General features: G+C 42.0%; 1 long non-coding RNA gene across 3 annotated transcripts; it reads right to left on the bottom strand.

The window, feature by feature from the left end:
- Positions 1-14986: 14986 nt before the first annotated feature.
- Positions 14987-53856, bottom strand: LOC129712403 (uncharacterized). Of its 3 annotated transcripts, none has more exons than XR_008726047.1 (5): positions 53718-53856; positions 49547-49686; positions 33720-33844; positions 32081-32511; positions 14987-15628 (listed from the first exon to the last, which is right to left on the bottom strand). It is a non-coding gene; the product is annotated as an uncharacterized LOC129712403 (long non-coding RNA). The 3 variants fall into 3 exon arrangements; XR_008726049.1 differs by lacking the exon at positions 14987-15628 and adding an exon at positions 16496-16687; XR_008726048.1 differs by lacking the exon at positions 32081-32511.
- Between the last annotated feature and the right edge of the window lie 318 nt (positions 53857-54174).

The raw sequence follows: 54174 nt of genomic DNA, 5'->3' as shown, positions 1-54174 counted from the left end.
CTGGTCGACATGGACTCGGTGGGCCGAAGGGCCTGTTTCCATGCTATATCTCGAAATTAAACTAAACTAAACTCTGCCGGTTAAAAGATTTGGAAGGAGCTGTTGACCTTAAAATGATAGCCCCCTTTTATATATTTTATCTTTCACTTAAGTTGTTGTTGGCAATGTGAGCATATGAGTGGGAAGGTATTGTCAAGAATAAATTATGAATATGAATTAGTAGAATGTGTGGGAGTAGTGTGTTTTGTATCTGAACATTAGCATGAATTACACAGAGGTTAGGTGAATACAGTCAGAGTGAAAGAGAACATAATTATGAATAATTTAAAGGGAGAGTGAACCATTACAAATGGATAAAAGAGATTTTTTTGCAGTTGGGACTACAAGCAAGTGATGGCCACCTGTGGCTTTTAAAGTGAGACTATCAGATATATTGGGTACCTTCCTTGTTGTTGTATGCTTTAACTGCTTTCTTGCACTTTAGATAAAGAAAAGAATGCTTAAGAATAAAGCTCGGTATGGAAAATGAAACCACATTCCTTGCAAATCAAAGAAACCGCAAATGCTGGAAATTTGAAAAACAATCCTAAGGAAATCTCTCCACAGGTCAGGCAGCATGTGTGGAAAGCGAACACAGAACATAGAACAGTGCAGTACAGGATGTAAGTAACAGTAAATGTTTCAAGCAGAGGAATTTTCAGAACTTTGGAGGAGAGAAAATAAGGTTCTGTATAGTTAAGGAAAGAACTGCAGATGCTGGTTTAAATTGAAGGTAGACACAAAATGCTGGAGTAACTCAGTGGGACAGGCAGCATCTCTGGAGAAAAGGAATGGGTGACGTTTCGGGTCAAGACCCTTCTTCAGACATTTAGTGTCTACCTTTAGTTTAGTTAAGAGATACAGCGCAGAAACAGGTCCTTCGGCCCACCGAGTCCGCACGAGCGATCCCCACACATTAACACGATCCTACACACACTAGGAACAATTTACACTTATACCAAGCCAATTAACCTACAAACCTGTACGTCTTTGGAGTGTGGGAGGAAACCGAAGATATCAGAGAAAACCCACGTGGTCACGGGGTGGGATATGTACTCCATAAAGACAGCACCCATAGTCGGGATTGAACCCGGGTCTCCAGTGCTGCAAGTGCTGTAAGGCAGCAACTCTACCGCTGTCCCACCCAAACGGCATGATGTGCAAACCTCTGGAAGGTAGGGTCTACAAGAGTATGGAAGACAAAAAAGATTAAATGATTAAAGGGGTGTCAGGACCTGCAGGTGACAAAAATGTTACTGACCAACATAGGGTAGCTTTGGAAAAAGTATAAATAGGAGAATGCACATAAATGTGAAATTACCAGCAGAAGGGGGAAGGAATTCTGTAAGAATAATGGTGAGGCAAGAGACATGAACAGAGGCCTTTTAATTTCTGATCCTCTGAATTCCTCAGGTTTCCTAACAGCTGTGTACTTCAGCAATAATAACACCATGGTGTTTGGTTTCATTGTCCATCTCTTTCAGAGAGCCTCATACTCCTTCATATAAAGTAATAGAGTAATGGCAGATTTCATCTTGTGTTAGTTATTGATGTAGCACCTGCTAAAAATCCTTAAATTATTTGCAGACATCGTTGTATGTATTCTTTGGGTGTTAAACGGAAATTGGAGTAAAATATTTTTCTAGAACATAGAACAGTATAGTGCAGGGACAGGCACTTCTGCTCACAGTGTCTATGCAGAACATGATGCCAATTTTTACTCACCCCTTCCTGTTGCTCGATCCATATCCCTCCATTCCCTGCATATCCACGTGTTTATCTGAATGTCTCTTAAATGTCACTATTTTCTCTGCTTCCACCACCTCACCTGATAGTCAGTTCCATGCATTTACCACTCTCTCCATTAAAGATACATCCCACAAATTACCTTCTAAATGTACCCCCTCTCCACTTTTCTGTTCATTAATTGGCTCCGTTAACTCTCCCCATGCACCTCTTCTCCTCAAGGTACTTGCAGTTGGCTGGGACAGTTCCACAGACACTTGATACTTTCCATAACACCCCCCCCTGGCCATTATTCTTGTGCATGGCTTGACAGTAGCTGTCAGTATGCTATTCAACCGTGGAGAAGCATCACTACTATGGCAGCATTTGTCGTCAGTCAATGTCTGCACATGCACGCTGTGGCTGTGATGAGGAATTAAATATCAATGCTGAAGTGGAATGAACGAGTTATTGCCTACGTCAGTGGCTATAGAACTTGCATCATATGGATCCTGTTCAACAGAAGGTTTATGTGATGGAACTGTTCCTTACATACACATATCTCTCAATGACTAATACTGCAATCTCCTAAATCAGGTGTATTGCAGCAGATGGTAAAATTTAAGTCATCTAATGCCACATCTACAATCGCTGTTAATATTTGTACTGCCCCTACTGACTTCTGGCGGAGAGGCATGCACTGCGGACGTTCTCCACAGAGGCACAGATGTGGCATTGGCTGTGGCAGAGCGGTGGCAGAACTTCATCTGGCACACGAGCAAACAAAAGTATTGCACCAACACGTTGTATACGAAGAACATAATAATTGACATGAATATGATACTAGGATTTCATTATAAGAATGCTTCCAGATTCAATCTGACAATATTTGGTAACTTATCAAGTAAACAAGTTGACAAATTTTGCACTTGGTTTTCTTCTGATGGTTTTTTTTTTGGAAGCAGTTCTCTTTAACTAGAAGATCCAGCTCAAGCTGACAGTTTAGGCACTGCAGAAAGGCCCCAAAATACATCTCCTCATCTTGTTATAAAGGGAAATGGAATTTTGCCATGAGTTGTACATCATAGTGTCTAGCAGTTTGAGCTAATTCAAAATAAAGTATGTTTAAACATCCTCCGCAGCTTCAGAACCAGTTTTAGTTTAGTATAGTTTAGAGATACTGTGCAGAAACAGGATTTTTGGCCCACTGAGTCCACATCGACCAGCGATCCCTGCGCACACACACACTAGGGACAATTTACAATTTTACCAAGCCAATTAGCCTACAAACCTGTATGTCTTTGTAGTGTGGGAGGAAATCTTAGCTCCCGGGGAAAACCCAGAAGGTCATAAGGAGAACGTACAAATTCCATACAGGCAACACACAGTTTTCTTAATCGAACCCAGGTGTCTGGCACTGCGAGGCAGCAATTCTACTGCTGCACCACCGTCCTGCCCTTGTGAGCTTTAGTTCCTGTACAAACAAGTCCTTCCATGCATCTTTCCAATTGGAACACACAAGAATAATTTTCATCTGTTTGGTTACTGTTACTTTAGCATGTTCAAATATCTTGGTGATTGCTTTTGATACTTAGGGTGACATTTTAGGCAGAGCATGTCCTTCAGTGACTTACACTTGTGGTGATAGATTAAGGTATTTGCCTGAGGCATGAAGAGTTTGACAATGCGACTATTTCCAATTATTTAATCTTTGGGCTCCACCATTTCTTTGCCTCACATCCTTCTCACAATTACCCCACCCTAATCCACTAACCTTATTGTAAACAAAACACGTCAACCTTTAAACTGAAGACACATACCCTAAAGCCATTTGTTTCAGTTCAAATTGCATCATTTCAGGTCAATTTATTTGTCTAGGCCCGAGAATGCTTTGTAACTTGCATGTTCCATAATTAAATACTGAACGCAGGAAGACTCCAGAGTGGGAGCAAAATGGATCACAATTGCCTGGAGAAAATGTGCTCATTAAAGAAATACAATTACGAGAGACCTCCTTCCAGGTTCCACAGTGAAAAATCAGTGAGCAACAAAGACTTCCCCTACGGGGTTTTTTTAATGTAATAGAGGAAGTATTTCCCTACTGAATCAAACAAAATCTGTTTCTTTTTGCAGTAGAAAGAGTTTTTTGCAACAACAAACAAGATTATTTATGTGAAAGGTTGAGATGGTGACATACCTGCTTAAAAGTTTGGTTTTAACTTGTCATTTTAAACCTGATTGTTGTTTTAAACTTGCCTCAAAATAATAAAACGGATGTCGATAAGGCTAGCCATTAACTTTTCCAGGAATGGTGGTGTATGTAGTCTGCATACACAACATGCACTTGTGCACACACACACATACCCATGCGCTAACACACACACACACACATGTCCACATTCACACCCGCTCTCACACACGCCCGCACACAGCACAAACCCATGCACGTGTGATACACGCTCACGCGTTGGCATTCTCACGACACATACATGCACGCACAACCCTCTTCCACTGTAAATACTGATACATTAAACCCCCTCTAAATGCCACTGATCCCAATCACTGGCAGACAGGCCAGGAGGAGCTGAAGACCAGCACCACAGACACCACCCGGGTGTGGGAAGAACATGGGCTCCCCGCCCCCACCCCCCGCTAGCTGGGCTTCCCTTTGTGGATTTGGCAAGACCGCCAGTGCCTCCTCACTTGCCCACACATGATGAGGGACTGTGCTCCCACATGGAGTGCAAGGACTGTGCAGCTGGGACAAGCCCGAGGCCGCAGTCTTTCCTCACCAGACGATGAGGTACTGCGCTCCCACAAGGACCTGCACCTTCTCCTCCTTTACTGTAAGTAAACCTTTTCACATGAATTCACCCTAGAATTCAGTGTAGTTATTGTCCCCACACCATAGCATGGAGCTGGCTAGTTGACCACTCATGAAGAGGATGCTCTGACTTTTGGATGTGATTCTGGATGTCCCAGGGGAGAAGGTCTAAGTTGTGCTGCATTCAAAAGTGAAAATAAGCCAATCTGACCATCTCAGATCTCCTGTAGTTGCTGGTGTGGTGCAGCCTGGCCTTGTAACCTGCTCCCATTTCTCTGACAAATTATGTGTGAATCCAGCAAAATGCTCTTGAATGAGGACTCCATTTTGATTGGTGACATCTTTGAACCTTTCTCTTCAACATCTCATAAAATGTGGAAGGAACTATTGGTGTGTGAAATATTGATAAAATATCTTCGGAAGTCTCCAAAAATGTTGTTCTCACAAATAAGTGGTGAAAGCTAATCTGAGCTGGCCAATCTAAGGTAGCTGGCCATTGTTAGGATGGCTGGTGAGTTTAAGATCTCGTCAACAATACACTGTGGTAACTTCAATTGGCTCTGGTAGATAATTTGTCAGTGTTGGTCAGTGCTTTCCATATGGTTTGTCCATTTCTGCTGCAGGCCGTGACTTCTTTATTAAGGTGGTATCTTATCCGAAAAGTGATCCAAATCAGTACCGGAATTCAAGACCCGATGTTGGCGACTCGATGACACTTCAAGTACCTGGAAGAGGTTTCGCCCAGAACATTTCAAATCTTGCAGTGAAGTTAAGTCTGCATGTGACAGAGAATTAGTCAGGTTGAGCAAGATCTCTGAGTGGATGTTTATTGCCAAGTAAAGGCCTGGCAGTAAACATCAATGAAAATAAGAGCTCTGAATGAGATGTCCTCGAAAACAAACGCAGGGTGAAATTTAGTTTAACACGAATTGAATGGAAGTAATGGAAAAGTCACCTAGAGGAATGCAACCTGCCGTAGAAGTTAAGTTGTGCTGCCCTTTATGATTAAATCCAGAGACAAATGAAAGTTACCATCAGGAGACCACAAGCATTGTAAGTAGAATACATTTTGATGTATAGTTTAATTTAAGGTGAAGGTGTTATTATTGCAATTGAATATTCTCCTTTTCCATAATGGTCCCCGAAGAAGATGTAGGAGAGAAAAATAAATTAATCTACTCCATTTGTGAAATGGGACCTGCACAGTTTGAAACTTTTGGTACATGTCTTCTGAAAGTATATTTTTAATGTGTGCAAGGTAACTCTTATCCAGGGGGGAATTGCAGGCAGAGATCAAATGATTAGACATGAAAACCGACAAAGTTTCTTGAAGAGACTCCTTACAGAACAAATCAGAAACTTTTTTTAGCATGGGCATCTCATATTTTCAATAACCCAGGTTCACTCTTGACCTTGAGTGGTGTCTGTGTGACGTTTACGCATTCTGCGTGTGATCCTACAAGTTTCTGCTGGGTGCCCAAGTACCAAAGGCATGCAGGTTGGTAGGTTATTGTAAATTAGTCGTGATGTAATGGGTGACAGGAAAATCATTGGGGAGGGTTGATGACATTGTGAGAGGAAAATAAAGAGGATACGTGTTGATGGATGCTTGATGGTCGACACAGATACAATGGGCTGAACTATGTGGCCCTGCCCTATATTACTGTCAGTCTGTGACTCTGTTTATTTGATATTTGTTGAAAAATGGGGCAAAGTTACAAATGAAGCAAAGGCACATTTTTTTATTTAGTTGGCCCCAACAAACTTGTTAAAATCAAAAGAGCTGAGAATTTAAATAAATGATGGGATATAAAACAAAATTAGAAATCTGAAAGAGAACAGAAAATGCTGGGTGTTATTAGTAGTTAACATGTGTGGAGAGAGAAAGATCATTCGATCCGATAAAGATATTTTACCTGATATGTTCTCTTTTTGTCTTTCCAGAGAGGATGCCTGACCTGAACATTATTTAATGTATTTTCTTCTTCTATTATAAAAACCATATGAGTTTGCACAAGCTAATCTAATGGTAAAAACTCTTAAAATGAGTTTTCAGTTATGAGTCAGGCATGCAGAAAATTATTATTGTTCTGGTTATATTTGAGTCCTCCTTGCAGTGCTAACCATGTGATTGTGAAGAATTCAAAATGAATACTTTCGACAAAAATATTTGCCTTTTGCTGATCTCCTTTGGCAGTGCAGCAGTTAGTGCTGCTGTCTTACAGCTCCAGGGACCTGGCGTAGATTCTGGTCTAGAGTTTCTCAGTGACCATGTGGGGTGCTGCTTATTGTTCTAGTCTCCCCCTTCTTGAAGGCAGTTCTCATATTCACATCCAAAAAGCTGATTTGGCCCATTGCATTTATTCTGGCAATTCCATGCTTTCACTTGTTTCCTTGTAACCTCTTTTCTCTCACATATCCATCAAACTGTCCCTCACTATCCAATTCTCCTGCAATTCACCTACACAGGGATAATTTGCACTGGCCAATTACATCTACTATCGAGCAAATGTTTGGGATTGTGAGACAGCTGCAGTGCCTACTGTGCTACCCATGTTCATTGGACTCTGTAACCCCTTTCTTAAGGTTCGAAGTGGCAAAGGGGAGTTGCTGGGCATTGAAGGATTACGTTCTTCTCAATTTCCAATAAGTTGCTGAGCTAATTGAGAAAGATTTAATAGGAATCTAGGGTGCAACTTTTTCACACAGTGGATTGAGTATATGGAACTAACTGCCAGAGGAAACAGTTAAGGCAGGTACAATAACAACATTTAAAATACATTTGGCTAATTACAAGGATAGGAGTTGTTTTGAGGGATGTGGGCTAAACAAGAGACTAGCTTAGATGAGGCATCTTGGTTAGCCTGGACAAGTTGGGCCAAATGGACTGTTTCCATGTGATGACTATCCAGGAATGGGGCAGATTGCTCTGCTGTGAGCTGATCTTTTAGGTCAAAAGGTCTCATTTTTTGTCATAATAAAGAAGATAATAAAAATTATAATCAGGGGATTATGTGTTGAGTCAAAATTATGAAAGATTGTCTTTGTTGCTTAAGGATAATGTGTTTACTTTGCGGAAGCAAAACAGCATAATTTTTTCAATAATCAATTATTTTCTGTCTCTTTCAAATTACTCACAAAGGTTAATAATGAATTATCTGACAGAGGATCAGGCACAATCAATAATTCAATACAGACGGAGACAAACCAGAGAGAGATTTCAGGGTAAGAAGAATTGTGAAGCTATCACTACTATAAAGAAAGTTTAAATTAAAAAGTATGCAAAATATTAAAAGAAAAATTGCAGAGAAATGTGCTATCCATTAAGGAAGAAACTTTATAGGAATAATTAGATGTGGGGGAACTGCGGATGATGGAATCTGGAGCAAGAAACAAACTGCTGGAGGAAATCAACGCCTCGTGCTGCATTTGTAAGGGAAATGGACATTTATTTTTGGTTCAAAATGCTTCTATGTATATTTCCCTGCACAGATGCTGCCTGTTCTGCTGAGTTTTTTACAGCTATATATTTGTTGCTCCAAATAATATGACATGGATGGACTAGAGATGCTGGGGTTGTTCTTTCTGAAATGGAGGAGGTCAAGAGTGGGGTCTGATCGTGGTATTTTAAATTGTGAATGGCCTGGACAGAATAGATAGAAGGTAATCTCTTCTCTTTGCTGAAGGGGCCAAGAAACGGAGGACAAATAATGAAATTGATTGGCAAAAATAAGGGACTTGAGAAATTATGATTTTATGCAGAGGAATGCGGAATGCATTGTTAAGTTAGTAACAGATAGTGTTTCAACGATGCTATTGAAAGAAGATGGAGAAACACTTGAAAGGAAAGAATCCAGGGCTCTGGTGAGAAGGCAGGGGAGTGGGAGCAGCTGGGTTGCTTTTACATATGGATATGATGGACAATAGGATATGGATTCAATCAGTTGCAAGTGTAGCACTTAACTTCAGGAAAGTGTCAGAACAAGCACCACAGCCCCCATGTAATCACGTAGATGGAATTGACACATGGCTCGAGTGCGGTAACTCTGGAGATTTTCTCATATTAAGCCCTTTGTGTGTGCAACTTGTTATTCTTACCTATGATTGGAATGCTAATCTTCCATTTGCAGAGGCTCTGGGAGCTCAAAGCCCAAAGTAATGCAGGGATAACACACAAAGGTTGGTGAGATGGGGAGGAAAGCAAGTTTCCAGGCAAATTGTAAATTAAAATAACGCCAACAGAATTATTTCTCTCTCCAGCATTACAGAAAAAAAAATCAACCCAGAGAATAACAATATTAATCCCAATTAGCAACTTTTTAAAATCTGATGCTCAACATTGAAAGGAAGATACTGAAATTTCAATAAAGCAAAACCAAAAAAGCATGTGTGATTTTTAGAGCTGAATCCAATTATACTTTTGTGCCTGAGAAAATATGTGATGAGTTTAAAAAAAAAGGAAATGTTAACTGCTTTCTTTGAATTGCACGAATCATTTAAAAGGGAAATAATGAGCCTTAATGGACGAGTTGACTTTTGCAGAAATTGTTCGAAATAAATCTTTTTTTAATTTTAATGTTGCACTAATAATCCACCATCAAACATCAAGCAGGAGATTCAATAGGTGACTGAGAATTAAAGCAAATTCTCAGTAGGGACAAATAGATTCACAACTTTTATACAATAATGATTTAAGTCAGTGTTAAAGGAAAACAGTTGTCAGCTGCCAGTGACAAATGGCACTGCAGTAAGCACACTGCAGAACACAGATGCTGTGATCTGTGGCACATCAATTTGACATAGTCATTCTCTAAATAAACTTAAATAAAATCGCATGATAGGGAAACTAAAAAAAATAACAATACAAGAATAGGGAAACCTAAATTACTTTGGTTGGTTAAAATTGACCTGAAACTCAGACCGAGGCTGATTTCCACCCTTGAAATGTAGTCTTAGTTGTCAGGGCAATTAGTTCTCTTTTAAAAGGATTTAGAAATGATTAGGAACAATTAGCATTTGGGTTCAGCTCCTAGATGGCATTTGATTATCTGGAAAAATATCAATATTGGCAGCTTTGATTAAAAATAACGTGCTCTTTGAAGAATGTTTCTGGGTCTTTCCTACAGACTTCTGTTCTTATCTCGTGGTACCGTTTGCTCCAAGCCCAATGCCTCCTCTTCAGAGGAGCATCTGGAAGGTTATCCCTTGGAGTAAGGACTACTGCAAGAACATCGAACGTCAATATGACGGACTTAAAGCTAATTGTTGAAAGGCTACCTTGGATGTATGGTGGATGGTTGAGACATGAATGGCATGGAAAATTAAACGTCTGAAGAAGAGTTCTGAGCCAATACATTCCCTGCACAGATGCTGCTTGGACTATCGTGGACCTCCAATTGCTTGTTTTTTGTCAGTAAAGCACATCTGGATTAGGGTACTAATCTTCTTGAATTGCTGCAGCGCTAGCATGAAGATATTCAAATAAGGTACTGCATAATATTAGCCCAGAAGCAACAAGGAATCTCTGATATGTGTAACATGGAAGATGTGTTTCCTGGAGATAAACTTGTTTGTTGGGAAGGACCATGGTTTTGTTGTCATGTCCTTGCATGTGGTAGAACTCAAAGTTTTTATGAACTTGATGCAGCTAAAGAAACGTTGGATAGTCATTATAATACAGTACGTTTTGTAGATTAACCACATTTCAACACCGGCGATGGATGGTGTCTCAGTAAGATGTCTGTTCAAAGCTGTATGATATGAAGATTTAAATATCAATCAATCAGAATAGCGGTCCTGACTTGCTCTTGACGTGCTCTCTCTCTCTGGAAAGCTTTCAGAAGTCAAGAGATGAAAGGTCTCTGTACTTGTGACTATAGTGATTTTGTATTTCATCAAGCTAAGTGTCTGCGTTAATAGACCCTAAGACATGGGAGGAGAGTCAGGCCATGCGCCCCTTCAAGTCTGCGCCGCCATTCAATCATGGCTGATCTATATTTCCCTCTCGACCCCATTCTCCAGCCTTCTCCCCATAACCATCGATGCTCTTTCTAATCAAGAACCTATCAATCTCTGCTTTAAAAATACCCATTGACTTGGTCTACACCACCATCTGTGGCAATGAATTCCACAGATTCACCACACTCTGGCTGAAGAAATTCTTCCTCATCTCCATTCTAAAGGTATGTTCTTTTATTCGGAATTTGTGCCCTCTGGTCCTAGACTGGAAATATCCTCTCCAAATCTTGTAATGACCAGGATGTAGATGATGGGGCTGGGCATAGGTAATGCCTTTGAATTTTGATGGGAAGTGGATAGACATTCACTTATTAGTGCCAATCAGATGCAAATGTTATTTGCCATTTAACAGCCCAAGCCTGAATATTGTTGAGATCTTATCTTATTCAGATGGAAGTCATTTCATTCTCCCAGGTATGTTGATGACACTCATCCCCTTACTGGGCTAATGCTGATAAATCCACCACTTAATGTACAAACCAAAAGATTTCTTTCCATTGACTCCTCCCTTGATGTGTTGGATTCTGATAATTATGGCCAAAGGCCACGTGGCAAATTGTTAAATTGTGGGCAGCTTAGCAAATGTCCATCTTTTGCATGTATTGGAAGGTAATGCCCTGTCCCACTTAGGAAACCTGAACGGAAACCTCTGAAGACTTTGCGCCCCACCCAAGGTTTCCGTGCGGTTCCTGGAGGTTCCCGGAGGTTTTTGTCAGTCTCCCTACCTGCTTCCACTACCTGCAACCTCTGGCAACCACCTGCCACCTCCGGGAACCGCACGGAAACCTTGGATGGGGCACAAATTCTCCAGAGGTTTCCGTTCAGGTTTCCTAAGTGGGACAAGGGCATAAGGGTGGCGTAGTGGAGCAGCAGTAGAGCTGCTGCCTTACAGGATCAGAGACCCGGGTTCAATCCTGACTACTGATGCTGTCTGTACAGAGTTTGTATGTTTTCCCCATGACCTGCGTGGGATTTCTCTGGGATCTCTGGTTTCCTCCCACATTCCAAAGATGTACAGGTTTGTAGGTTAATTGGCTTTGGTAAAATAGTAAAATGTCCCTAGTGTCTGTAGTATGGTGTAAGTGTGCGGGGATAGCTGGTTGATGCAGGCTCGAAGGGCCAAAGGGATTGTTTCCATACTGTATCTCTAAACTAAACTAAACTAATGCCAAACTAGTTGGATAGTCAAAACTTGGGTTGAGCATATTGATTGAGCGTACAACTATTATATATTTTTGCTGAAAGTAATGGGCCTGTCGGTGACTGCTGGCACCCGTCTTAGTCGCAGCAAGTCGCCGAAAATTTTCAACATGTTGAAAAGCCACCGGCGACCAGAAAAAAGAACGACTCTTTGGGCGACTACTCATGACCATACAGGCTTCACCCTGTGGTTTGATGAGTGCTGGCAGTTGCCGAAAAAATAGCGAAAAAAGTAGGACAGGCCCATTAGAGTTTCAATATTCCATTCCTATTGTTACAGCCCAGACTAGAGCTAGGAGGCAGGAATTCAGGGGAATGGCTTGTTCCCCCAGTTGCTATTGGTAGTAAGAATGTGGCAGGAACCCCCATAAAATCATATATTTGATTTAATTTCATGGCCATGGTACAGGACCTGACCTATTCTTTGAATGGATTTTTTCCATTGTTCATTTGAAAGATGTGCAGCAAAAATGTATTTTACTGAAGATCTTTTGCCTTATTACATAGACCTCAGAAGTTGAGGTTGCGTCTGAACCTGTCTAGAAGGAAAATCCAGGCATAACATCAAACCTAATAAAAAATATATAATGTCATATAGATCTTGGAGCACTTCTAGTTAACTGAAGTAATGAAGGGCTGAGACAGCAGCTCTTTCAGAAAGTAATGATGCATGTAAGTATAATGGTTACATTGAGAAACTACGCAGGGCTAAATCTTTAAATCCTATTATCATCAAAGCAAGGTTTAGTTGAGGAATGTGATACACATTACACTTATGGACTGTTCAAGATTTAATTGTAGATGATCACACATTTGTTTTTATGTTTCCCTTCCTTTCATTACCATTGTTGATGAAAAACCATATGCAGTTAACAAGAATTGTGGCAACATATCATGAGGGTATGGTTTTATTTATTTGTAAATGTTTTAAATATCAAAATTGTATTAACCCTGAACTGCACGCCAACATTATTTTATGCGGTATATCAAAATTCTATTAGTTTAGCTGACGAAAGAACGCTATCGTTATCACTTATTTGATTGCAGCAACATAACGATGTGAATTAAAATAAAGTAAACAATCTTCAGTTATATCATGTGATAAAAATGGCTGTCAGCAAAGTAATATTCTTGCTTATACATAACTAGGAAATGAGGCAGCCTCTACATGAAAATTACATAGAAACATAGAAATTAGGTGCAGGAGTAGGCCATTCGGCCCTTCGAGCCTGCACCACCATTCAATATGATCATGGCTGATCATCCAACTCAGTATCCCGTACCTGCCTTCTCTCCATACCCCCTGATCCCCTTAGCCACAAGGGCCACATCTAACTCCCTCTTAAATATAGCCAATGAACTGGCCTCAACTACCCTCTGTGGCAGAGAGTTCCAGAGATTCACCACTCTCTGTGTGAAAAAAGTTCATTGGGTGAGATCTCATATATAATGCTGAAACAAGTCATTGGGGAAGAGATGGTTCATACCAGACTTTAGACCTCAACTGCTGTTTGCCTCCACTGATAATGGCACAGTGTATGGAGCTGCTGCCTCACGATGCCAGAGACCTGATCTTGGGTGCTGTCTGCGAGGAGTTTGCATGCTCTCGCTGTGTTTCCATGGATTTTGTTGTGTTCGAGGGCTAAATAATTCACAAACTACACTTGGTGTCCAGAACCCGAAGTGTATTTATAACAAGCCAAAACATGGCTGTTGCTTAAACCCTGCAGCTCTCCCAGGGACCCTCCCTAAGGAAACATTCATTTCGAGACAGAGCCCTTCTAGTGGTGGGTGACTCCAGGACACAACACTTCTCCCTCCTTGTAATTGAAGGTTATGATATAAGTCCAGTTATCTACCCAAATATGTCCATATGCAATCAGTCCAAAATAACAGCTCGGTGAACATAATGTTTCAAGACTGAGCCCTCCAGTGGTGACTACAGGACACAACAGGTTTCTTTAATATATATGCCAGTTTCCTCTCATGTCAAAATGGTGTGTGGCTAATTGGCCTCTGTAAACTGCCCAGAAAGTACAGGTGAGTGAAGGAATCTGGGGAATGTTGGCGAGAATTTGAAAAAGTATTTAAAAGTAGGATGAATGTAGAATTATTCAATGGATATTTGGCCTGAGGTGAAGGGCCTGTTTCCATGCTGTATAACTGTGCCTGCATCACTCTGCACATTATGGAGAAGCGTTCAAATTCTGAGGCAACTTCTGAATTTCTCTTAGATTTATTGTTGACAATACTTTATTAATAACTTCTCAGCAGTCACATGATCAAATTTCTTTTTTTTTTCATAGAACATAGAACAGTACAGCACAAGAGCAGGCCCTTCGTCCACACTGTCTGTGCTGTACACGATGCCTAGGCCTTCACTTATCTATCTGCTTATAACCCATATCCATTCATTCCCTGCATATCCATATGGCTTTCCAAAATGATTTTAAATACACTAATGTACCTGGTTCAGCTACCACCACTGGCAATGTATTCCAAGCACTCACCACCCTCTGTGTAACAAATAATCCGGTCCACACATCTCCTTTAAATGTTGCCCCTGTCACCTTAAAGCTATGCCCTCTAGTACTTGATTTTTCCATTTGGGAAAAAGATTCTGACTGCCTACCTTATCTAAACCTCTTATAATTTTATATACTTTATCAGGTCTTAAAACCGCCAGCATTCCAGAGAAAACAATTCAATTCTGTTCAACCTTTCCCTGCAGCTAATCGCCCACATTCAGCCAATTAAGGGAAGGTTGGTCATTTGTATATCCCCTTCTACAACTTTTGTTATCCTTTCTTCTGTCGAATGGCTTCATGCCCTTCGATTGACAATAAAATACAGTTAGTCCCATCTACGTACATTCTAAGTGTATTAACATTTCGACCATGTTACAACCAGTTTTGTAAACAAAAATATAGATAATAATCATAATAAAGGGATTGTAATGTAGAGAACAGTGACTAAAATTATAAATAGGAAATTATAATTATACTGTTAGGTGGACACCCAAATTCCTCTGTACCCCAGAGAGTAATGCAAGCTTGACACCTTGCCGTCAAAGATAACTATCATGATATATAAAGCAAATTGCCACCATTTTACTTAGAGAATAGCTCGGAGCAGCCATATGGTCCAAGTGTGTTGATGAAAACCAAACGGAACAGTTACTGTATTGCACAGAAAGCTCAAAGTTTATTCATTTCCAATTAACAGGAGAAGTGCAGATGCCATTGATTACTGAGGCATTTGCAGCTGAAGAGGAGAAAACCTATAGCCCGAGGTTGATTGCTGTAACTAGGAAGATAACCTTGCAGAATTGTAGCACAATAAACTAAAAATACATTACATGGCTTGAAGGGACATATTAATAATCAAAATAGGAGATTTTCACAAACTCATGGGATTCTGGCACTGTCTAGAATCACTTTATTTTCTTCTAAATAGCCTATTACTGTAGATATTACCATTTTTGCAAATCATTGTGCATCTAACTGTCAATTAGATTATAGATTGGCAGCCAAAGTAGACAATGCATTTTTGGTACAGATGAGCATATATATTGCAGTTAAGTTCAACTTTTTACCACTAAATTAAATAGTGTGAGGTACAGTATGAACAGACTCGAGCAAAACCTTAAACTTTATTATATTAAAAGCACCCGCTTCACAACTTCCCAGTAGATTTCTGCAAAATCTTCCTTGATGTATGTCTGGTAATGACACAGCAGTGGAGATGGATTCACACATGAGCAGCATGATGCACCCTGATGGTTTCTCTCTGCGCCATGCTGGTCTGAAAATGGAATAAATCCTGCAACATAGAACCAAAGCAACATGTGCATAAACAAACTGCAGCCTACAGTGATTTTGCAACAATCTAATCTCAGCATTTAAATGGCTGTTAAAAACAATTGTGGCTTACAACCTATTTCAAATTCTGTAATGTAATAATTGTCATCCATCTCTCTCAGCTGTCCATTATCCTTCATGCTGCTATGCACGAGACCACAAAGCCAAGGTGCAGAGTAGCAGATATGCTTTCTGCCTTAAATTATGAGGAATAAGAAATCTCAGTAGGATATGTTATTGTTAGCTTTCATCATAACAACAGACTTATATTTAAGCTTCTGTCATGACAGTGACCTATCTTCGCCAAACGTCCAGGCGGGGAATTTCATCTGGCTGTTCAACAAACAGATTGGTAGAAGAATGTAATATTTTATAGCTTCCCGAATATTCTCAATTGCAAACTTCTGGCAGTAACAATCATTAAAATTTTCATCTCTTTTCCTTAAGCTTTCAGCCAGACTTCTCAAAGGCCAAAGTTTATACAGCAATGAAAAATAATGAATAGAGTATTCCAATTAATCTAATTCCTTGCCCCTCCTCTCTCCAGCTTCCTTCCTTCCACCACCCCATCAATGTGAAGAAAGTTTCCAACCCTAAACGACACCTATCCATGTTCTCCAGGGATGCTGCTTGACTCGCTGAGTTACTCCAGCACTTTGTGTCTTTATTTAATCCAATTCCCTGCTCCTACCCTGTGTTCATGTCTTCAATCCCCTTTGAAATGCTACTGTTTGAGTTTATCTCCTTAATATTTTAAGGTACTGCATCTCAGAATACAACATGCTAAGTTAAAAATCTTTTAACTTATTGTATGATTGTGTCACCTCTGGTGTTGTATCAATGATCCCGATTCCCAACTTTCCTCCCACTATTGAGCTTTTCTTTGATCTAAACAAACTAATGATAAATTTGAACATGCCTTATCAAATCCGCTTTCAGCCTTCTCTGCTCCATGCAGAACACAGGGGCATGTATAAGTCACCCTGAGATATTTCTCCCTGATGTCTTGATCCACGTTGATCTAAAATGTAATGCCAACAGGCATATATCAGTCAAGGTATCAGTCAGACCAAATCGTATACAAAATGTATGCTGCATTTAACTATATTAATTTCACTTTGGCTAATATCTGTTTTGGGGTTCATGCAATATACTATTAAACCATTGTGATGATAGCATGATCACAACACTATCATTCTTCCTCTGACAATTTTTGTTTAAGAATTTAAAGTCAATTATTGCGAGTTGAGAATTCGCAAATTACTGACTGTTTTGAGGCCAAAACATTTCTTGCAAGTTTATGTCTGCAGTTAAAGTCATGTTGGAAGGTTCCATCATTTCTTCCATTTTATTAAACTTGAATTGTTCACAACAATCAGAGACCAAGTGTCGGAGTGTTCTATGACAGGCAGCTGTTTCTTTACAAGTTGACATTCCCCCATAAAAAAATGTTTTTTAAGTGTTGACGGAAAGGTTTCTGTATATCCAAGCGTTGATGTGCATGGGACATTCTGAAATATGTTTTAATTTGACCTAATTTACCAGGCATGAAGCACTGCAAACGCTGTACAGCGGATCAAGGTCTGGTGCTTAACCATTCATCGTCATGGGGTGCTGGTTCCATCCCTCATTGAACTCAACATGAAGTTGGAGCATTCCTTGAGTGGAAGCTGCCTGAACTGGAAGTTCAACAATTCCTGGTCCACAGATGTTGAGGTGAGTCAGATAATTACGAGTGAAAGGAGATTGGAAACAATCTGTAGAAGCTTGCTGTGCATAACTTCTGATTATCGGTTCACCAAATTTATAACTTCGAAAATATTTTATTGGATGTAAAATAACTTGGAATGGCATAAAATGGAAGTCGTATTTACTCACGGCTTTCACTACCAACTTCATTTTACTGGAAATCTTGTCTTGCATGAATGAATAATTTTACTGTTCCCAAGTTTGCACAAACTCTTGTCACTCTTGGAACTCAGTCGGGTAGCCTTTATTCAGGCTTTGATCATTGCTGCTCTCAACTTTAATACACCAACAGCACCTGTTGGGAATTTTCTTTTAAAAAGACAACCGGCTGAGATTATACCCTGTGGGCAACTATGGGGAGTCTAAGTTCCAAACTTCCTAAACTTCCAGTCAAAGAAATGAACTGCCTTCAGCTACATTACTAAGATGTAAGAGAAAATGATTCCAGCAACTGTTCACAAGACGCTGCCCAGGATGTTTGGAGTATTGTGCTCAGTTTTGGTCACGCTGCTATAGGAAAGATGTCATTAAGCTGGAAAGAGTGCAGAGAAGATATACTAGGATGTTGTCAGGACCAGGCTCAAAGCTATAGGGAGAGGTTGGGCAGGATAAGGCTTTATTCCATGGAGCACAGGAGGATTAGGGGAGTAGAATACCATGAAGGGAAAAGATAGGGTAGATGCACAGTGTAGGGTACTCAAGTATCAGAGGACAAAGGTTTAAAATGCGAGGGGAGAGATTTAATAGAAACCTGAGGGGCAACTGTTTCATATAGTATATGGAACGATCTGCCAAAGGAGCCAGTTGAGGCAGGTACTATAATAAAACTTAAATTACATTTGGATAGATACATGGATAGACAATGTTTAGAGGGATATGGGCCAAATGTAGGCAGGTGGACTAGCATAGATGTGGTATTTTGGTTGGCATGGGCATGGTGGGCCAAAGAGCCTGTTTCCATGCTGTATAACTCTATCACATCTTGGATACATTGGTATGTTCCACAATTGGGATGACATAAATGCAAAGATTCCATTTGATCTTCTTGCTTTCTTACATGTGCTTTTACAGGAGAGCGGAAATTGCACAGCTATAGATCTCAGCTTCCTCGTGAATGAGTAGTTCAAAGACATGAATCTCCTGAAACTAGGCACATGATTTGGACCGGCATAAAAACAACACTGACACTGAACCGAAGCATTAGACCACAATAAACTCAGCATTTAAAAAAAAATCATGTTGCTAGGAATTCAAGTTCAATTGCTGTTGCAACTGATAGCAATCTCCGTGGTTAAACTCCAGCATGAACTGAAAGTAATTAAAATCTCTAATAATTGCTTGTGTTCACCTTGCCCTCCGTGCCTGTGTCTAGTCCTTCACACCAATTCAATCTCCCCTTCAGGCTGCGAGAAATCAAAAATCCAAACAATGAGATTAATAAGCAGCCTGAACTAGGGATAAAGACCATCACCTTTTTGATGAGCCATTTCATCTCAACCATCAGAGCTGCACCTTTGAAGTTTGATGTGAGTGTTATTAACCTGTGCACAAGCCTCTCAGAAAATGCACTTCTATAAATTATTTTGATGTGTGATTAAAAAGCTTAAATTGCCAGCCGCTAATGATGGTGAACCTCTTTTTTTATTGTCAGCATAGCTCTGAGGCAGCAATATATTTAAGCACGGACTGGCAGCAGCTTGAGTATTTGCAATCCAAGAGACACCTGCTGCTCATTCCCCCTGAATATGGATTCGGGCAACATTTTAAAACATACTATAACCAAATCCTGCTGAAGCAATCTCCGTTCAATTTGCATTTTACTCATTTTCTTTTCAGCAATGCAATCCAGCGGTAACGCTGCCCCCCTTCCTCGGTCATTGCTATTCTGCCTCATTCCAATTTAATTTCAGATTAATTGTGTGACATTTTCTTTAGCAGTTTATCTGGATTTGCATTGGGATATGCTTGTGATGACTATGGTTACAAGTCAGCTGCAGCCTGCTGGCACCAGGGATAAGACACGTTGCCACCTTCAGTTTTACTTCATCATTCGCCCACCTGTAATTTGCATTGTTTACCATGGAGATAATAACATGAATAGATGTGATCATAGCTAAAACATGCTTCGTTCATTTGTAATGAGAAAATAGTTTTAATCCGACCAGATGGAGATTCCAAGTAGTTCAGTATTAACACGGAAAAGTACCGTACCTTCAGGAATCTGGACCTTCAGCCCACAATGTTACGTTGGACATGATGTCAAGCCAAACTAATCTCCTCTTCCTGCACACGATCCACATCACACCATTCCCAGCATATCCATGTGCCAAATGCAGGCTGGTGGGACAAGTGTCGATGGAACATCTTGGTTGGCATGGGCAAGTTGGGCCGAATAGCCTATTACCATGTTGTATGATTCAATGACAATTTACCTTTACTTCAAGAGGTGAATCTACTGATCTTTGATGTACAGCTATTCACAGAGGAACCTCAGTCACTTCCGAACCCTGTCGCTGATTACTAGAAACATGGGGGGGTTTTTTGCAATTGTACTAGAGGAAGGTGAATCAGGTCCATTTGTCTTGTAACTTCATGCTGACTCAATTTAGTTAGTTTAGTTTAGAGATACTGCATGGAAACAGGCCCTTATGCCCACTGAGTCTGTGTCGACCAGCGATCCCCGCACATTAACACTGTCCTATACACCTATACCAAGCCAGTCAACCTATAAAACTGTACGTCTTTCGAGTGTGGGAAGAAACTGGAGAAAACACACACAGGTCACGAGGAGAACGTACAAACTCCGTACAGGCAGCACCCATAGTCAGGAACAAACCCGGCACTCTGGCGATGGAAAGCAGCGACTCTACTGCTGCACCACCGTGCCACCCCTTCGTGGCCATTGCTGAGCCATTTGTCCTCACTGCCAGGGATACCTTTAGCCATGCAGCGTTCCTGATAACAAATGCTCAAATTTCAACAGGTCAGGTGGTATAGGTGGAGAGAGAAACATAGTTAGAGTTTCATGTCAAACACTCTTCAGACGATTAGGAAAAGAGAAAACAGTTGAGATTTTGGCTAAACTTTCTCAACACACATTCATGCAGTGACTTTGGTCAAGAGTGATGGCAAAGGCAGGGTTGGGATTTTACACAGAATAATTCCAGAGCCATTCCATCATAGCTGTTGATAGACACAAAATGCTGGAGTAACTCAGCTGAAGAAGGGTCTCGACCTGAAACGTCACCCATTCCTTCTCTCCAGAGATACTGCCTGTCCCGCTGAGTTACTCCAGCATTTTGTGTCTATCTTCGGTTTATACCAGCATCTGCAGTTCCTTCCTACACTATTATAGCTGTTGTACTGTTCAAAACCTTATAAAAAGTTATGGGTGTTCAAAAGAAAGAATCGGCCCGAGGATTTTCAATTGCCCAAAAATCCCACAATCATATTTTATGAAAAATACAGTATTATATCTATTCTATTTTCTGATCAATGGCACTCATCCAATATCACACATTTGGGGAAAAAATGGTTTGAGACCACAGTTGTAATCTTGTGCATATCCAGCAGAGGGAGCTTCAGTCCAGGTGAGAACATCGCTTATTTGAGAATGAAAAGCAAACACTCCAGACGCTGGATGTTTGAAATAAAAATGCTTGAAGTAGCGTTCATCGGAAAGATCATCAGCCTGACATTATTAAGGGCCTGTCCCACTTACGCAATTTGTTTCGGCGACTTGCCGGTGGCACCCATCATAGTTGCAGCAGGTCACCGAAAAATTTCAAAATGTTGAAAATCCAGCGGTGACCAGAAAAAGGTACGACTGTTTGTACGACTACTCTCGACCAAACAGGCGTCACCCCCCCACCCCCGACATGTCAATGCAACAGTGAGCCAAAGTGCCTGTTCCCTTGCAATATGACTCGATGATATAATGAGTGTTTTCTGGAAGCAGCCAATGTGCACTTCTGCACTCCACTATTACCACAATGTATTCACAGACTTCTGCAGCAAGTACACAACTGTTGTTGTGCACCTCTCCACAGGAGCTGCCTGTCAGTTCCCACTGGCTCAGATGGTGCTCGCCACTCCCACCTTAAGGGGCAATTATCAGTAGTAAGCACAAAACCAGGGCAATTAATGCTGACCGCTTATTCCAAGCACGATAATGTCAAAGCAGAGAGTTTGCATGCAGTCTCCACTCGTTCAGTTCAGGGGTGAATGTAATGCATATAACCATACAACACAGAAACAGGCCCTTCGGCCCACCATGTCCATGCCATTTACCAGAACTATCCAATTAAACCCCATCTCTCCAGCTTCCTTTATCATAACCATATCTTTGTGCCTTTCTATAAACATTGTCTCAGCTTCTACCAGCAGAACAGTGGTGCATCTGGTGGAGCTGCAGCCTCACAGACTGGGTTCAATCCTGAACTCGGGTGCTGTCTGTGTGGAGTTTGCAGTTTATACCTGTGATGGTGTAGATTTCCTCTGGGTGCTCTGGTTTCCACCAATATCCCAAAGACGTGCAGGCATGTGGGACCATTCTGTGGACTCTCTCCATATCTGAGTGGGTTTCCTCCATTTCCTGTCACATCCACGATGTGTTGGTCAGTAGTTAACTGGCATAGTACGTCAGCAATCCCTCTCCTACCCCACCCTGTGTATGGGAGTGGTAGGGCAATCTAGGTGGTCTAGACTTTAGAGGTTCAGCGTGGAAACATGCCCTTTGGCCCACCAAGTCTGGACCAACCAGCAATCACTCTGTACACTAGCACTATCCTACACACAGTCTACGCTTTGGTTTGTAGGTTGCAGCAGGAGAATATGCATTTGAATGCTTCCTCAAGCCTGCATTCAATGCATGGTCTGTCCCAGATACATACACTTATCCAGATCATCCTCTCAGTGTCTGGACTTGCACTTTCCTGCAGCTTTATTCTTTGCTGGAGGAAGTCGTTTTTTCATTGAAGAGCTGCTCTGATAAATTGTTCACAATACAAAGGCTGCCGTTCACACTATAATTGTGTAAGCAGCATTCAAGATGAAGGATAATTGCCATATCCCTTTCATCCAAAGGCCAATTACTTCAAATCCTTATCCACGCAACCTGTAGCAAAGCAGACTCCGAATATGTACTCTCTAGATATTGTGCTTTTATTAAAAAATATTAAACATTCTGAAAACGTAAACACAGATATCAGGAGCATGGAAAGGATCAGTTTTAGATTCTGCTGTAATACTGCTTCTGATTTTACCTCCAATAGACCACGTCCACACTCAGCCAAGCCATCACAAAAAGGATAATTAGTTTAGTTTAGAGATACAGCACGGAAACAGGCCTTTCGGTCCACTGAGACCGCGCCGACTAGCAATCCTTGTACACTTACACTATCCTACACACACTAGGGACAATTTACAAATATACTGAATCAACTAACCTACAAACATGGACGTCTTTGGTGTGTGGGAGGAAACCGGAGCTCCCGAAGAAAACCCAAGCGGACACGGGGAGAAGTACAAACTCCGTACAGATAACACCTGTAGTCAGGATTAAACCTGGGTCTGACCTACTGCCTGACCTACTGAGTTACTCCCACATTTTGTGTCTGTCTTCATTATTAGCCAGCATCTGCAGTTCCATCCTACACATTATGGCTGATAGGTGATGTGTTTAACTCTTAATTTTGAAATAGACCAACAAGCAACTGATGTCAAGGGCAAATAGAAGCACGATAAATGTTTATGACAGTATTGCCCACAATCCATCAAAGAAGGCAAATCACGGTGAGGGAGGGCAATGGAGGTTTGTTAGGGGAAGATATAAATAGAGACAATGAATGAGAATGGAGAAGAGAGTTCAAAAAAAAAAATAAATGCTAGAACAAACAAATGCAGAACACAGAAGTTGTTGGAAATTCAGAATAAAGGGGAATGCTGAAAATACACAATAGGTTAGGCAACATCTGTGGAGAGGGGGGCAAAAATGAGTTGGCCATGCCTGATGAAATCATTGATGTAAAATATAAATTATCTTTCACAGATGCTGCCTATTCCAATAATGTTTCTGTTCAGATTGGACTTTGAGAAAGTTGAATTCAAGATGGATTGCAAGCACTACTGTGCCAGGCCTGTAAATGTATATTCAACCTTTGCATGAAAAATTATATTCAATACCTCAGACTTTTAGTGAATGGAGGGAGATGTAACTAAAACAATATTGAATTTTTAACTACCTTTTTTTTTTAACCCAATTTGAAATATGCACAACAGTTAGTGAGATTTTGTGCAACATAACTTTTATACTAGTATTCCATTGTTGGGATGAATTAAAAAAAATCTTTCTAGTGTTTGCAGAAAATATTCTTTAAAATATCCAGTGTTTTTCACAGGAACTATATCAACCAGAAATTGATATCACAAAATCATAGTCACACAGCACAGAAACAGGCCGTTCAGCCCACCATGAAGAAACTGGCTGTCAAATGGCCATCAATACTAATTCTATTCACTGGCACTTGGTCTGCAGCTTTCTATGCCTTGATGGTTCAAATACTTGTCTAGGTACTTTGTAAATTGCATGAAACTATCTGCCTCCACTCAGGCAGTGTGGTCCAGATCTAACACACTTTTGGGCAAAAAAAATTCCTGCGATCCCACCAAACCACTTACCCTGGATTCTCAACATATAATTTCAGACAGTTCCATTCTGTGGAAATGTTTCCTAGCATCTATGCATAATTTGTCCTTTATAATATTGCACACTCTTATTTAATCCCCTCATCGGTCTCCTCTGCTTAGTAAAAATAAACAGTGATGCTGACAAGAATGAAGTCGTCAACTTTTTAAGGAGGCGTTTTCTTCAGTTTAATGCAGCTCAGTTACTACAGGAGCAGCTGAAAGAAAAAATGGGGAAAGCTTCTCGAATAGAACAAAAAATATTGATCAGTACTGGAGCACTTCCTTTAACTTCCCTCCATGAATCACTTGAGTGAAAATGTTGGAAGATATTACCAAAACTAACACAGTACGTATGATACACACATAAGTTCTATGTGCGAAAAAAGACGCTGGGAAAATTAATGTGCTGGTTCCAGCAGAATTTTGTTCTAACCAGGAGATGGTGCCATTACGAAAGAATAAACCCACCAATTTTTCAGAGTACAATATCACCATCTACTGGAGAACATATATTATAACATCTTTAACAGTATTTTTCCTTTGTATTTTTTGTCTAGCAAGAAATCTGAAGCATTGAACCTTTCTTGCATTTGTAGTTTTAATTAATATTTTACTTTGATAGTTTTCCATGCACAATGCTGCAAGGTTTAGAGGACATAGATTGATTGATTGAAACATACACCATGGAAACTGCCCCTTGGCCCACTGAGTCCATGCCGACCATCGACCTTTATGTTATCCCATTTTTGCATCTAGTTCCTACATACTAGGAACAATTTACAAGGGTCAATTAACTTGCAGATTTTCACATCTTTGGGTTTTGGGAGGAAACTAGGGCACTCGGAAAAAAACCCACATCGTCACGAGGAGAACATGCAAACTCCACACAGACGTCACCTGAGATCAGGATCAAACCCATGTCTCTGCTGCTATGAGGCAGCAGCTCGACCAGTTGCACCATGGTGCTGCCCTTACAGTTCTAAGGGCAAAGTTTAAAGATGTACAGGAGTATTTTTACTAAGAGGGTGATGGGCACTAGGAACGCACTACCAAATTGGTGATGGATGCAGATACGATAGTGGCGTAGAAGGGTCTTTTAGACGCATGGATATGAAGAGAATGGAGGGGTATGGATTATGTGCGGGCAGACAAGAGATGTTCTTGGCATAGACACTGGGAGGTGAAGGACCTATTCATGTGATGTACTGTTCTATGTTCCAATGCAAAAGGTTAGTCTGGGGACAACGAAGCATACAAACTGGCAAGGGGCAACCTATCCCGGGGGATCAGGGAAGCGAAGAGGCTGTACGGATAAAAACTCAATAGCCACTTCGAAAATGAAAAAGACACACGCCGCTTGTGGCAGGGATTTCAAACCATCACAGACTACAAGCCCCCCCCGATGCGGATATGCCAAAACAACCCCTCCCTACCAGATGAACTGAACGAGTTCTACGCACGGTTTGAGGTTAAAAACAGCACCCAGACACGTGCACTACTGCCATCTCCCAGTGACCAGTCGCTCAGGCTGTCCGCAGCCAGAGTTAAAAAGGCCTTCGCCAGCGTCAATCCACGCAAAGCTGCAGGGCCGGACAACATTCCTGGATGCGTTCTAAGAGACTGTGCCGAGCAACTGAAGGATGTCTTCACAGACATTTTTAACATCTCACTCAGCCAGGCAGTAGTGCCGAAGTGTCTTAAGAGTGCCACCATCGTCCCTGTACCGAAGAAACCAAACCCAGCCTGCCATAACGACTTTCGACCAGTGGCCCTAACACCCATTGTAATGAAGTGTTTTGAGCGACTAGTTATGCAGCACATCAAAAACAGTCTACCTGCCGACCTAGACCCACTGCAGTTCGCCTACAGAGCCAACCGATCCACAGAGGACGCAGTCTCAACAACACTGAACCTCGTGTTGTCACATCTCGATCGGAAAAACACCTATGCCAGGATCCTCTTCATAGACTTCAGCTCTGCTTTCAACACAATCATCCCGCAGCAGCTGGTGGAGAAGTTGGAGCTATTGGGGGTTGATGCTGGCACATGTAGCTGGGTCCTGAACTTCCTGTCGCAGCAGCAGCAGACAGTCAGGGTGGGCAGTAGGACATCAAAAACCATAGCCGTGAGCACTGGCTCACCCCAAGGCTGTGTCCTAAGCCCCCTTCTGTTTAGTCTGCTGACACACGACTGTACTGCCAGACTCAATAACAACTTCATCAGCAAGTTCGCTGATGACACAACAGTAGTGGGTCTCATCAGTGACAACGATGAATCGGCGTACAGGATGGAGGTGGAGCTGCTCACAGGTTGGTGCAAATCCCACAACCTCATTCTTAACGTGGGAAAAACTAAGGAGATGGTGGTTGACTTCAGGAGGGCGGGGAAACATCACCATGCACCTCTGCACATCGACGGAGCTGATGTGGAAAGGGTCAGCAGCATGAAGTTCTTAGGACTACATCTGTCTGATGACCTGACGTCCACGGCCAACACCACAGCTCTGGTCAAGAGAGCCCAGCAGCGACTTCACCCCCTACGAAGACTACGGAAAGCAGGCCTCCCCACCACACATCTACGGACTTTTTACAGGGGGACTGTCGAGAGCACACTGACATACGGCATCACTTCCTGGTTCGGGAGCTGCAAGGCGTACGAACGGCACCAACTGGACAGGATAGTGAAGACCGCAAGCAGGATTATTGGTGCTCCACTCCCCTTCCTGCTGGACATATACAAGAAGAGATGCATCAACAGAGCCATCTCCATCATCAAAGACCCTTACCACCCATCGCATGACTTTTTCACCATCCTCCCATCTGGGAAGAGGTACAGGAGCATCAGCTGCAAAACCAGCAGGATGCTCCTCAGCTTCTTCCCACAGGCTATAAGACTGTTAAATGAACTTTCCCCCCTGCCAAGTATCGCGCACAAACCCCCCACACTGCAGCAGAGCCACTGTTGTGCCGCTGCCGGTCGGAACGGCTGTTGAATGTTATTGAATGTTATTAGAGGGTTAAATTGTTCATGACATGTATTTTAATTTTAATTGCTATTTATTTTGTAACGAAAACTGAATGGACACTGGTTGAGAAACGTTTTTTTGTTTCCTCTGAGTATGCGAATACTCAGGAAATGACAATAAAGATTTACAATTACAATTACAATTACAAGTAGATGATCTCATTCCAATGGTCAAAGTGAAAGCTACTTGCAATCCCTATCAGTCCAGGGCATATACAGTATTTGACACACGTACCAATACACCTGGACACATTGGACTGTGGATTGCTCCGTGCTCACATCCAACAGCTTTCATGAACTATTCACAACCAAGACTGGTGCAGCATCAACCATTCAAGCCATGGACACACTTCCCTTTTGCTAGAGAATAAACTAGCAACAACAGCTGACTAGCAAACTCATTTGTCTCTCTCAGCTTGTCTGGTGCTATGTGCTTTCAAAAGTTTGTATCTTCTGCCCAACAGGAGTGGGAAGAAGAGGGAATGACTGAGGAGAAAAAAAAGTCCTTATCCTCATTTTCTTATTATCCCAACTTCCAAGCTCCCTCTTTCCAATCATTTGTTTCAAATATCCAAGACTTACATTGGCAGTAGGACAAGAATGGGGTGGAGATGACTCACTGTACAGTTCCAGGCACCAGATTACTTGTTGGAAATGCTTGGAATGGTTTTTAACTTGGTGACAAGACCGACATGGTTTGATGTCTTGCCAATCCTCCTTTTGCTTGGATTAGAGACTATTAGCCAAAAGGAGAGACTAGAATGGCAGAAGTTGAGCAGAGATCCGATGGAAGTGTATACAATTATGAAAGGCATAAATAGGGCAGAAACTCAGAACCTTTTTCCCAGAATGGAAGGGTCAAAGACTGGAAGACATAGCTTTTAAGGTAAGAATGGAAAAGTTTAAAGGAGATGTGTGGGGAAAGTTTTTTTACATTGAAGGTGCTGGGTACCTGAAACAGGATGTCTGAGACAGTGGTGGAGGCAGATACAATAGTGGCGTTTAAGACTTTTGAATCGGAACATGGATATGCAGGGAATGGGTTGATATGGAATATGTGCGGGCAAATGAGGCTCTGGTCGTGTGGAATTTGCATGTTTTTCCTTTGACCTCGGGCTTTTCCTCCGTGTGCTCCATTTCACCATTTCTTTACGACGTGTGAGTAAATTGTTTAATTTGCATCTGTAAATTGCACCTATTGAATCTGGATTGGGGAGGGGGTCATAAGGTCATAAGTGATAGTGATAATATTGGCCAATTCAGTATGTGGCAAAATGGAGGATTTCTGCCATTGCAAAACTTGCTTGACATCTTTCTGTAAAAGCTGCAAAACCACGAGGTTCATGGCTCCAGAATGTCTGGGTCCTGGGAGGAAGCTAAGTACAGGGTGATTCAGATTCAGATTCAGATTCAGATTCAGAAAACGTTATTGTCTGTCGTAACAGAAAATCTTCTTTGACGTGGCTCAACATACAGACAGGACAATGTACTGATAAGCAGTCATACAATACAGATTTCTGCGAGCACACACAGTGTGTATCGATCTTAAAAGCAAATGTAAAGATTAAAAACTGTAAAAATAGACAAGATAAAAGTTGTGGATACGTGTAAAGTGACAATGCGTCAGGGTTAATTTGTCCATTGTTCATTTTTTATTTAAGCTGTTTATGGCAATGGGTATGAATGAGTTTTTGTGGATGTTTTTCTTGGATAGGGGGACTTTATATCAGCGGCCTGATGGCAGAAGTTGGAAAGACTTGTGCAGGGGGTGGGTGGGATCCTGTGTAATGAGATTGGCTTTCCTTTTAACTGCCTGGGTGTGGAGTACTGATAATTGATTTTGAGTTTTGCCAGTTATTTTGCTTGCCTGATTGATGATCCGGGAAAGCTTTGATTTGTCTTTGACAGAGGTGAGGGTGAACCAGGATGTGATGTTAAAGGTGAGTACAGATTCTATAAGTGATTTATAGACAGCTGTTAAAATGTCCTGTCTGACATCAAAGCTCCTGAGTTTCCTCAGCAGGAACAGGCGTTGCTGTGCCTTCTTGTACACAGAGTCTGTGTGCTGGGAGAAGGACAGGCGGGTGTCAATCTCTGTGCCCAGGTATCTAAAGGCCTCTACCTGCTCAACTGTCTGCCCATTCAGCCTCAGAGGTTCGAAGAGAGGTTGGGGGGAAGATGTTCGCCTCCCCCCACAACACAGCTCCTTGGTCTTGGAGATGTTGAGCTCCAGAGAGCTCTCTTTGATCCACAGCATCAGGGTGTTGTCCTGCTGATAGTAGGCAGCCAGAGAAGTGTGATCCTTAATGTGGCCAACCAGGGCCATATCATCTGCATACTTAAAAAGGGAAATGTCACTGTTATTGTTTGTTATGTTGTTTGTGTAGATGGAAAATAAAATCGGTGATAAGACACAAACCTGGGGGACACCAGTGTTTAAAATCATGTTCTTGGATTTAAAACCATTTACCACCACATGCTGAGGCCGGTCCTGCAGAAAGTCTTTTATCCACAAAATAAGTGATGGGTTGACTTGTAGATCCAGAATGCGGTTGCAGAGGGTGACCGTGTTAACTGTGTTAAAAGCTGAAGAAAAGTCCATAAATAAAATAAATAAAATAAGTACAGGGTGATGTCCAGATGTCCCCTCACTTGTTAATATGAATGAGGGTTTTGCAGAATGAGCTGAGCCTTGCTGCAAATGCATGATCAGGATTGGTTGGGGAAAGGTATATTATAATACCACTGTTAACTACTTTGCATGGTCTTTGCACTGTTATCTTGTGATTGGTCAAGGCAAGGGGCCTATCCCAAATTGTTTTTGTTTATGTTTACCTAGTAAAATGTTTCTTTACTTTACTTGAAATTGGGTGCTGTCCTGTGCACGGCTGTCCAACCAGCAGCTGTCTGTCTCTTCCTCTTTTTATTTTTATTTTAAGTTAGTTAAAGTGTTTTGTTGGAGGTCTAGACTTTTTTTATGTGGGGGGTCGGGGTGGGGGAGGGGAAACTACCTTTCAGGGTCCCTACCTGGTCAGAGAGGCAGCTTTTCTCTGGGCTGCAGCTTCGACCCATCCTCGTGGCCTACCAGCGGGCCTGGAGCGGCGTTTCCTGTCGGGGACCGCCCAGAACCACGACTTTCGGCGGCGGCACAGCGCTGGAGCGCTATCGCGGAGTGGGCGATGCCTTGCCTGGGTCGCCGCGCTGGAACTCCGGTATGCTGAGGCTGCCGGGAACAATGTTGCGGGGCTGCGGGTCTGTGGAGCGGGCAGCTGCGGGCAGCTGCGCTGAACTTTACACAGGGAGCCTGGGATCTCCAGTGCGGAAGCCGCGGCCTCCAGTGCGGAGGCGGCCGTTCCAGGGTTCCCAGGCCGCTGGGAGGACTCTCCCGACGCCGGAGCAACATCACCCGGCGAGAACGGCCAGGAACATCGGGCCTCCATAGAGGCAACTGTGGAGGCCTCAATGGGCCCGACTATGGGTGAACTGGGGTTGGGGACTGGACTTTGTGCCTTCCCTCGTGGTGGGAGCCATTGTGGGGGGATGTTCTATGTGTTTAAGACTGTCATTGGTGTTATGTCTGTATTTTTTTTTGTGTGCTGCAAAATGGCAAAAAGCATTTCACTTCACTACACCTAGGTGTATGTGAATGTGACTAATAAAATACCTTTGAGACCTTTGATACTTAGAGGAACTGTCTTCGATTAGGAACTTTATGTAGAAACAACGTACTGGGGTATTTTGTGATTGGGTTAGGGAGCTGTCAATTAATGTATTATATGATCTTTATTTATGATTGGTTTGGAGGGATTGCCCCCCCACCCCCCATGTATTTCACGCCACGGGTCCGATACAGTATATAAGAGGAGACAGCACATGAGTCTGTGTCGATCTTCTGGGGTAGCACTTGGGACCGTGCTGACCATCTGAGGTATCTATTCGCACGAGGCTGAAGGGCTTGGATGAGCCGCGATGTTGGATGAGCCACGAAGTTGGTTAGGTATCGTATAGAAAGAAGTTTAGTTGCTTGACTCAGTGTTTTACTGAATCAGACTAATGGGGTGAGATTAGGAGCAGAATTACAATAGGAGATATTTGGGATGTGTTGAGAATGTGAGGTAAATAGAAAATAGGATTTAATGGGCGATTAATGTAAATGTTGATGTTAATGCAGCCCATACGAACCTGTATCCAAGTTGCATCTCTTTCTAACTCTAAATAAAAATGATACGAGAAACACTTTTCTACACTGTGTGTAGTTGGCTTACAAAATGAACTGATTCTTCTGCTGGTAGAGATAGATTCAACAATAATGTTTAGCTGGATAAGAAGTTGAAAGGAAGAAAAGTAGCAGTGTTGGAGGAATAGGGTGTGGAGTACAATTGCTAAATTGCTCTTGTGCAGGAATGAACAATGGGCTGAATGTCCTCCTTTAATGCTGTAACTTCTCTATCCTGGTGCCATTCAGGCATATAAAATACACTGAAGCGAGGATGTGCCTGGAAGTGCTTGAGGCCATCTTCCTAGACCACCAGTAATCTCACTTGCTGAGAGTGTGTGTCCTCTATCCCCCACCTCCACCCATCCATCTGTAACCAACGGAGTAGCAACCTGCAGCAGCACGAGGGCCGGTAAAGACAATGAGGCGAGGCAATGCACCAGAGAGAAGTTATTATTTGTAGGAAGGAACTGCAGATGCAGGTTTAAACCGAAGATAGACACAAAATGCCGGAGTAACTCGGCGGGACGGGCAGCATCTCTAAAGAGAAGAAATGGCTGATGTATCGGGTCGAGACCCTTCTTCACACCCTTCTCCAGGGAAGTTATTATGCCATTTGCAATTCTTTGATTATTAAATATGAATATTTAGCTGTGTGAGGAACCGAGCCAATTTAAAATGCAGGGTAATTGGGGGTTGTTTTTTGCTATTGGCAGTAATTGTCCATTTCTAACTTACCTTAAGAAGTTGATGGTGAGTTGACTCCTTGCACTGCTGCAGCCCTGTTGGTGAAGGTGTCCCCACAGAGCAATGATCTGAACTGGCTGATTTCCAGGCTGTTGGGAGGGAGTTCCAGGATTTGCACCCAATGTCAATGAAGGAACAGCGATCCGTTTTCAAGTCAAGATGGTTTGTGTGCAGGAGTAGATTGTGAAGGTAGAGTTCCAATATACCTGCTGCCCCCGGCCTTGCTGCTGGATGTCACAGGTTTGGGAGCCGCTGTCAGAGTAGCCTACGCAAGTAACTGCAGTGTATTTTGTTGATTGCAAAAAACTGCAGCTGCAATGAAGGAATGCTTGCTGGACAGCTGATGCTAAGTATCAGGATGCAAGTACGTGCAGGAAAAAAAGTGTGAATTTTGTGATCCCCTCTGCCACTCTCCAAGAGGTCTAGAGAATTTTAAACACAAGATAATTAATGTTGTTCAGTAGTTATCTTTCAGTAGTGGAAGGTATGGAGTGTCAAAGGATGAGAGGGTAGAGGTGTGTCCACCTTGACCTGGCCTGGCATCCCCTCTACTCGCCTCCCTTCCCCTTCCCATCATCACATCTTTGCCCTCTTCCCCTTTCCTTCAATATCCTGAGCAAAAGCCTGATTGCAATCACAGATTTCTTGGAACACAGGATGTAGGAAATCTGCACCATGACCACTCCCTCACATTATAAATAAGAGATTAAATATTAAAGCAAGTTGAACAGATTAATAAGAAAGGACATGTAGCTGTTTTGGAATAATGCCACACATTGCTTATATGGGACGGGAACCAGAACAATAGGCAGCATTGGAGTGGAATATCCCCCTGGTCTCGACAGGCCAGTAATATGATTGCACTCTGCTGAGAAGAAGGGTTTGTAGTAAATGACAACATAACCAGTATTCCTTATTCCCGAATGAGGAAATATGTTTATTTGAGGCTGTGATTACATTTAATAGGAAAATCCCACTGTTGCCTGCCTCACCCTCCTTGTTGTGAACTAAACCCAGCTGTGATATTCATGTTCATTGCAGTAATCAGTTTGTCGATGATTTCATGCAGACTGATTTCCAGTGAATGATGAGTTCACTTCTCAGTCTTAATTTCCTGTCTCTGCTCCTCTGCTGACTAGTTGCTATTATTTAATTTTAGAAAATACTTCCTTCTGAAAAATATATTCATTTCTTGAACGCACATGGTGCAAGGATGGCACACAGACACGGCAGTAGAGATGCTGACTTACAGCGCCAGAGTCCCGCATTTGATCCTGACTATGGGTGCTGCATGTGTGGAGTTTAGGCGTTCTCCCGGTGAGGTTTTCTCCGGGTGCTCCAGTTTCCTCTCACATTCCAAAGACATGCAGGTTTGTAGATTAATTGGCTTCTGTAGAATTATCCCAATGTGAGTAGGAAAGATCTAGTATGATCGGGTGATCACTGGTTGGCGCGGACTCAGTGGGCCAAATGGCCTGTTTCCTCATTGTATCTCAAAACTAAAATACATAGTACCAAACACACATTGGGAATGCAAAGTTAAAATGAGTTCTTTATGATCAAGCATATGTCCACCAGAACCTCCTTCGCCCCTGGGCTTGAGATTGGTCATGTAAATTATTAAAAATACCTGTTTCACCTGTCAGCTGAGGCTGGGATAATACACCAGTAAGAAGGGCCCAGCCTGGAACGCCACCTATCCATGTTCTCCGGAGATGCTGCCTGACACGCTGAGTTACTCCATCATTTTGAGTCCTTAAAAATAAATGGCATTCGTTAGTAAATTATGTTCAATAATGTTTGATAGAAAGCAGTGACATGATGCATTTGTGTAAGCATAGACTGCTCTCTCTCGAGCAAACTCCTCAATATTTACTTGTTACGTCTAACAGCTTCATGATGGGGCTAGGACACATCTTTATGTGTGTGTGGATCTGTAGATAGCAAATAAGGGGATAATAAGATCTGAGTGTGTTGAAGAGAGATTGGAAGAATTACTGGAAATTGTTGGTAAACAGTTGCGTTCTTTGTTGGACCTTGGTGTTAGTATTGTAATTGATGTACAAATGCCTACTTATGAACCAGAACATATTCAATGCAACTAAGGGCCACTTCAACGGATGTCTCTGGAGCCCATATGGGTAGATTTTATTTCTGCTACTTATCACCTGAACCTTTCAGCAGAAGGAACTGAAGTACCAGAACGTTTAAATCCAGAGCAACAAAGCTACCTTGCGATAACTGTACTGCAGTGTTTTTCAAAATCATATTGAAATAAACTTTCCTTTGCTGTTTTCTTTATCAAAGTTCTGGATTTGGCCACTGTGCATAATAGGTGGAGAAGTTCAACAAGGTAGAGACAAAATGCTGGAGTAACTCTTGCTGAATTTCTACAACTATTTGAAATCAACAGGCAGCATCTCTGGAGAGAAGGAATGGGTGACGTTTCGGGTCGCTGAAGAAGGGTCTCGAGATGCTGCCTGACCCACTGAGTTCCTCCAGCATTTTGTGTCTACCTTCGATTTAATCCAGCATCTGCAGTTTGTTCCTAGAAGTTCAACAACTTGGGTCACTGCCATGTTCTCAAGGAGAATAATGGATGAATAATAATTACTTTCCTTCTTATATATGTTTACAAAATAAAATAGAATGACTTCAAAATAACCTACAGATTTATTGTGGAAAAGATAACTCTTGGCCTCTAACTGGCATCTAATATACAACATACTGGAGGTTGAGGGGAGACCTGATAAAGTTTATTAAAATAATGAGAGGCATAGATAGGAATGAGAGGCATAGATAGGGTAGAGAGTCAGAGCATTTTGCCCAGGGTGGAAATGTCATATACTACAGGGTATAACTATGAGGTGAAAAGGACAAAGATTAAAGGAGATGTGGGCGGGAGGGGAAGATTTTAACACAGGGTGGTGAGTACCTGGAACGCACTGCTGGGTTAGTGGTTGAGGCAGATAGAATAGTAACATTTAATATACTTTTGGATCAGCACATAGATATACAGGAAATGGATTCTGTGCAGGTAACAGAGTTTAATTTAACTTGGCATCATAATCAGAACAGACATGGTGGACTAAAGGGCCTCTTCCTGTGCTCTACTGTTCTATGCTCAGTAAAGTCCCAAAATACATGCAGATCAGATATGTTTAAGAAGGAACTGCAGATGTTGGAAAATCGAAGATGGACAAAAATGCTGGAGAAACTCAGCGAGTGAAGCGACAAAAATGCTGGAGAAACTCAGCAGATGAGACCTCACCCGCTGAGTTTCTCCAGCATTTTTGTCTACCTGCAAATAAGATATGACATTTTTGCTTTGTTTTTTTCCTTGATTGTAATGCAGATTCCACCAATCACATGAACAACTTAATAAATTATTCAACTGTGAGTTACAATATCATTAAATAGAAAAAAAAAATTGCTGGATCTTTTACCCGACTGTGGAATTAGTAAGCAACCTATTAAGGAGATTGTGTTCAAAGTTCCAGGTGCGACAAAGGTTCACCTACATCTCCTCCAACCTCATCTACTGCATCCACTGCTCTAGGTGTCAGCTGATTTACATCGGGGAGACTAAGCGTAGGTTGGGCGATCGTTTCGCCGAACACCTCCGCTCAGTCCGCAATAACCAACCTGACCTCCCGGTGGCTCAGCACTTCAACTCCCCCTCCCATTCCCAATCCGACCTCTCTGTCCTGGGTCTCCTCCACTGCCAGAGTGAGCAACAGCGGAAATTGGAGGAACAGCACCTCATATTCCGCCTGGGGACCTTGCGTCCGGATGGCATTAACATTGAATTCTCCCAATTTTGCTAGCCCTTGCTGTCTCCTCCCCTTCCTTAACCCCCTAGCTGTCTCCTCCCACCCTCCCATCCGCCCGCCCTCGGGCTCCTCCTCCTCCCCTTTTCCTTCCTTCTCCCCCGCACCCCCCATCAGTCTGAAGAAGGGTTTCGGCCCGAAACGTCGCCTATTTCCTTCGCTCCATAGATGCTGCTGCACCCGCTGTGTTTCTCCAGCATTTTTGTGTACCTATTAAGGAGATTTGTTCCGCATTTAGAACTGCAATTCTTTTAACATCTACAGTAGATGAGATTCTTCTTCCCTCAGAGGTAGTGAGTCTTTGAAATTTTGTGATCAAGAGTGCTGTAGAAGTCCAATTTCTAATTTTGTTCAAAAGTAAAACTATTTTTTGTTTTAAATATTGTTTCCCCCACTACTATAATCAGTCTGAAGAAGAGTATCGACCCAAAACGTTATCTATCCATGTTCTCCAGAGTTGCTGCCTGACCCACTGAGTTAACCCAGCACCTTGTGTTTTTTTTTGTAAACCAGCATGTGCAGTTCATTGTGTTTACGTAGGGTTAGTGTTGAAAAATGGGATGGAGTTAAAGGATCAGCCAATATCTTAATGGTTGGTGGGTAGGCGTAAGGGGCCAAATGGTCTACTCTGCTTGTCTTTCTTATAATCTGATGATTAGACCACAAGCAAACTTCCAGTCATCTCTTCTTGTTCCTGTATTCGATCAATAGAATGTATTTAATTTGCAGCTGCAACATTTCTAAATGTTACAAGGCAGTCCCTGAAAACCTCCAGTTTGGATATTGGCATTCCAAATGTCCAAGTGAAGGACAGGTTAATCCAACTCAGGAAAGCTGATACTCCAAGACAACCCCCAAATGGGCAAGTAGTCTAAACTGAGCCTGTATGAGGCAGCAGAAAGCAACCAGACATCATTACTGGTTGATTGTTCATTGTTCTAACAATGTGTCGGAAAGGTTCTTGTTTTTGTCACATCTTTCCGCATCTTGGGACATTCCAAACCAATTTTCTATCAAAGAAGTGCAGAGCACATTTGGGGGCTTTCTAATATTCTCAAAACTTCTCCATTTGAACATGTCTCAGCAGTTTAGTTTGGAGAAGCTGAAACAGAGAAGGCTTCTGCATGTATCAGGTGCCAAGCTGAAATAACACTGATTTAATTGTCATTCTGGATTAAATTAAAATATCAATGGAAATATATGCAGATGTAAAGAGATATTTGATGAGAAATCTCTAACCAAACAGGATGACATTGTGTTTTTTGGCATAGAATAATGCTGCATAATTCATAGTTTGTTTTCAAATTAACAGGACTCACATGAATGTCATTTATGGTCTCTCAAATCCAGAATGTACCATTGCAATGCTGCTTTCAGTGATAAGATTTCAGTGACAAGGAGAAATCAAACAAAGAACATGTCACATTGCATCAAATGCATATTCTGGTTCATTGTGTAAATGTATTTGGGCACTTTGCACTATTATTGGTTCTTGGTTACTTGGTCCTCCAAAATATTCCAAATGGAATTTAAACTGGAGGTGGTGAAGGGAGGGATTAAGCCAGAAAAAAAAATCTTCATCCAAATATTTATTCTCTCACATTGCATACAATACCAATAGTATGTATGCTGGACATCGCCGTATATGTCAAGCTTAGGCTTTGGCAAATATTAGTACATTTATTCTAAGTAAATTTCAGATTGTTACACCAGCATGTTTGCCAGAAGAAAAAAAAACACCAAAGGGCATTCTTCTGGAAAGTATATAACTGAAATTCCCCAAGAGCACAAACTAACCCAGAGGTGAGACAACAAATCTTATTATAGTTAAAAAAAACAAGGGTCCTCTGGGTACCTACCTGCTGATCTTGAATGAAATATTCATGTTGCTTGGTTCAGGTGTGTGTGTACGGCATTTGCTGCATTATTTAGAGGCTTTGGGGAATGGTTCTCAAGTGCCTAATATTACGTAAACGTGACTCACACTTCTTAAGGGGGAAGATTAGAAGGCTTGGCAAAGGACTCGTACATTTACCGGAAAGAAATGGCCAAGTTATTCAGTGCTATTTTGGTGACAGTGCATGCTGGTATAGGCAACTGACACCTCGAAAAAGTTAAAGACACGATTTTCACATTTTTTATATTACCTAGAGATTACTAAAGTTTAAAAAAAAAAATGTATTCATTCATTTAGGAGGTCAGGCCCTTGAACAGCTTAAGCAGTTTATGGGATGATGACCCATCATAGCAGCAAGGTATGCAGTGCATAGCGCCACCATTTTGGCTGCAAGTAAAACACAGCCATTATTTGACTTCAATTACTTTACAATACATTTACTATTCTGTTATTCATAAAGTTGAATAAAAGGCCTTACAATCCATGTAGCTAAGCATTGAATAGAGGATCAAAGGCTGAAATTGATTTTCCTGTCTTAATTGATGTAAATTCCTTTCAGAAGTTTTGAACATCCAATAATTTGGTCAATAGATTTCGACAATTTGTCCACTTTAATAATCTTACCATTTGCACTGAATCCTATTTTTTTTTTTCATATCTGTGTAAGTAGATGAACCCTCTTCACAGAATTCCTGAATTTAGCCTGAATGGTTTGGTCTCCCGCTATCAGAGATATTCCCTTTGTCCCATCCATCCATCCCCACTTTCTTGATTTTCTTTCTTACCCTGTTCTGAGAAAGGGTTCTAACCTGAAACTTTATCTGTTTCTTTTATAACAAATGCTGCCTGACCTGCAGATAATTTTCGTGAATTTGAAATTTAGTCTTTATTTTAGATTTTTAGCATTTTTTCTGTTTTTGTTATAATTTTCAGCCCAGAATGATTGTGCAGTCTGTAAGAAATATGAAATTCTACACACCTAAAGGAAGTTGAGAGATAAACTAAAGAGTACAAGACTGTGAGTAATAGATTTTTGTGATTGGGGGGGGGTGTCTTAAGGTACATACATGCTTGAACAGTGAATAGATTGAACTAAGATTCAGATCATCTATGATTTCTAAAAGCTGAATAGTTTTTATGGGTGAATGATCCTCTTTCAATTCTTACGCTTGGATTGAGATTTTCTCTTTATTTTAACATTGGTGACATTGGAACCAGACCAGACATTAACAAGGATGTATGAAAATAAGAGCAGGAGTAGACCACCAAGCCCATCAAACCTGCTGAATATGATGCCATAGAAGGCTGAGGAGGCCAAGTAACTGGGCATTTTTAAGCCGCAGATTGACAGATTCTTGATTAGTACAGGAGTTAGAGGTTATGGGGAAAAGGCAGGAGAATGGGTTTGAGAGGGAACGATAGATTGATTAGCTGAGTAGACGATGGGCCAAATGGCCTAATTCCAGCCTATAATTTATGAACTTATGACAAGTTACACAAATCTTTGTCTGCATGTGATCTGTATTCCTCCATGCCCAGCAAAGCCCTATGGCCATCGAAAAGCCTCCGAAATGCCATTATTATATTTGCTTGCCTCCACCGAGCAGCATGTTCCCGCACCCACAAATGACTGTGCAAAAAAACAATATATGAGCACGTTGTAAGTCTGCAATTCTCCGTCCACGGCCGATCAGTCGCAGGTCACAACTTCTCCTTTGTGATCTTTCCGACCTGAAAACTTGTTTTTTTCAAACTCACTGTTTTCTACCTGTTCATCAATTTTAAATCCATTTTCACATGCCTTTAATTTGTGTAATTTTTAGCATTGATCAGCATAAAAACCCTTCCAGGTTTTCCACTGCCTTTACGATTAGTTTTAGGGTTATTATTTATTGTCAGGTGCACTGTGGTACAGTGAAAAAGTTTTGTTTGCATGCTATCCAATCAATCCCAATTATAATACACACAAATACAATCGTGTCAAACACAAGTACAACAGGCAGAACAAAGAGAGTGGCACCAATTGTAGGGCCTTAACTGTTTAAGAAGGAACTGCAGATGCTGGAAAATCAAAGGTAGACAAAAGCGCTGGAGAAACTCAGCGTGTGAGGCAGCATCAATGGAGCGCAGGAAATAGGCAACGTTTCGGGCCGAAACCCTTCTTGGCATCTATGGAGCGAAAGAAATAGGCAACGTTTTGGCCCGAAACCTTAAGAAGGGTTTCGGCCCGAAACGTTGCCTATTTCCTTCACTCAGGGCCTTACCTGTTGATCACACAAAGTGTGAAAAATTTACATTGCGTTAATGAATCTCATGTACAAACCCAGTGATAGAGAGCTACATTGCAAGTTGCAACATGACATTTTGATGGGTTTGGGCAGATGATGAATGGGCTAACCCAGCTTTCAACAACCAACACCCTTATTTCAAACTGCCTGCACTTGTGAAATATCTGTCTAATGATCAGCAATTCCAGTAATGGGAATCTTTGAGACAAGCTGTTGCTTGTACATGAGTGAAAAGGAAACTAAATGCATTTTAAATAGGAATCATGTGAAGGGATTTTTTCCAATTCTTCTTCATTACTTTTGTGCATTACATTTGCCTGCATTTGTCACATTGTAATTAACAATGTTCCCAGCAGTATTCGCCGCAGAAGTTGCACAATAAAACATTGGCACACGCAGGTGAAAAGAACAATAGGCAGGTACGATCTTTGTTTCTGATGTTGGCTATTAACATTATTGGAAAATGGAATATGGCTGGCAGAATAAGATAAGATCAAAGATAGAAACAACAGTGATGCTCCTAGCTGGGACTGTCAATGAAATTCATTGCTCATGACTGCACCAATATAATATCCTGAATTGCATATAATATCCTGAATTATTTCCACACCTTAAGGATCATATGTGCCTGGTGGAAATTGGATGGAGAAAGTGACAATGAGATAAAATTCAACATGGGACTTTGTATTAGTCATACGTTTAACAGCGATATACAATCAGGGTGTATAGTGACACTGTGTAACTTGGTCTTTTTGCTAATACATATCTCCCATACCACTCTGTTTACCCCACTCCTGCTAAACAAGCCATGTTTTTAAAAAAGACTTCAAACAAAATGGTAGGATGGAGTAATACTCAACCATGTGCAATGTATTAAGTCTGTCTCATCATTGTATTTGGAATAGGACATAAGTCACCGACGTTGGGAAAATTAGGTAAATCCTCACCTATTGCAGCAGTCTATACTTACTACTTTAAGTATGGTACACACTGTGGAGCAATAATTAACCACATAAACATTCCTTAAATTAACAATTGCACCATTAAACTGCAAGAAATGCTTACGCTTCACACTATTACATCACCCTGCTGCTAGTTTAGTTTAGAGTTTAGAGATACGGCGCGGAAACAAGCCCTTCGGCCCACTGGGTTCGCGCCGACTAGCGATCCCCGCATATTAACACTATCCTACACCCACTAGGGACAATTTTTACATTCACCAAACCAATTAACCTACAAACCTGTACGTCTTTGGATTGTGGGATGAAACCGAAGATCTCGGAGAAAACCCACAAAGAGAACGTACAAACTCCGTACAGACTGTAGTCGGGATCGAACCCGGGTCTCCGGCGCTGCATTAGCTGTAAGGCAGCAACTCCCCCTCTGTGTCACCGTGACCATCCAACAGGATATATGTGAAATATATCCAAATCAAGTCAAATCAAGAGAGTTTATTGTCATGTGTCACAGATAGGACAATGAAATTCTTGCTTGCTGCAGCACAACAGAATATTGTAGGCATAAATACAGAACAGATCAGTGTGTTCATATACCATGGACATGTCCAATTAACAGGATATATGTGTAATAGTTCTAAATATGTGATCAACAGGATATAACGGTCCATAGTGACAATTATAGTCACAGGTTTCAACATACTCATAGATGTTCCTATTCTCTATAACCTTACTCATGGTTCTGATATGTTTGGTGCTTCTTGAATAAGCAATGATATTAATTGATCATCATTCCTTGGCCTTCTCCACTGAATGAAAATGTAATGCAGGCTAAGCTGGGAATTTTTTTTATTTTAGGGTCTGAAGAAGGGTTCCGACTCAAAACAACATCAGCTATTCCATGATAGACACAAAATGCTGGGATAACTCAGCGGGATAGGCAGTATCTGCGGGTGCTCGGAAGGCCCCGACCACGGATGAACACGGAGGGGAGGCTGGCTGGACTATGGTGCCATCCTCACCTTGGTGCCATTTATGTTATGTTGTCTCGTGGACTTTCTGTGTTTGTGCTTTTTTAAAATTCAATTTCAATTTTATTTTTAATATGTTTTATTATTTATTTATTTATGATTTTTTTTTTTTAATGATACTGCCTGTAAGGGAAATTCATTTCGTTGTCTCAAATTGAGACAATGACAATAAATTTGAATACAATACAATACAATATCTCTGGAGAGAAGGAATGGGTGATGTTTCGGGTCGAGACATCCTATCTGTTCACCCCTTGAGCACAATATAGGATATGACCTTCAAACTGGTTGTGGTACATGTATATTAATTTATTTTTCAACCACTTTCAACTAAGTACTAATGTTATGGAAATGTCAAGAGCTTCTGTTATCAAATATGGACAATTGCACTTTGAACCAAAGATGGAAATCCATCTGGGAGATTGGTCCGACTTACAAATGACAAATTTTGCTGCTTTTGTTCTGCTTGACTTTTCCTCGACTTGTGACCCACACGGGATCGGTCTGAAATGTATGGTTAAGCCAACACTGAGCAAATACATTCAACAGTCAAGAACTACCCTCATTTTTCAAGAAAAACAAGGTTTGAGGTTTCACTTTCCATTGAGTAATTGTATATGTGTTTAGAACACCACCCACACCAGCTGCTATCCAGGTGGGATAATATTGTCTTTAATTGTCTCGCTGATCTGACAGTTCAGGATTTGGATAATCAGGATCTACAGGTTATTGTATGGCTTCACGGTAACTCAAATATCATTGTACCTTAATTGGTGCATGTGACCATAAATGTGAATGTGAATCACAATCTGTATTTGCAATGATGATGTCAGGTCATGTGCAGTTCACATAAGTTATTTACATGTGAATTACTTTGCATTTAAATAAAAACAGAATCCTGGGAACAGCCTTGTTTTCTGCACCACGTAAAAGTGGGATAGATTCCTCTAACGTGAATGACAATAATCTTGCTGGGTACGGATATGAAGTTGCATATTTGGTGCAGTTTCCGAGCTTTGTTGGCGACGTCTGATCTGTGATGTTTTTGCACCTTCTATCCTCAGACAAGCTGCAGCATGCAAGACTACATTTGTTGTCAGGCTATTTGGTTTGCCAAAAGTTTTTCATTTTTCTTTCTTTGAGACCAAGAGCATGGAAACACACCCTTTAGCCAAATTTATTCATGCCAACCAAGATGCCCCACCTAAGTCTAATTTAACTTTGTTTAGTTTATTGTAATGTGTACCGAGCTACAGTGAAAAACTTTTGATGCATGGTAACCAGTCAGCAGAAAGACTATACATGATTACAGGGCTGCCAACTCTAACGCTTTCAGCGTGAGACTCGCGCCCTGGAGCAATTTCTCACGCACTCACGCTCACGACCGAGTTCTCACGCTGAGTTCAGTCCCTGCGCAATTTGTCCCTTAGCGTCGCATGCCAGGGATCTGTGCGGTCCGGGGAAGCGCGTTAGTTGGCGGCTGTGAGTGACGTTGTGCCTCTTCTCTTGGTTGGATGTGCAGCCGGAGATGGAACTAACCAGGTGAATCAGTTGTAAAACCTGGGGGGGGGGGGGGGGGGTTCGGAATGGCCATGGATTATTATTTAAGTATAAATACGAGGAGTCCTCAGTAGTGTGTTTAGATCTTTTGCAAACTGTTCCCAATATGCAATATACGGGTTTTTGGCCCGTAACCCGAAAAAACGCGTTTTTTTTTTTCAATTCGTTTTTGCGGGGTCGGGGCAGGCGAGCCGACCTGAGAACTGCGGCCATTCCCTGGGACGCGAGCTGATCTGGGAACGGCAGCCAGTCCCTGGGCACGCAGAATGCCAACTTAATCATCATGGACAAATTGGTCCAGCCATGTACATGTTGCATAACTGACTCTATACAGATCTGAATGGGCTTAAAATGACCATTTATGCCAAATTGCTCCCACTTTCCACATTTTGAATCTTGTATTTGCGCGGCTAGCGAGTCGCTCGCTGCAGCTTCGGAGGAGCTCTCCGGACAGTGCGAGTGTCCTGGGCCGTCAGAGGCGTCGGAAGCGCCGCTGCCGCGAGAGTCTCTGTGCCGAAGGGACAGACTCTCAAAGGGAGGTGAGAGAGGGGGGGGGGGGGGGGGGAGGAGACAGGGAGACATTGGGGATAGAGAGAAGAGGGAGAGAGGAGAGAGAGGGGGGGAGAGTGAGGTGGGAGGTGGGAGGTGGGGGGGAAGAGAGAGAGGGGTGAGAGGGACAAAAGAGGTAAGAGAGAGAGGGGTGGAGAGAATGGGAGAGGGAGAAGAGAGGGGTGGTAAAAGAGAGAGGGGGGAGAGAGGGGGAAGGAGAGAGAGGGAGGGAGAGAGAGAGAGAGAGAGAGGGGATGAGAGAGAGAGAGAGTGGAGAGAGGTAATGTGAGAGAGAGAGAGGGAAGGAGAGAGAGAGAGAGGGAGATAGAGAGAGAGGAGGGAGAGATGAGAGAGGAAGAGAGAAGAGAGAGGGGGGAAAGAGGGGAGAGGGGGAAATTGGGGAGAGAGAGGGAGAGGGGGAGGAGAGGAGGGAGAGGGAGGAGAGTGAGGTGGGACGGGGAGAGGAAGGTGGGACGGAGAGAGGGGGAAGAGAGAGAGAGGGAGAGAGAGAAGAGAGAGGGAAGGGGAGAGAGTGAGAGGGGGGAGACAGGGGAGAGAGAATGGGTGAGAGGAGAAATAGAGAGGGAGAGAGGAGAGAGAGGGGAAAGAGAGATGGAGGGGAGAGAGAGAGGGGGGTTGAGAGGAGAGAGAGTGCATCCTGGAGGACAACCAGTGGCTGCTGGAAGTAAGTACCAAGCACTGGGTAGAAACGGTGGAAGATTGTGGACTTCAAATGGGGGTGGTTGGTGAAAGCATCCTGCTTGTCTGCTAGATTTTCACTTACTGTAACTGCAGGAAAAATGTTCCCGATGTTGGGGGCGTTCAGAACCATGGGTCACAGTTTAAGAATAAAGGGGGGGGGGGCAGTTAAGATTGAGATGAGAACAAACTTTCTTCATGCAGAGTAGTGAATCTGTGGAATTCTCTGCCACAGAAGGTAGTGCAGGCCAATTCACTGGATGTTTTCAAGAGAGTTACATTTAATTCTTGGGGCTAACAACATCAAGGGATATGGGGAAAAAAACAGGAAAGGTACTGATTTTAGATGAATAGCTATGATCATATTGAATGGCAGTGCTGGCTCGAAGGGCCGATGGCCTATTCCTGCACCTATTTTCTATGTTTCTATGCTTGAGTATATGGCAATAAAACTCGATCACTTGATTTTGAATCATTCATGCTTGGTGGAGGTATAATGTAGTCAGAGTGATACAGTGTGAAAACAGGCCCTTCGGCGCAACTTACCCACACCCACGAACATGTCCCAACTACGCCACCTGCTTTTGGTCCATACCTCCAAACCTGTCCTATCCATGTATCAGTCTATCTTTTTCTTAAATGTTGGGATGGTCCCTGCCTCAACTACCTCCTCTGGCAGCTTGTTCCATACACCCATCACCCTTTGTGTGGATAAAGTTACCTCTTAAAAAGTTACCTCTTAAAAATACTTCATACAAAACACATTGAAATCATACTTCTACAGTGCACTAAAACATGATTTTAATACATCAAATTTTAAAATGTTCCAACCCTTGGAGGGGGGACATCCTTCTTCCACACCCTCTCCCCACTCGGTTGCTCCACTCCCTCACCGGGTACCCCCAAGGCTAGTGATCAGTGATCGCACAGCCTCCCCCCTTTCAAAAATGCTCCAATCCAATTTAAAGCATATATATTGCATTCAAGTGTAAGTTAAAAGACTCGCTGCAGTATGCACCATATTGCACAATTCCAATGGGAGGGGAACACCCCCCTCCCCCCCACCCCGGCCGGTCGCTATGCTCCCTCGGGCTTGGTCTCTCGCAATTTCTCACTCCCAACTCTCACCCAATGTTGGCAGCCCTGTGATTACAATTGTGCCATCCACAGTGTACAGATACACGATGACAGGAATAACGTTTGATGTAAGATAATGTACAGTAAAGTCCGATTAAACATAGTCCAGGGGTCTCCAGTGAGGTAGATAATAGCTCAGGATCACTTTCTAGTTGATGATAGGATGGTTCAGTTGCCTGATAACAGCTGGGAACACACTGTCCCTCTATCTGGAGGTGTTCATTTTCACACTTCTGTACCACTTGCCTGATAGGAGAGGGGAGAAGAGTGAGAGACCAGGGTGAGACTAATTATTGATTATGCTGGTGGCCTTGCCGAGGTGGCATGAAGTGTAAATGGAATCAAACAAAGGCAGGTTGGTTTGTGTGATGGTCTGCACTGCGTCCACAATTTCCTGCAATTTCTTGCGATCTTGGATGGAGCTGTTTCCAAACCAAACTGTGATGCATCCTGATCTAAGGTGCATCTGCAGAAGTTGGTGAGAGTTGTTGGGGACAAGCTGATCCATGTTTGGCCCATATCCCACTAACCCCTTTCTTACAGTATCTGTGCTGCATGGCTCTACAACTCTATTTTCATACTCAAATCAAAAAATGAGTTCAAGTTTAGAATGATAAATGAGCTGAGGAGGGAATGGGTGGAGGGGATTGGGGATGATGTTTTCCATGGCGAGACAGAAGGGGAGAAGTATATTGGAGTCATGAATAGAGGAAGAAGAGAAAGTGGGAAAAAAGAATGAAGAGGAGATGACCAATAAAGGAATGGCTGATATGGTCAGGACCACAGACAAGGAGGGAGAAGTGACCAGTGGGAGAAGAGAAGGGGGCAGAAGAGGAATATTGAAATATGAATGTTCAAAGGAAGGACAGATTTTCCATTGCAGATAGATGTTGAAATGCACAAATGTTTACTCGACTTAGATCTGTTTATGCATCAATTAAAATTTTCCACAAGGCACAGATGCTAAAAATTCTGTGGCGTCATGCTATTTATTTTTAAGATCTCTGAGCAAAGGAAAATTGTTTTTTCTCAAAATATAAAACGTATGTGGGAAAAAAACATATGAAGCAAGGTTATATGTTAAGCTTGGGTGTTATGTAAGTTTCAAGATGATCTGTCATAACTCTGTATGAACACTTTATACAAATCTTTCTGTATGCAGGATATTTTACACCCCCTCACAGCAGATAAACCAGTTTTGCTTGCTTGTTTGCACATCTGTTTAAAATTTGCATTGGGAACACTTTGCACTTGAAAGCGTAGAACACAATGTAAGCCGATTCCTGGGAACAAGTTAATATGATACTCTTGTTCACTCCGCCATACAAAACTGGAAGGATTCCTCTAACATCTAAATTTAAATCATCTTACAGCTGTACATCCTTGAAGTCCAATATTCAGTCTGCAGTGTTTGCTTTATTTATCCTCATAAGCAGGTTCTATCCTCATAACTAAGCTCCAATGTACCCAACCAAAGACTTCTGTATGGCTATTCCTCCGAGTGACCTAATTTTGCTCCTGTATCTCATGGTCTTATGACCACATATCACATTACCACATGTTGTTTTTTACTCTTTCTTACATTGTTTATATATTTTACATTGGATATATGCTTGTTAAATGTTTCATGTGTTTCTCCCGTACCCCCCTGGGCACTAATTTGTATTGAAAGCATTCTCTTGAAAAGGAAGTATTCTCTTGAAAGATATCTTTCCTTTCAAGGAAATTTCAGTGGCCTATTAGTCCAAGGACCTGGATCAATTTACAAAGAATAAAGGGCATACTTTAGATTTAATTTCACATTATTTTTGTTAAAAGCGATTTGAACATACAATAAATCACACCTGTTAGCTTTTAAATAAAATAAAGCTATGTTCTGAATTAATATTAATTACTAAGTTGACTAACAAAGGTTATACAGGAGTCAGGACTAGGGAATATGGGTGATGTTATTTTGACTCCCCTGGTTCAACAGTACCAAAAATAAGTGTAGCATTATTGCCTCGGTTGAGGCAAAGGTGTTCATGGCCGTACAAACTCAAATCATATATTTCTCACCATGCAATTTGAGAGCATGAGAATGAAGCCAAGGACTAAACAGGGTTTATCGTAATGAGTGTTTATTTTACTGCTTATCGAGGTGTCGAAGGGTAACATTAGGTTGTCATGCTCAGCAGAATTTGAGTAATTCTGTGTTCATTCCAAACAAATGTCGGGAATTTCCTGTTCCACTATCTGGAATTTCCCAAATCCCTAAGAATTTTTGCTGAAGAAATCCAGACCAATCTTGCTACTCGATCATTAAGGATTTCATAATTTCCTATACCTCATGTTTTCCCTGAATAAGATTTCCAATCAGTATTACAATTTAGTAGCTGTGTTACATTACTTAAGTTCAGCGGCACTGCAATTCTGCCACTGGCCGTGTGCGTCCTGGTCCTGAATTATATTTTGTTGGAGTGGAAGATGTTGCTAAAGAATCATTCTGTGTGGTTTTTTTTTAAATTCGCCCGACAAGTTAATTGCTGGAATGATTTTAAAATCAGCTTCTGAAGCCGTCAATGCTGACAACTGGGACAAATTTTATGGAGGGGACAGGTAAAAGAAAGTAGTTTATTTTTATGTATAAAAGTGTTTCTTAAGATGTATTTAATTCACATTTTAAGTTGCGAAACGGTGATTTTCCCCCCCCGAAGAACCGGCAATGTATTTGCTGCCGATATGGGGGTATAAATTCACTGCAACCTCAACGTTCCAAATGGTCCCGTTCCAGAAAATCCCACTCGCAAGCTGATTTAAATGGCCATTAATTTACAGGTCTTAAACATTAAATTCCTTCCATTTGGCCTATAAACCCATGACAATGAGATTTAAAAATTATGTTATATTGTGAATTCTTGTGTGAATGTTATTTGGACACTTAGGCTTTTAAAAAATGTTAATCTGTTCTTAAGAAATTTATAGATGTTTAGATCTCGTAATTGAATTTTGTAATTAGCTACACTTGGGTAATTAACTAACTATATGCTTTAATTTCAAGTCATCTAAGTAAGATTGTTTCATATTTGTTTCAGAATGCTTCAATCTATAATTGAAAATTTATTTCAGTTCTCTTAAATTTTAAGAAAGGTATGGGCTTTAAAATGTTCTCGATCACAGCTTTTGTGTTAAGTTAATGAAAAAGCAATAGGGAACAAGATGCCAATTTCCTAGTATGAAAAAGGCCATAACTGTTATAATACTGAAGATATGAAAGTGAATTAGGTGCCAAATTAAACTTATTTTTATGATTTATCGGATGGGATAAATTAAAGACTTGAGTTTTAAAATCTCAAAATTTTGTAACATTGCTCATTTTAGAGTCCATTCCAACTCCAGAAATTTCCCACCACCTTCCTACCCTCAGCCTCCATAAAACTTCTCCCAAGAGCTTTTGAAGACGTTGTGTCATCCTCCTTATTTCTTTGCAATCCAGTATGTGTGACCCTAGCTTTTTAAAGCATTACTCACAATCTGTACTTCCAAAGATTGAGGGGATTTTAGCTGGAGCAGTCATGCCAGAAGCACATCCAATCCACGAAACACTGACGAAGGAAGCAGCCTGCACAATGTGGGTTCCAAGTGATCCTGTCACTGAAAATGAAGCCATGCTGGAGGAAGGAAAAAAAGGGGAAAAGCACTCTTTAAAAAAGACCACATCAATAACGTTATCCACTTTAACTTGTTGATGGAAGCAGTAGTAGGCCAGTCATACAGCATGGAAATGGTCCTCTTGGTCCACCATGCGCACACCAAGGAATGGGCACCCATCCGCTTTAATCTCATCTTCCATCATTTTACCCATAGTCTTCTGTACGTCGCCACTTTAAGTGCCTATCAAGATTTTTTTTAAATGCTGTGAAACGTTCAACTTCCACCAATCTCTCCCATAGATTATTCAAGGCACTACCACTCTCTGAGTAAAAAAATACCCTCAGATCCCCTATAAATATCTAACCTATCCCACAAATCTATGACTTGAAGTTTTATTTATTTACAATAAGGGGAATATTTACTTCTGTCAACCCTATTTCCACCCTTTGTAGTTTTATATACACCAATCTCATCCCCTCTCACCCGGCTCCACTTCAGGGAAAACAGGCTTTGCCTCTCTCCTCAGAATGGAAAATAATTCCTTCTCAGACAATGTCCTGGCAAATTTCCTCCGACTCTCTCCAGCGATATCATGCTGTGGTGACCAGAACTGCGCACAGTTCTCCAAATAATGTCTGACCTATGTTTTATAAAATTGGAACACAATCTTGGGACTATAAGGAGAGAACATCTCCAGAAGCACAACTAGAGAATGAGGAGAATTGAGGAAAGAGATGAGGCCTTTGAATAAAGTTGGGTCTGGTAACTTGGAAAACAGTTCATATCACAAGTAGGTTTACAAAGTCTGTCTTGGGTCCCATCACATTCTAGAGATGGTGTGGAATCCCAAGAAATCATCTCATTCCAAGAAGGCTCAAGACAAATAGTATAGAGCGTGTTCGATGGGTGACTCTTTCTTTGGAAATACAGAGTGTAAACAGGCCCTTCAGCCCATTAAGGCCGACCATTGATCACCCAATCACACTATTTCTGTCATTCTGCTTTCACATCCTCTCTCTAGACATGTGATTGTTCTAGCGTCTTCCGACTTTAGCCCCCTGTTGATTGCTGGAGTCAAAGATACAGCTTGGTCTGACTGGCTCCACAGAGGAAGAGTAATTAGCAGTGAAAGACAAGTTCCTATCTCACAATCAACATCCCTTCATAATCACGACAGTCTGTTTTCACCAGCATTTTGTGTCTCCAGAGATGCTGCCAGACCCGCTGAGTTGCTCCTGCATTTTTGCATCTATCTTCAGTGTAAACCAGTATCTGCAGTTCCTTCCTACACATTTTGTGTGCTCCACTGCAATATCTCCTCCACTGCGACATCTCCTCAAGGTACATATATACATAGACAGCCTTCGAGCCAGCACCGCCAATCAATGTGATCATGGCTGATCATCCACAATCAGTACCCTGTTCCTGCCTTCTCCTCGTATTCCTTGATTCTGCTAGCCATAAGAGCTCTATCTAGCTCGCTTTTGAACGCAGCCAGTCAATTGGCTTCCACAGCCTTCTGAGGCAGAGAATTCCACAAATTCACAACTCTCTGTGTGAAAAAGTTTTTCCTCATCTCAGTTCTAAATGGTCTACCCTTTATTCTTAAACTGTGGCTCCTGGTTCTGGACTCCCCCAACATCGGGAACATTTCCTGCATCTAGCGTGTCCAATCCCTTGATAATTTTATATGTTTCTATAAGATATCCTCTCATCCTTCTAAATTTCAGTGAATACTGGCCCAGTCACACCATTCTTTCATCATATGACAGTCCCGTCATCCCGGGATTAACGTTGTGAACCTACACGACACTCCCTCAATAGCAAGAATGTTCTTCCTCAAATTAGGAGTCCAAAACTGCACACAATACTCCAGGTGTGGTCTCACCAGGGCCTTGTACAACTGCAGAAGGACCTCTTTGCTGTTATACTCAATGCCTCTCGCTATGAAGGCCAACATGCTATTAGCTTTCTTAACTGCCTACTGTACCTGCATGCTTACTTTCAGTGACTGATGTACAAGGACACCCAGGTCTCATTGTACTTCCCATTTTCCTAACCGAACACCATTCAGATAATCTTCCTGTTCTTGCCACCAAAGTGGATAACCTCACATTTATCCCTATTATACTGGATCTGCCATGTATCTGCCCATTCACCCAACCTGTCCAAATCACCCTGCATTCTCACAGCATCCTCTTCACAGTTCACACTGCCACCCAGCTTTGTGTCATCTACAAATTTGCTAATGTGACTTAATTCCTTCATCGAAATCATTAATGTATATTGTAAATACCTGCAGTCCCAGCACCGAGCCTTGCGGCACCCCACTAGTCACTGCCTGCAATCCTGAAAGGGACCTGTTAATCCCTACTCTGTTTCCTGTCTGCCAACCAATTTTCTATCCATGTCAATACTCTACCACTAATACCATGTGCTCTAATTTTGCCCACTAATCTCCTGTGTGGAACCTTATCAAAGGGTTTCTGGAAATCCAGGTCCACTACATCCACTGGCTCTCCCTTGTCCATTTTACTTGTTACATCTTCAAAAAAATCCAGAAGATTTGTCAAGCATGATTTCCCCTTCGTAAATCCATGCTGACTTGGACCGATCCTGTTACTGCTAACCAAGTGTGCTGGTATTACATCTTTAATAATCAACTCCAGCATCTTCTCCACCACTGATGTCAGGCTAACTGGTCTATAATTCCCTGCTTTCTCTCTCCCTCCATTCTTAAACATTTGGGAAACATTAGCTACCCTCCAATCCACAGGAACTGATCCCAAATCTACAGAACATTGGAAAATCATCACCAATGTGTTCATGATTTCTAGTCACCTCCTTGAGTACCTTGGGATGCAGGCCATCAGGCCCTGGGGATATATCAGCCTTCTGTCCCATCAGTCTACCCAACACCATTTCCTGACTCATGTGAATTTCCTTCAATTCCTCCATCACCCTAGTACATCTGGGAGATTGTGTCTTCTTTTGTGAAGACAGAACCAAAGTACCTGTTCATAATTAAGGTCACTACCTCCCAATGGTTCCTTTACATTGAGTTCCCTTTCAAATCCGGTTCATTACACAACACTACGTCCAAAATTGCCTTCTCGCTGGTAGGCTTCAGTACAAGCTGCTCTAAGAATCCATCTCAGAGGCACTCTACAAACTCCCTTTCCAGCGGTCCAGTACCAACCAGATTTTCCCAGTCTACCAGCATGTTGAAATCTCCCACAACCACCTTCACATTACATTTGTTGCATGGTATGGCTGCTTTGAAGATGTTCTCCTCCTCTCTCCGACGAGAGTTCTGGCAGCTCCCTCTCTGGCTGCACCCTCTCTGGCAGCCCCCTGCATTCCGGCTCTACCGCGTTGTCCCTCTTCATACTAGTTTCCCTCTCCCCTGATTCTCAGTCTGAAGAAGTCTCGACCCCATTCCTTTTCTCCAAAGATGCAGCCTGGCCCGCTGCTCTAACATTATGTGTCTACTCGTAGTCACGTTGCCCAGGGCTCCTCGAGCTTTGCTTTCTTCTATGCTGGACGCCGGGGTGACCTTTGATGCCCTCTGGGTGGTCACTGAAACAAATGATCATCCTAGACATTGGTCCCATGGGCAACCGCCCATCACAATCCCGTTGTCTAAATAAGAATGATAATGGCAAGACTTAATCGTCAGCACATAACATTTAGAGATTCACACTTTCCAACGAAATACACCTCCTCTAATATTCCTAATGCACAAACATGCATTAATCTTGCAGTATCGTAGGATGCTGTTTCAGGGGGTTTTTCTCTGATCTTGCAATCAGCCGTGAGGCGGCAGCAGAAGTGACTTCGTTGCAGAAATCCGTGGCTGGGATTAATCTCCCTGGACACCAAAGATCCTATAGCGGAGCGCTCTGGGGTCGTTGTTGGACATTGATGCGAAATCCTGAGTGGTTCATCGACCAACATTGGCCGCGGCCAGTTTACAGACTCCACCCGCTTATTGCAGAGGGAGTAGACGAAACTAACAGCAAATGGATGTTGCCCGCTTTCTGCTCACCGTGCGTTGAAACAGCTGCTTGCAATAGCACTTGAAACAACAACAAGCGGCCGTCGGCTCGGTCTGCCCTTGCTGTTCGGTAAGGTTTTCTCGCTCCTTCTTCGGAGTTTTCATTTTCTATGCATTCTGTTGTTTTTTTTGGCTGATGCGACTGAAAACAAAGAAAGCTGGACACAAAATGCTGGAATAACTCAGCGGGCCAGGCAGCATCTCTGGAGAGAAGGTAACGTTTCGGGTCGAGACCTTTCTTTTATCCAGAGATGTTGCCTGACCCGCTGAGTTACTCCAGCAATTTGTGTCTATCTGCGTTTTAAACCAGGTCCTTTCTACACAGAGAAAGCTGATGCGCGGTTCGCCGAGGAGAATCTGTGTGCTTTGTCTTTTCAACGTGAATATATTGTCAGCACGGTTCCTCCACAGTCCATTAACCCTATCGCTACCCCCTTGTGGGGGAAGG

The sequence above is a fragment of the Leucoraja erinacea genome, chromosome 32, assembly GCF_028641065.1.
Source record: "Leucoraja erinacea ecotype New England chromosome 32, Leri_hhj_1, whole genome shotgun sequence".
NCBI lineage: Eukaryota > Metazoa > Chordata > Chondrichthyes > Rajiformes > Rajidae > Leucoraja > Leucoraja erinaceus.
The sequence above is the reverse complement of the archived record's forward strand: the minus strand, read 5'-3'. Positions and strand labels throughout refer to the sequence as shown.